Source organism: Cricetulus griseus, unplaced genomic scaffold, assembly GCF_003668045.3.
Source record: "Cricetulus griseus strain 17A/GY unplaced genomic scaffold, alternate assembly CriGri-PICRH-1.0 unplaced_scaffold_114, whole genome shotgun sequence".
Lineage (NCBI taxonomy): Eukaryota > Metazoa > Chordata > Mammalia > Rodentia > Cricetidae > Cricetulus > Cricetulus griseus.
The window spans coordinates 1-72,089 of record NW_023276825.1 but is presented as its reverse complement, the minus strand read 5'-3'; the positions used below and the strand labels follow the sequence as shown (position 1 = coordinate 72,089).

General features: G+C 41.9%; 1 protein-coding gene and 1 long non-coding RNA gene across 2 annotated transcripts; both read left to right on the top strand.

Annotated features, from left to right (window-relative positions):
* The first annotated feature begins 11,590 nt into the window (after positions 1-11,590).
* On the top strand, positions 11,591-15,467 carry LOC113831698. Its single transcript, XR_004772624.1, has 3 exons — positions 11,591-11,621; positions 13,510-13,608; positions 14,988-15,467. It is a non-coding gene; the product is annotated as an uncharacterized LOC113831698 (long non-coding RNA).
* A 21,426-nt stretch (positions 15,468-36,893) lies between these two features.
* On the top strand, positions 36,894-63,838 carry LOC103163801 (NACHT, LRR and PYD domains-containing protein 1a-like). Its single transcript, XM_035453691.1, has 12 exons — positions 36,894-38,503; positions 42,864-43,034; positions 44,277-44,447; positions 45,666-45,755; positions 47,327-47,418; positions 51,738-51,837; positions 53,190-53,413; positions 56,728-56,990; positions 57,466-57,591; positions 58,450-58,591; positions 63,080-63,124; positions 63,546-63,838. The coding sequence occupies exons 1-12, from the start codon at positions 36,894-36,896 to the stop codon at positions 63,836-63,838; spliced, it is 3,327 nt and encodes a 1,108-aa protein (XP_035309582.1).
* The last annotated feature ends 8,251 nt before the right edge of the window (positions 63,839-72,089 follow it).

Here is a 72,089-nt window from a genome sequence, read left to right as displayed (position 1 = left end):
TTTTGCCAAATGTTAATGGACTAAATATTGTTAATGGTAGTTCTTGCTTGATAGTTGCTTTGTTATATTTAATTTTACAATATTAAAGTTAAAACACTTCTTTTTATTTAGACAGAAAAGAGAAGATGATGGGGGATGTCCCTTTGTATATGTTTCTCTTATTGGTTGATGAATAAAACACTGACTGGCCAATAGCCAGACAGGAAGATAGGCAGGTAAGGAGACAAGGAGAATTCTGGGAAAGGGAGGCAGAGAGAAAGTTGCCATGTAGCCACCAAAGGAGTCAACTGGTCTGGCCATAATCCGGTAAACCAAGACCACATGGAAATACTTATATTTATAGAAATGGATTAAGACTGAGATAGTCAATAAGAAGCCCTAGTCATTGGCTGACAGTTTAATAATTAATATAGCGCCTGTGTGTTTACTTGCCGCTAAGAAGGGCAGTGTGACCCTTGCAGACCAGAACCTCCACAACACGAAGCAATGTAAAATATGTAAAGCTAGTAGTTGCTTTTTAGAAGTAGATTCAATAATCTACCTATTTATCTTATCATATCTATATCCTTCCTTTTTCTTTTAAGAGTAGATTCAACAATCTGCCCTTTTTATCCATATCATAGTTGTATCCCTTTCTTTTCAAAACAAGAACCCTGAATCTAATCTCCTTTGTTAAGCTTTAATCCCGACAATTACCAATAACAACTTGTAATCAATCCCCTTAAACAATGAAAAATATCCATAATCCAATGAATGACCAAAAACTACCCACCTCACCTCTTGGGAATGTGGGCATCATGATCTTAAATTTACTTCCTGCTGTCTGGAGGAAATGGCATCTTTAGAGGATCCTGAAAAAAAAATTTGATTAACTGCCAAGTTGTATCATTTTTGTCCTGTCTCTGCATATTGGGAAAGTTCAGGGCTTGTCTCCAGTCTTGGCTAGAGTAGTGTGTGAGGCTGGATTATCTCAGCTGGCTTTAGAATTTCATTTAAAACATCATGTTAAAAATAGAGGCTTAAAATTTTTACATTACCTGACAACAGCCTCAAAGAAAATATATAAAAAATAAACTGCCCTACTTCCTCTTTATATAATCAAGTACCTTTATCTGTAAAAAGTATTCCTTAAGATACACACAAATACAAAAAGAAAATTGACAAATGGATGCATTTCATTTAACAGAATTTGAAAAATTAAAGCATAGTCATCATACCATTGATACATACTCTGGATTTCAATGGGTATCTGCTCTGAGTTCTACAAAGCCATTCTAAAATTACACTTTTAATAGAGGCAATGTCTATAATGGACATACCGCTACAAATTAAAGCTGAAAATGCCTCTATTCGTGTTTATAGTAAAATAAAATAATGTATTTGCACAGTATAACATAAAACACATTACAGGCCTACTGTGCAATCCTACAGGACCAGCAGTTGTTGAAAAATGTAACTGCACTCTAAAAGAGATGCTTTTTAAACAGAAGGCTGATGTGAGAATTCCCCAGGATAACTTAAACAATGATTTACTAACTTCACATTTTTAAATGCTATTGAAGCAGGGACAACAGCTACTGAAAAGCATTGGATTGGGAGCCTGGGGGGTCTGCTGAACTGGGTCAGCCTGTGAAATACAAGGATGTTTTAACATCAGCTTGTATTATGTTATGTTATATTGGGACTGAGATTATGCTTATGTTTCTGTAGGATGTGACAAGCTGTGGGAGAAAGATTTAAAAACCCTTTGAAATGGATAGCTGATTCTTCTATCTGGGAGAACTTAAGAAATTGTCTGATAGGGCTGGAGAGATGGCTCAGAGGTTAAGAGCACTGGCTGCTCTTCCAGAGGTCCTGAGTTCAATTCCCAGCAACCACATGGTGGTTTTACAAACATTTATAATGAGATCTGGTGCCCTCTTCTAGTGTGCAGGAATACATGCAGGCAAAAGGCTATACAATAAATAAATAAATAAATCTTTAAAAAAGAAATTGTCTAATGAAGGAGAAAGAATAGTTTGAGGGGCTGGAGAACCTTTGAATGCTACAATTTATCCCTTGCAATGCTGTCTGTGGTAATTGTACAGGGAGCAGGAACCAAGCATGCACAGTGGGCCTATGTTCCTAATCCTCCAATTCACATGGAAGTAAGCCTATACTTTTTCTTTCAATAGGCACCTCCCATCAATCCTGATGTCCTGAATTCTACTGCAGAGTCATACATGGTAGAAAGATAGCACCAAATCCTAAATGTCCTATGACGTACATATGTACTCCATGGCATTCATCTACACACACACACACACACACACACACACACACGCACACGCACACGCACACGCACACGCACACGCACACGCACACGCGCACACACACACACACACACACACACACACACACCCCAAACATATATACACACATATACCACACACACACACACAATACACACACCCTACAAACACATCCTACATATATATACACATATGCACGCACCACACACAAACAGAAATAAATACTAATATTAAGATAAAAATAACCACCTCTCAGAGACTAAGAGAACTTCTGTGCTGATATTGTGGGTTAGACACTAATTTAGGTCAAGGAGATAACAATTAGCAAGTCTGCTTCATCCTGTCTTCCAACAGTTTCCATTCTCTTGTGTAAATAGAAGTGATAGAAACAAATGAAGATTGTGATGTTGGATGGTAACAATTTCAAACAGAAAAGTCAAGGAGGGTGAAACTGGAAGGGCAGTGCTGTTTCAGAACGGAGGCAGCAAGCTTCTACCTATAGAAAGTCATTTCAAAAAGTGGAGAAGCCAGAGCAAAGGCGCAGAGGTGAGCAAGTTCCTGGGGTGTCTACGGAATAGAATGCTAGAGCGGATAACCCACAGCAGAGTGAGCGAGGAAGTGAAGTGGCATCTATGCCAGAAAAGGGCAGGGTAAATGGAGTAGGTCAGGTAGAGCTGTGTGACAGACTGACAGGCAGCAGTATTTCCCTCAGAGTGAGGTGGAAATATAAGAAGGTTTCCGCTAAGAGGTCACTTAAACTCTTTTACATATTAGATATGTGATTCTGGCTTCAAGACTGAAAATAGACCATGAAGCATGAGCAGGGAGACTTAGGAAACTGAAGCAGAGACCCAGGATGCTGGCTGGACCAGCTGTCCCTTGGCCACGGTGAGAAGACTCAGATTACAGATCTGTTTAAAAGCCAGTGTGAGGGCTGGAGAGATGGCTCAGAGGATAAAACACTTGCTCTGCAAGCATGAGGACATGTGCTCTGACCAATAGCATCCTCACAAATGCCTGCTGGGTGTGGCTAAGGCTTGTAATCCCAGAGCTCAGGAGGAGGAAACAAGGAGTACCCCCAGCTGGGTGACTAGCTAGACTAGACAAATCCATAAACTCTCAGGCCACACACATGCACACACATGTGACTCCACATACACACAAACATGAGCACACAACACACACAGACAAAAAACAATAATGTTAGTGGGAATCACAGACCAGATTTGAGGTTTAGGGGAGTCCAGGGGTGAGAAAAGATGCAGGGTGTGGGGCCTGAGAACCACTTCCTGAAATGAAGAGCCTGTGGGCTGGGCAGCCTACAGGAAGGAGAGAGACTGCAGAGATCCACAAATCTGGGAGATCCAGGAGTGTCAGCTAAACTGGAACCTGTGGCAAACCTGGGAGGCCCCACTTTAGTAGATGAGTGAAGTGAGGCTCAGACATGAGTTCTGACTTGGAGGCAGAGCCTCTGCAAGACTGGAAGAAGCTCTCAAGCCTGACATCCCTCAACCCCTTACCCCACCCCTGGCCCAGACATCTGCAGAGACTTCACAACAGGAAACGAGCTGAATAATGCTGAACTTCTACTCAGAGGAAGAGCATCTGCGCAGACTCTGATGCCTGGCTTCCTGGAGGAGCCAGAGTCTCTTTCACTTTCACAGAATAGTATTTCTAGCTGAGGAGCTTTGGCCAAGGACCCACACTTCAGTGAGCCCCGTAATAGAGCAGGGTGAGTAGTGGGACCAAGAGAGTCCACCAAACTTTTTGAGTTGTGGAAAAATGAGTGCCGGCCTGACTACAATGGCAGACATGGGGGAACTCCTCCTGAGAGTCAGGACTCAGGCTCCAGCCCCTGCTTGGAGAGTCTGCAGCCAGCTCTGGTTGGGTGGGAGGTTGCTGATTCACTTGCATGCTTCATGTGCCTGCTCTTGTCATAGCCTATCCTGCAAACTCCTCTCTCCTGTCTGACCTGAAGCTGCAGAAGTAAGGGTCATGAATGGAGAGGTGTTAAATGGGAAGACTGGGGATGAGAAGTAAAGAAGACAAAAGCAGCAGCTGAGAGCAGCAAGTCTTGCATGAGCTGATTACTTAGGCCAAGCATGTTTATTGGGAAGTACAGCATCATATGTGCTATTTGAGGGGTAAAGGAGGCCAGCCAAGGTCAGCAGAGACCTAAGTCAGGCAATGTGCGAAGAGAACACAGGATCCCTCAGACACAGCTGCCTTAGCACTGATAACCACAGCCCAGGGGGAAGAGCCGGGTCCCCAGAAGCAACAGCTTCAATTCCTGCAAGGCACTGGCCTCACCAAGTCCATTCCAGGGCAAAGATACAGAACTAATGCTCCCTTTGTCCTTTCATTGTGGCCTCTGGGAAAGCTTAACCTGCCACACTTGACCATGTGGCTCTTTGGTTTTCTATGAGTAATTTGTCCTTCCAGAATAGTTGGCTCTGGATTGGTCCCTGTGTGGTGACCAAGAACAAGAGACTTTTAAAGATTCCTTCACAGGAGCCAGGCATTGGTGGCACACCCCTTTAATCCCAGCACTCGGGAGGCAGATCTCTGTGAGTTTGAGGCCAGCCTGGTCTACAGAGCAAGTACCAGGATAGGCTCCAAAACTACACAGAGAAACCCTGTCTCGAAAAACAAAACAAACAAACAAACAAACAAACAAAGATTCCTTCACAGGGCCTAGCCTGAACTCAGACTGGGCTCTAGTCCCCTCTGTGCTGCCTCTCCCTAACTCACCCTCTGTCACAGTGATGGCTGGAGGATTGATCTCCTCAGAGTGGGACATTAGAAAAGGAAGAGGATGAAGAACATGGAATAGTGAGTGTCCTGCACATTCCATCCCTGCATCCTCCATCTGTTTTCCTATCCTCTCATGCTCCTGTCCCTGTAATTCCAACACCCACTTCCTCCATCCCCAACCCTTCTTTCTTGATTAGCATCCTCTAATCCTCCCAAGGTGTTATGCTCCATGTCCTGCCTCCTTCCATCCCTTGCTTTACCATCCCTACATTTCCCCACCCTCCATTCTTCAATGTCCACCTTCCCACTCCTCCTCTCCATCACTTTCCACGGGCTATGCCTGAGCCAAGTGTTTGATGCTGTGGTTCTCAAAGTTAAAGAGACATAGCTCTCCTGTCTGCTGCTAGTGGTGGGAACTGTGCTCCCCTCTAGGAACAGTGCAGCTACTGCACCAACAAACCCAAGCTGGTTGAGAGGGCCAAAGACTTAATTAAGGACCAGACAGTGATTTAGTGACAGGCATCTTCCTAAAGATGGGCTTTTTTTCCCCCTCCACTCTGTCTCCTCCCCTAGATCTCTCCATTCCTCTTTATCTTTAAGTGCCATTTTTACCCTGTCCTTTAAAAGTTTCATACAAGTTCCTCCTGGATCAAATCATGGCCATCACATTACACATGAGGACAATGGCTACCCTGGTTAGGGGCTCACTCGGTCTTCAGTCTGAATTTACTCTCTATAGGCCAGGTCTATTAGCTGTTTGCAAAGGTTTCTCCAGGAGAAAATGGTGGCAATCTCAGAATCCACTGTGGTAGATCCAGTTAAAACTCGTTTCCTGGTTCATAAAGTCAACCCAACCTTTGCCCCCACTAAACCCTAGGGATAGAGCCTAGCTTCACCTCCATCCTCTCCCTCCTGCTGAAAGCAGGCTATGAGAGAATAAACTCCCTTTCTTTTTATTGGTGCTCAGGGTCAGATAAATGACTTTAATGACCAAAAAGAAAACACTTCAGACAAGCTGAGTGCTTGTCTAAAGCACTCAGCATAATGACGAGCACACCTGCCTGACAGAAAGCCAGCACAGTAGAGAATATCTGCTGACATAATTTTTGAAATGATAAAAAGCACATCCACTGATAACCTTCCTCCCAGAGTTCCCTCTTCTGCCCTGTAGAGCCCAAGCCCCTGCACCTGGACACACAGTCTCCATCCCCAGGAGAGACCTGAGTTCTTCATGTGTTCTGATCACAGGACAATCTGTCTTTATAGACACTGCTCTGCCCTTTCATTTATTTCCAGCTCTCCTCCATCAATCCTGATCAAACACCCTTTCCCAGAGCAGAAATAGCTATCAGAGACAAGAATTCACGGGCCTCCTGTTTGGAGCAACAACCGAAGGGAGAAGTGAAGTAGGACCAGTGCAAGCTGCACACCAAGCATCATCTGAGGGCTCTGTCACCATGGAAAAAGCTAAGTCCAAGAAGGTGGGTGGCACTGAGGAGACTCAGCATAAAGGTCAACAGGTCTTGGACCCCACCCATGACAATTGGAAGCAGATGGACCTGGAGCTACAGAGGATCAAAGCTGAGGCAGAGAAGGACTTGATGCAAAGTAAGTACAATAAGGACCCCAACCCACAATTACTCTGACCCCTTCATCACCACTGAGCCCTCTTGTCAGGTTTCCATGCACATGGTAATCTCTGTCAGAAATACTCACAAGCCAGGAGAGTCTGGAAACAGAAGGCATGTACAAATCCCTAAGCGAATATTTGTGATCCACCCTCATCTACAGGAGTGCATCCTCAGGCCCCTGGGGAGGAACACTCTGAATCTCCAGAAATGGGGAGACAGTGGCAGTCAGAATGGCTTGAGAAGGGTGAGCACAAGGTTCAAGCCATCTCCCAAAAGAAGGACTTGGTGACACTTGAGTTACAAGTCCCGACTTTAGAGCTGAGCATGTGGCAGATTCCAGTCATGGCTCAACCACCTTGGACAAGTCACTTTAGAGCCCTCAGCCTCCATGTCTCCGGTTGGGAAACAAGAAGAGGGTAAAACCTGTTTCCTTGGGCTGTGGGAGTAAGGTGATGATCCATATTGACTATTAAACAGGACAATATTCAATTAATGTTCCAATACAATAAGCACAAGTCCATGCAATTGCTGCTGGTATCATTGTAGTTTGCAACTCTGTGGGACAGAAGCTCAGAGCCCCACATGAGGGATCTGAGGCTCACAAAGAAGTCTAGAGACTCCCACTGAGAACTAGTGCAGAGACAGGACAGATGTGAGATCCATGGTCCCAGAGCAGGACCATTTCTCAGCAGGAATTCTGAGAGCATCATTCTTCCCACGTGACTGTGAAGAAGGCTGTGAGTGTGAGCAGGGAGAACCCCAGGCTTGCTCCCCTGGCTCCTACCTCTTTCTGACAACCACACAACTCTTTCCTTCCCAGGGCCCATTCTTCTTCATTTCAGAGTCACTATGTCTGATGGACGCTTTATCCATCTTGAAGTTTCAAATCAAACACTAAGAAAAATTATATGGCTTCAAAATAAGATTGCTTACTTTTCATGGAAATATTTCTATAACTCCAGAATGTATGAAATTAATGCAGAAAGAATCTGAGCTCTAGGCAAGCCTGAACTATACAGTAAGATCCTACCTGGTCTTCTGGGATAGAAGCTCAGAACCCATTTGAGGGGGCTGAAGTACAGAGAAGAATGGAGAGTCACAAAGAGGACTAGAGTAGACCAGCATATATGTGCGAACTTCATGGTCCCAGTGCAGGAGAATATACCTGCAACAGGTATAAGAGTGTCAATCTTTCCATGAGAGAGTAGAGAAGCATATCAGGGTAGCCTTCCTACCCTGACTCCCCCTGCTGGTTCTCTGACAATCACACTACCACTGCCTCTCCCCATGAACTTTCTCCATCATTTCCAGGCTCCGCAGTCATGCCCAATGTGGATCAAACAACCCTGGGTTTCTCCTTAGATCTACTGTGCTCAAGCATTAGAAAACTGAGATGCTTTCTGATGTCAGGTAAGGGGTGTGTTAAATGGGAACTGGATTAGTCAGGATTCAGAATCAAATGCATCTGTGCTGGCAGCTGGGAATGTGACTTCTAGTCACCACAGATGGTATTTCTTCACAAGTGAATCTCCACCTGTTTGGGGACCTGGGACAGGCAACTAAAGTGAAAGATAAGAGGAGCCATTGGGGAATGCTAAGAGTCACAGACTAGAAATGATGCCTCTTGATTGTGCAGAGCTGAAGTTGCATTTGATACATGAAGATGCTGGAAATCATGGGGTCAGCAGTGAGCTTCGCCCAAATGGCACCCAGAGTTCAGTTCACAATATTAATGGGTTCTGAAATCCCAGGGGTGCTGTGGCTCCAGAAGTTCCAAAAAGGTCTCTTCCTGTAGATGGCACCAAGGGGAGCATAGGCTCCTGCCTCAGCCTCAGCCTGACTTCCAGTATTTCAACTTACACAGGCTTGTCTCTTCCTTTTATCAAACATCAAAGTATCCACCTCTCTCCTGTGGACAAAGTCTTGAGAGAGAGGTTAACTTGTCCTGGTTCAAAACACATAAAGATGCATGCAGGGCTAGAATCTAGAACAATAGGAGCCTGGGAAAGGACTTCCTCCTCCTCCATCCTACTGCTGATCTGTGTAAGTCCTGCCCACACATAACCCTGTCTCTTCCTTCAAAGTCCATTCTTTTCTCCCTACAATAAACCTTGAGAATGGAGACTAGAAGTCAATGACATTGCCCCTAGTTGTCACTTCAGCATCACTTAATGTGTGTCTTAGAAAAATCTATTCCACAGACAGTGTCTCAGTTTCATAATCTGAGCATTGATACGGCTCACCCTTTGTTCTGTTTCTCCAACAGGTGTAGATCTCACCTCTTAAGATGAACATAAGAAGGCCTTTGCACATGGGCTTAGGAAAGACTCAAAGGATGACATTGCACCCAACTAGACTATTCATATCTCTCTCCCCATAAAGGTTCCTCCTAGGCTGCCAAAAAGATTCCTTCTCTCATTTTTTTTGCTCTGTATTCCAAGATTACAAGGTATTCTATTGAAACAATTGCACTCCATCCTGAACTTCCAAACTCATTTTCATTGTGTATCAAAACAGTGTTTCAAACACTCTTCTATTCCTCCCTAAGATGCCACTCATAACTGTCAGCTACTATTTGAAGTATTTACCTGAGCCCCCAAGAGTTCTCTCAGAATTTCTCTGTCTAATAGACAGTATATACACATTGAAGTTTACTAACTGGTCATGGACATATTCCTATAATCCCAGAATGAACAAAATTAATGCAGGAAGAATCTGAGATTGAGGCAAGTTTGAACTACAAATAAGATGCTACCTATCCCTGTGGGACATAAAGTCAGAGACCCACATGAGAGAGCTGAGGCTCAGAGAAGAATGGAGATTCAGCCAAGGGTAGACCAGCATATGTGTGTGAACTTCATGGTCCCAGTGCAGGTCCATGTCCCTGCAGCAGGTGTAAGAGCCTCATTCTCATCATGAGATACAGAGAAGGGTATGAGGGTAAGCAGGCACAACTCCAGCATTGCTACTCTGACTCCTACTGCTGCTTCTCTGACAATCACACAATGACTGTCCCTTCCCATGACCCTTTCTTCATCTTTTAGGCTTAACATTCACAGATTCCATAGATGTAACTCTCCTCCGAGACCCCTTAGAGATACTGAGATCAGTCTTCGAAGAAGATCTGAGACACATTCAGATGTCAGGTAAGGGACTTGTTAAATGAGAACCTGATGACTCTGGATTCATAACCAAATATAAACTGAGCTGGCAGCTGGGAATATGACTTCTAGTGGCATAGATGCTGGTTCTTCACAGGTGAGCCTCCACCTATGTAGGGACCTAAGATAGGCAGCTAAAATGGAAGTTCAAAGTAGACATGGAGGGATGTTAAGCATCCCAGACTAGAAATGATGCCTGTGGGGTCTGCAGTGCTGAAGTTGCATCTGACACATGAGAACACTGGAAACCGTGGGGGTCAGCAGTGATCTTAGTCAAAATGGCACCCAGAGTTCAGCTCAAAATATGAGTGGGAACTGAAAGCCCAGGGGTGCTGCAGCTCTAGAAGTTCCAAGAATATTTCTTCCTGTAAATGGCACCAAGGAGATGGTAGGCTCCTGCCTCAGGACTTCTAAAATGTAAACTAATGCAGACAACATCCTTGACTCTTCCTCTTCTACAACATTAAAGTAGCTACTTCCTTCTAGCACGAAAGTTTTAGAGAGAGGTTAACTTGTACAAGCTCACAGACCTTAGATACAGATACAGGAATGGAATCTAGAACAATGAGAGCCTGGGAAATGAGTTCCTCATCATCATCCTGCTACAAGTCCGAGAAAGTCCTGCCCAAACCTTTTCTTTCCATACAAAACACATACTTTCTCAAGCTTTTATTAAGCTTTGAGAATGAAGACTACAGAGTCAAAAGCATTGCCCTGGTTGTCACCTAGGCATTATTTAACGTGTGTCTTAGAAAAAGCTGTTCCACAGTCTGTGTCTCAGTTTCAGCATCTGAGCATTGACACTGCTCACTCTTTGTTCAGCTGCCAACTCAGCAACACATGCAGATCTCACACCTTCAAGCTGCACATAAGAAGGGTCTTGCACATGGGGCTTAGGGAGAACTCCACTGATGATATTGTAGCAGATTAGACTGTTCACGGCTCTCTCCCCACAAGGCTTCCTACCATTGTTATCAACAGTACCTTCTCTCATTTCTTTTCCTCACTGTTTTTTTTCTATTCCCAACTTCCAAGTTATTCCATAAAAACAATTCCACTCCATCCAGAACTTCCATGCTGAAATTTCATTGTGTATAAAAACAGTGTTTTAAACACTCTCACCTTCCTTCCATGGATACCACTTAATAACTGTCAGCTAGTGTTTAAAATATGTACCTGAGTCCCCAAGAAGTTTCTCAGAATTGCTATCTGATGGACACTATATCCACCTTGAAGTTTTAGATTAAAAAGTAAAGAAAATCATAAGGCTTCAAAGATAAGATTACTGACTGGTAGTGGATATATTCCTATGAACCCTGAACTTGTGAAATTAATACAGGAAGAAACTGAGCTAGAGGCAAGTTTGAACTACGATTAAAATGCTACCTATCCCTGTGGAATAGAGGGTCAAGAGTCCCACCTGAGGGAGCTGAGGCTCAGAGAGGAATGGAGACTCACACATGGGACTAACATAGACCAGCATAAGTGTGTGAACATCATGGTCCCAGTGCAGGACCGTGTCCCTGATGCAGGTGTAAGAGCATCACTTTCACTATGAGATGTGGAGAAGGGTGTGAGGATAGGCAGGTAGGACCCCAGCATTGCTACTCTGACTCCTACTGCTGGTTCTCTGACAATCACACAACCACTGTCTCTTCCCATGGCCCCTTCTTCATCATTTCTAGGCTCAGAAACTACACACTACATGAATCCCACTCCCCTCCAAGCCTCCTTACAACTACTGAGATCAAGACTTGAAGATCTGAGAGAAATTCTGATGTCAGGTAAGGGGCATATTAAATGAGAACCTGATAAGTTTGTATTCAAATCTTAAACATAAGCTAAGCTGGCATCTGGGGATGGGACTTCTAGTCGACCTAGATGGTGGTTATTCACAGGTGAGCCTCTCCAAGTTTGGAAACCTGGGACAGGCAACTAAAATAAAAGATCAGAGGAGCCATGGAGGAATGTTAAGAGTTACAGGCTAGAAATAATGCCTTTTGCCTCTGCAGTGCTGATGTTGCATTTGACAACGAAGAACCTGGTACCCCTTGGGGTCAGCAGTGAACCTAGCCCAAATGGCACCCAGAATTCAGCTCAAAATATGAGTGGATTCTGAAATCCCAGGGGTCATACAGGTCCTGATGCTCCAAGAAGATCTCCTCGCTTGAGATAGACCCCCAATTAGAAGAAGGCTCCTGCCTCAGCTTCAGCCTGACTTCCCTTATTTCAACTTAGGGAGAACACACCCTTGCCTCTTCTCCTCCTCAGGCATCAAAGTAGCCACCTCTCTCCAATGCACAAGGACTAGAGAAGGGGTTAACTTACCCGAGCTCACAGAACATGCAGAGCTTTATTATGGAACCACAGGAGCCCTGGAAAGGATTTCCTCCACATTCATCCTGTTACTCTCTGAAAATCCTGCCCACACCTAACCTTTGTCTCTTCCTTCAATGTCCATTCTTCCCTTCCAACATTAAGCCTTGAGAATGAAGACTACAGAGTCAAAAGCTATTGCCCCTAGTTGTCACCTCAGCATCATTTAATCTGTATCCTAGAAAAAGTCATTCCACAGACAGTGTCTCTGTTTCATTGTCTGAGCAATCACATTGCTCCTTCTTTGTTTCACCGCCACCTCTCCAACGGGTGCAGATCTCACGTCTTTAAGCTGTACACAAGAAGGCCCGTGCACATGGGGCTTATGGAAGACTCCACTGATGATATTGTAACCAACTAGAGTGCATGTCTCTCTCCCCACAAAGGTTCCTCCTAGGCTTCCATACGTTTCCTTCTCTCATTTCTTTTCCTCATTATTCCCAACTTCCAAGTTGTTCCATTAAAACAGTTCCACTCCATTCCAAACTGCCATGCCTATTTTCATTGTGTATCAAAACTGTGGTTTAAAAACTCCTACCTTCCTCTTCCTAGCATGCCAATTAGTAACTGTCAGCTATTTTTCAAAACATAAACCTTAGTCCATAAGAAGTTTCTCAGAATCTCTCTATCTGATGGATACTACATATACCTTGAAGTTTTAGATCAAACAGTAAGAAAAATCATAAGGCTTCAAAAATAACACTAACTGATCCTGCATATAGTCCTAAAGTACAAGAACCAATGAAGGGGGCTGGAAAAATGGCTCAGTGGTTAAGAGCACTGACTGCTCTTTCAGAGGACCTGAGTTCAATTCCCAGCACCCACATGGCAGCTCACAACTGTCAGTAACTCTAGCTCCAGGGGACCCAACACCCATGACAAAACATCAATGAACATAAAGTAAAAATAAATACTTTTAAAAATAAACCAATGAAATTAATGCAGGAAGAATCTGCACTCAAGGCAAACCTGAACTACACATAAGATGCTACCTATTCCTGTTGGTCAGAAGGTCAGAGACCCACATGAGGGAGCTGAGGCTCAGAGATGAACGGAAACTCACACAAAGGACTAGAGTAGTCCAGCATATGTGTGTGAACCTCATGGCCCTGGTGCAGGTCGGTGACCTTGCAGCAGGTGTAAAAGCATCACTCTCACCATGAGACTGCGGAGAATGGTGTGAGAGTCAGGAGGTAGCACCCCAACATTGTTTACCCTGATGCCTACTGCTTTTTCTCTGACAATCATATAACTATTGTTTCTTCCCATGTCCATCCATTTCTTCATTGTTTCCAGACTTAACAATCAAGTGCTACATGGATCCCACTACACTCCAAGATTCCTTACAACTACTGGATTCAAGTCTTGAAAATCTTAATGAAATTCTGATATTAGGTAAGGGGCTTTTAAAATGGGAACCTGACTAGTCTGGATTCAGAACTAAACATAAACTGAGCTGACAGCTGAGGATGGGACTTCTAGTTCACATAGATGGTTGTTCTTCACAGGTGAGCCTCTCCCTGTATGGGAACGTGGGAAGGTAACTTAAATATAAGGTCAGAGGAGCTTTGAAGAAATGTTAAGAGTCACAGGCTAAAAATGTTACCACTGGGCTCTGCAGTGCTGAAGTTGCATTTGACACATGAAGACACTGGAATCCATGGGAGTCAGCAGTAAACCTACCCCAAATGGCACCTAGAGTTCAGATGAAAATAGGAGTGGGTTCCTCCTGTGACTCTGTGAAAGTCTTGCCCACATCTAACCCTTGTATTTCCCTTCAAAGTTCATTCTTAACCATTGCACAGCAAGGCTTGAGAATGAAGACTACAAAATCAAAAGCCATTGACCTAGTAGTCACCTCAGCATCATTTAATGTGTGTCTTAGAAAAAGCCATTCCACAGACAGAATCAGTTTCATTATCTGAGCATTCACATTGCTCACCTGCTGTTCCGCTGACACCTCTCCAACAGGTGCAGTTCTCACATGTTGAGGCTGCACACAAGAAGGCCCTTGCACAAGGGGCATAGGGAAGGAAGACTCCACTGATGATACTGTAGATTACTCTGTTCATGTCTCTCTTGCTACTAAGTTTCCTCTAATTCTGCCGACAGTTTCCTTCTCTCACTTATTTTCCTCACTATTCCCACCTCTAAGTTGTTCAACTGAAACAATTCCACTCCATCCTCAACTTCCATGCTCAAATTTATTTGCCTATCAAAACTGTGTTTTGAAGTTTCTCACCTTCCTCCCTAGAACGTCATTTAATAACTGCCAGATACTATTTGAAATAAGTACTTGAACACCCTAGAAGTTTCTCAAAATCTCTCTGTCTAATGGACAGTATACACGCCTTGAAGTTTTAGATCAAACACTAAAAAAAAATAAAAATTAAAAAAAACTAATTGGCCTTGGACATATTCCTAAAGTATCAGAACAAATGAAAATAATGCAGGAAGAATGTGAACTCAAGTCAAACCTAAACTATACAGTAAGATGCTACCTATCCCTGTGGGACACAAAGTCAGAGAGCCATATGAGAGAGCTGAGGCTCAGAAAGGAATGGAGACTCACAAAGAGGACTAGAGTATAACAGCATATGTGTGTGAACTTCATGGTCCCAGTGTAGGAACATGACCCTGAAGCAGGTATAAGAGAATCATTCTCTCCAAGAAAGAGTAGGAAAGGGCATGGGGGTAAGCAGGTAGGACCCCAGCCTTGCTACCCTGACTCTACTGCTGCTTCTCTGAAAATCACACAATGTCTCTTCCCATAGGCCTTTCTTCATCATTTCCAAGCTCAACAATGAAACACTTCATGGATCACAGTACCCTCGAAAGCTCCTTCCACCTACTAAGCTCAAGCCTTGAAAATCTGGGAAAAATGTTGATGTCAGGTAAGGGGCTTGCTAAATGGAACCCAGGGAGTCTGGATTCAAAGCCAAATGTAAACTGACCTGTCACCTGGGGATGGGACTTCTAGTCCACTTAGATGATGATTCTTCACAGGTGAGCTTCCACCTTTATGGAAACTAGGGACAGGTAACTAAAATAGAAGGTCAGAAGAACTACAGAGGAATGCTAAGAGTCACAGGCTAGAAATGATCCTGCTTGGATTTGCAGTGCTGGAGTTGAATTTGACACATGAAGAAACTGGACACCCACGGTGGTCAGCAGTGAGTCTAGTCCAAATGGCACCCATAGCTCAGCTCAGAATATGAGTGGATTCTGAAAACCAGGCGTCATGCAGCTCCTGGGGTTTCTAGAAGGTCCCTTCCCTTGAGATGGACCCTACAAAGAGGGAAGGCTCCTGCCTCAGCTTCAGCATGACTTCCCTTGGACCTTCCCTTGAGATGGACCCTACAAAGAGGGAAGGCTCCTGCCCCAGCTTCAGCATGACTTCCCTTGTTCCAAGTTACTCAGGCAAAACCGTTGCCTCTTCCTCTTCTCAAGCATCAAAGTAGCCACCTGTCTCCAATGCACAAGCTCTAGAGAGAGAGGTTATCTTTTCCAAGCTCACAGCACATATGGAAAGATGCAGGGATGGAATCTAGAACAATGGGAGCTTGAGAAATGGCTTCCTACTCTTTCATCCTGTTGCTGCTCTATATAAGTGTTACCCACACTTAATCTTTGTCTTTCTGTTCAAAGTCCATACTTCCCTCTCCACAATAAGCCTTTCTCTGTATGAAAACTAGAGTCAAAATCCATTGCACCTAGTTGGCATCATTTAATGTGTGCCATAGAAAAAGCTATTCACTCCCCAGATCATGTCTCTGTTTCATTATCTAAGCTTTGACGCTACTCACCTTTTGATCCCCAGTCACCTCTTTAACATGTGCAGATCCCACATGTTCAAGCTGCACACAAGAAGGCCCTTATACATGGGGCTTATGGAAGACTCCACTGATGATATCATAGCAAAGACTAGACTGCTCAATCTCTCTTCCCACAAAGTTTCTTCCTAGGCTACCAGTCATATCATTCTCGCATTTCTTGTCCTCAGTATTCCCAGCTTCCAAGTTGTTCCACTAAAACAGTTCCACTGAATCACAAACTTTTGTGCTCATATTTCATTGTGAATCAAAACTGTGTTCTAAAATCTCTCACTTACCTCTTTAGGATGCCACCTATACCTGCTGGCTATTATTTCAAATATGTACCTCAGTCCTGAGAGGTTTGTCAAAATCTCTGTCTGTTGGACAATATACCCACCTTGAATCCCACACACGCACTCTTGAGAGGGAGACAAGGCTTAGAAAAGTGAAGACTCACAGTAGAAATGTATTCAGCCTTCACTGTCACAATTCACACACTTCACACCTCTGTCTCCCTCTCTCTGACATCAGGGAAATGAGGACAGTCACACCATAACCAGAGATGCACAGGTTCTGAGTGCCAAAGGCCTCACCTTGAGCAATACTGAGATGCCACCTTTGAAACCCAAGCTACACTCAAAGGAAAACATTCCTTCCAATGCCAACTTGCAGTGATCTTGTAGAATCAAGGGAATTAAAATATGACCCATCCTTAAAGGACATCAACTGACTTAATTGGTCCCAACACTCCCCATTCAGAACAGAAAGGGAAGAAGTAAAATAGGAAGGACTTGAGGTATTTAATAGAAACATTCAAATGCAGTAACATCTGTGAAATACAGTAACCTTTGGAATGAAAGTAGCAAGTATGAAGCTATGAGGACTAAAGAGTTGCTGTAACTAAACAGCTCATTGAATTAGGAGATTGTTACAGGCAGGGTGATGGGGAAATGGGTTCTGTATTAGCTATTATCAACAGCAGAGAAAGAATAATTGAAGAGAAAGGCACTTTTCATTGACTCTAAGTCCTGATAGGGTGTCTTATCTCAGAACTTGAATAATATAATATCCAACAACATCTTCATAGTAAATGCTCAATCCACATGGCATGCTTTGTGACATATCAAGAGGGGGAAAAAGGTGGGAAACTCTGAGTAAAGGACATGATGGCTAAATCTGTAGGATTTGTGGGCCTCTGTCACACCTGTACAGCTCTGCTGACACAGTCTCAAAGACAGAACATAGGACAGAACAGCAATTGGCCATGCTCTGACCCAACTGTGCTCCATGCTGTGTTTATGGACATGACTATTTGTTTTATTTTGGAGTTTTGCTGTGGCTAAAATGCCATGTTATTTCTTGCACTGTTTTGATAGCTGTCAAAGATGGGCTCTGAGGCATTTTAATATATATGCACCATTACCCGTTGTTGTTATGTTTCTATTGCTGTCTGTCCTCTGCCCCTCCCTGTCTTCCTGCCCTCTTCCTCTCCCCAGATAGCCTCCCTCGTTTCATGAAATACATGTTGTTAGCCTTTCTTTTTACCTCACCCTTTCTTCAGATTTCTTCCTTTCTTTCCTGACATGAAATATTCTTCTGATTTTATCTGACCGCTTACACTCGTAACTATTACCTCTATTATTTTCAGCTTATAAAAACAACAGTCCAGTTGAGATTGACAAAAAATTGGCCAAATAGATAACGTGCTCTCTCTCTCTCTCTCTCTCTCTCTCTCTCTCTCTCTCTCTCTCTCTCTCTCTCTCTCGTGTGTGTGTGTGTGTGTGTGTGTGTGTGTGTGTGTGTGTGTGTGTGTGTTTCAATAAAGTTTGTTAATAACTGGTCATAAGAATATTAAAACAAGCCAGGCGTTGGTAGAGCACGCCTTTAATCTCAGCACTCAGGAGGCAGAGGCAGGCGGATCTCTGTGAGTTCGAGGCCAGTCTGGTCTCCAGAGCGAGTGCCAGGATAGGCTCCAATACTATACAGAGAAACCCTGCCCCCAAAACCAAAACAAAACAAAGAATATTAAAACAAACCTCATTAGTGGAATTGGAGCAGGGAATTTTCTATGAAAAACCAAACTTAAGAAAAAAGTCATTTTTTTAGAATGACTTTTTATAGCCCCATCCTGCTCCCTCTCAAATTCATGACCTCTTTTCTTTAATTATTATTGCCACACATACACACATATATGTATGTATATATGTATATATTCAAGTAAATATTTACATGCAACTTCCAAGTGCATGTAGTGTTGCTTCCATGTATATGATTATAGGGCTTCTGGAAACCACTTAATATTGTACAACCATTAGAAGATTATCTCTGGGAAAGACTAATGCTCCTTCTCTGCAGTCACTAAGTGACCACAGCTCTTCATCTAGGGATGGGGCCTGTGAGATACTCCCATGCACAACAGCATGTCAACTGATGTGGTCATTGGTCATGTCTTCTTTAAGCAGCTGCAGTTGAGATTTCATGGATGTAGCTTCCCTGCCATGTTTTAGAAACAAGCTTACAGCAGACTTCTAGTTTTCTGGCTATTATACTCTTTCTTCCTCCTCTTCCACAATGCTCCCGGAACAATAGGTGTAGGGGGCGTGTTGTAGGTCTATCAGTGGACTTGTTTATCCCTTGGCTTTATTTGCATTCTTTAAGAGATTTGTTTATTTCTTGGATTTTTTTGATTTGTCTTTTCCTCCATTTCCTGTATTTTTGTTTGTTTTTCTTCCATTTCTTTAAGGGATTTTCTCGCTTCCTCCTTGAGGGTCTCTGACATCATCATAAAGTTGTTTTAAGGTCCTTCTCTTCTGCTTCATCTGAGGTGGGATGTTCAGGTCTTGCTGGTGTAGAGTCCCTAGATCCTGCTGGTGTCATATTGGTCTTTCTGTTGTTGAGTGTGTTCTTCTACTGTTGTCTTTCCATCCCTTCTTCTAGTCTCTCCCTCTCCTCTTGTCTCCTGGTGGCATAGGTAGGCCAAGACTTCAGTGTTGGCAACTCTGGATGGTCTTGACTCTCCTGGTATTCTTCTCACCCAGGTGGAGGGCATGGGGGTGCCAAGACTCAAGTGGAGGGCATAGGAGAGAGAGGGGGCCAAGAGTGACGTGTGGTCAGTCTCCTGTTGGTCCCTACTGCCTGGGTGAGTCCTACTACATGCTGAGCAGGGCCAAGACTTTCCAAGGGAGTGATGGTGGGAATTGGGCCCTAGCAGAACCCACACTCACCTTAGCAGAGGGAGGAGGACAGAGGGGTGCCAAGACAGAGGTGTGGCCAGACTCTGGGTGGTCTGTCCTGCTGGGGCGGGTGTACTCAAGCAGAGGGCAGAGGTCTTGGAGGGGGCAGGACTGAGGTGTAGCTAAACTCTGGGTAGTCTGTCCGTCCGGGGCAGGTCCAGGAATTTCCAAGATGGGGATGGCTGGAGTTGTGCCCAAGCACAGCCCACACTCACCTCACACTTGTTTATCTCACGAGTCAACTATTCTCTGCATTTTTAACTAGTTATGACTTTGTATGATGGTCTCCATCTGCCTCAAAAGAAGATTCTTGATTATGGGTAAGAGCTCTGTGGATAAGAGGGTATGAAGCTGAAGCATTAAGATCTAAGTTGTATCTCCAGTAATCCTGTAAAATTCCATGTGTGGCCTTGAGCTTGTCACAAGAGAAACACCAAAGCTTGTTGACTGCCAGTCTATGTCCAGGTGGACTGAGAAACCTTGTCGGAAGGGAGTAATACACAGAGTAGTAGAGTTGGTATCTGTGAAGTATTTAGAATGCAGTGAGGGATTAGAGTGGCTTAGTTAAGTGACGATAGTAGCATCTCCTCTAAAGATCCCCGACCTCACTAGCCAAGGGTACTTGGCTAGGTCTACAGAACAAGGCATTATTTCCTTCTTTTGAGTGACCTTTAAGTCCAATTAGGCAGCTATTGGTTACAACCTAGTATAAGTGTCTCCATTGCACTTTAGGGATATCTTGCCATGCTGATAATTGTGGTTCATAGGTTTCACAGATGGGTAGGTGTCTTTAGGGTTACTATTGCTGTGATGAACCACCATGACCAAAGAAACCTGAGGGATGCTATTCAGCTTACACTTCCACATTACAGTCCATCATCAAAGGAAGTCAGGACAGAAACTTAAGCAGGGCAAGAACGGATGCAGAAGCCACAGAAGAGTGCTGCTCACTGACTTGCACCTCATGGCTTGCTCAACCTTTCTTTCTTTCTTCCTTTCTTCCTTCTTTCCTTTCTTTCTTTTTTCTTGGTTTTTCAAGACAGGGTCTCTCTGTGTAGCTATGGAGACTACGACAAAGCCCAGGGCCAGATGGCTTCACTGCAGAATTCTACCAGAAATTCAAACAAGAGCAAATACAAGTACTCCTCAAATTGTTCCACACAATACAAGCAGGAAGGACATTACCAAACTCTTTTTACAAGGCTACAATTACTTTGATACCCAAGCCACACAAAGATACAACTAAAAGAGAGAACTACAGACCAATATCCCTCATGAACATTGATGCAAACATACTCAACAAAATATTGGTGAATCAAATCCAAGAACACATCAGAAATATCATCCACCATGATCAAGTAGGCTTCATCCCAGGGATGCAGGGGGTTCAACATACGAAAATCCATCAATGTAATCCACCATGTAAATAAACTGAAAAAGAAAAACCACATGATCCCTTACTAGATGCTGAAAAAGCCTTTGACAAAATCCAGCACCCCTTCATGATAAAGATCTTGGAGAGAACAGGAATAACAGGAACATATCTAAATATGATAAAAGCAGTATATAGCAAACCAATAGGCAACATCAAACTAAATGGAGAGAAACCCACAACCCAATCTCTTAGAGGCATTTCCTCACTTGAGACTCCTACTCTCTAATGACTCTAGATTGTGTTGAATTAACATGAACTAGCCAATAAAGGACAACTACTAGTTGCTTTCCACCCTTGGCAATTCACATAGCACCTTCCAGAACAAAGAAAGCTGGTCCTCAGGGAGAAGACTTCTGGATCAGATATACCTTGAATGCTCCAGGTCCTGTGTCAAAGGGTGAGGTTATTTCAGCAATAAGGACTTGCCTTCCACTTGTAAGAGACAACCAAGGGCAGCAACAACAGCCTCTTTTGTTTTGGGAGACCCTTGGCTTCCCGAAACTGACTGCTCAAAAGGTTTCTCATGCCTGTTACTAGAGGTGATATTAGATAGCCTATGGCTTTCCTGAAGCAATATCTTCCCAAATGGAATATCTTCACTAACATGTGTGCACATATGTGTGTGTACACATACAGTTAGAAGTACTATATGTAATTTTAAGTACATATAAATCAATGTTATTCCCTAAATAATATCCTTAGTGTTGTTTATCCTTCCCTCCTCTACTTTTATATTTTCCTCCCTCCCCTCTCCCCAATTAACCCCCCCCACTTCATTTTTCCCATTTCCCCCTTCACAGAACCTGTATCATACTCTTCCTGTCTCTAGAGCTCCTTCCCACACCATGGCTTTTTTCTCTTCCCTTGTTTCTGCTGTGAGTCCCAGTTACATAATATCATCTGAAGATTTGAAGCTAGGAACCACAAGTGACAGAGAGCATGAGTGTCTTCCTAGGCCTGGTTACCACACTTAGCATAATATTTTCTAGATGCATCCATTTACCTGCCAAGTAATGATTTCACTTATAATACTGTAATAAATCTTGAAACTTGCAATGGTAATCCCACCAGCATTGTTTTGCTCAGGATTTCCTTGGCTATCTGGGGTCATTTGTGGTTCCATATGAATTTTGGGATTTTTTTTCTATTTCTGTGAAGAGTGTTATGGCAAAGTAGGCATGGAGGCACATGTCTGTAAACCCAGTACTCAGGAGGTAGAGGCAGACAAATCTGGCAGATCTTTGGGTGTTCATTGCCAACCTGGTGTGGATAGTTAGTTTCTGGACAGCCAGAGCTATACAAATACTCTACCTCAAAAAAGGGAATGAAATGGTGAGTTTGAAGGCTGGAAAAATTGCTCTGTGGTTAAAGGCACTTACTGTTCTTGCAGAGGACCCAGGTTCAGTTCCCAGCACCCATGCAGTGGCTCACAACCCTCTGTAACTCAAATTTCAGACTCACTGTTCTCTTCTGACCTCCATGGGCTCCAGACACAAACATGATCCATGCACATACATGCAGGCAAAATACTCCTATACATGAAATAAAATAATCTTTCTTAAAAAGGAAAAAATGTTTAAAATTTTTCTAACATATATAGTGATCATTTTGATTGGAATTGCATTGAATCTGTGAATTACCTTTGGTAAAATGGTCATTTTCACAATATTCTACCAAATTACAAATATGGGGATACTTTACATTTTCTACTGTTTTCCTCAATCTGTTTATTCATGGATTTGAAGTTTTAATTGTAGAAGTCTTTCACCCCTTAGTTAGGATTATTCTTATTTTATCTTCTTTGAGGTTATTGTAAATGGGAAAGTGTTCATGATCTCTTTCTTAGCATATTTGTTGGCAGTGGATAGAATGGTTACTAATTTTTGTAAGTTAACTTTTTTATCCTCCACTTGATGGATTGTTGATCACTTAAGCAAGTCTTCTGGTGAAATTCTTGCAATCTCTTATGCATAATATCATATCATGTGTAAATAGAGATAATTTGACTTCTTTTCCTATTTGTTTCCCTTTAATTTCCTCCTCTGACCTTATTGCGGAAGCTAGTGGTTTGAGCTCTGTATTGACAAAGTATTGAAAAGCTGGTTCTGCAGTAGAGAGCACAGGCTATTCTTCCAGAAGATCTGGGTTCATTCCCAGCACCCACATGGCAGCTTACAGCTCTCTGGAAGTTCGGTTCCAAGGGATCTGACACCCTCTTGTGACCTTTGAGGGCAATACACAGATGTGGTGCACAGGCATAAATACAAGCAAAACACCCATACATGTAGAATAAAAAATAAAAGAAAGAGAATTTTTATTTTTATTTAATTTAGAAACAATCTCATTATACATATCAATCCTAGTTCTCTCTCCCTTCCATCTTCCCATGACCCCCACTGACATCCAAATCCCACACCCGACCAATCCATAGGGAGGGTGAGGCCTTCCATTGGTAATCATCAAAGTCTGTCACATCATTTGGGGCAGGGCCTAGCCGCCCCCCACAGAGGGTAGCCTTCCATAGGGAATGGGTGCCCAACGTCCATTTTTGCACTAGGAATAAGTACTGGTTCCAATGTCAGAGGCCCCATAGACTGCCCAGGCCCCCCAACAGACACCCACATTCAGGAGACTTGGTTCAGTCCAATGCTGTTTTCCTGGCTGTCTGAATGGAGTCTGAGTGCTCTTACTTTGTCAGGTAAACTGTTTCCATGGTTTCCCCAACATTGTCTTGACCCCTGGCTCATCCCTCCTCCCTCTCTGCAAATGGATTCCAGGAGTTCAGGTCAGTACTTAGTTGTGGATGTCTGCTTCTGCTTCCATCAGCTACTTGATGAAGGCTCTAGGATGGCATTTAAGGTAGTCATCAATCTCATTATAGGGGAAGGGCATTTGAGGTAGTCTCTTCACTATTGCTTAGAATCTTAGTTAGGGTCATCTTTGTGGATCTCTGGACATTTCCCTAGTGCCAGATTTCTCTTTAAACCTATAATGGCTCCCTGTGAGAGAAATGGTATTTCTTTTCTTGCTCTACTCTCTTATTCCCCTGACTCAAACTTTCAGAATCCTCATGTCCTCCTCTCCCCTCCTCTTCTACCCTTCTCTTTCTCCTACCTCCCTTGCTTCTCCTCCCATGCTCCCAATTTGCTCAGGAGATCGTGTCCCTTTCCCCTTCTCCGGAGGAGAGGGGCATGTATGTCTCTCTTAGGATCCTCCTTGTTACCTAGATTCTCTGGAGGTGTGGATTGCAGGCTGGTAATCCTTTGCTCAATGTCTAATATTTATATATGAGTAAGTCCATACCCTGTCTGCCTTTCTGTGTCTGGGTTACCTCGCTCAGGATAGTTTCTTCTAGTCCCATCCATTTGCATGAGAATTTCAAGATTCCATTGTTTTTCTGATGAGTAGTACTCCATTGTGTAAATGTACCACATTTTCTTTATCCATTTTTCAGTTGAAGGGCATGTAGGTTGCTTCCATGTTCTGGCTATTACAAATAATGCTGCTATGAACTTAGTTGAACAGATGTCCTTGTTGTATGAATGTGCATCCTTTGGGTATATATGTAAGAGTAGAATAGCTGGATTATGCGGTAGACTGATTCACATATTCCTGAGAACCGCCCTATTGATTTCCAAAGTGGCTGTACAGGTTTGCATTTCCACTGGCAAATTGAGGCGTGATCCCCTTTATCCACATCCTCTCCAGCATAAACTGTCTTTGGTGTTTTTTATTTTAGAAATTCTGACAGGAGTAAGATGGTATCTCAGAGTCATATTGATTTACATTTCCCTGATGGCTAAAGATGTTGAGCACTTTCATAAGTGTCTTTCAGCAATTTTAGATTTCTCTATTGAGAATTCTCTCTTTAGCTCTGTGTCTCACTTTTTAATTGGATTATTTGGTGTTTGGGTGACTAACTTCTTGTATATTTTGGAAATCAGTTTTCTCTCAGATGTGGGGTTGGTGAAGATCTTTTCCCATTCCCTAAGGAGGCATTTTTCTTCTTGACCCTGCTTTTTGCTTTACAGAAGCTTCTCAGTTTCGGGAGGTCCCATTTATTAATTGTCAATCCTATTATCTGTGCTACTGGAGTTGTGATCAGGTGGTGATCTTCTGTACCAATTCATTCAAGGGTACCTCCCACTTTCTATTCTAGGAGGTTAAGTGTGGCTTGGTTTATGTTGAGATCTTCCATCCGTGTGGACTTAAATTTTGTGCATGGCGATGGATATGCATCTATCTGCAGCCTTCTACATGTCAGCATCCAGTTATGCCAGCACCATTTGTTGAAGTTGCTTTCTTTTGTCCATTGTATTATTTTCACTTCTTTGTCAAAAATCATGTGTTCATAGGTGTGCAGTTTAATATCAGGGTTTTCAACTCAATTCCATTGGTCTACCTGTCTGTTTTTGTACTAATGCCAAGCTGATTGCATTACTATGGCTCTATCGCAGAGCTTGAAGTCAGGGATTTGATGTTTCTGGAAGTTTCTTTATTGTACAGGGTTGTTTTGGCTATCCTGGATTTTTTGTTTTTCCATATAAATTTGAGTATTGTTCTTTCAAAGTCTTGAAAAATTGTGCTGGAATTTGATGGGGATTACATTGAATCTGCACATTGCTTTTGGTAAGATTGTCATTTTTACTATGTTGATCCTACCAATCCAAGAGCATAGGTGACCTTTCCATTTTCTGGTATCTTTAATTTCTTTCTTTAAAGATTCAAAGTATCTACTATACAGGTCTTTTATGTGTTTGGTTAGCATTACCCCAAGATATTTTATGTTGTTTGTGGCTATTGTAAAGGGTGATGTTTCTCTGATATCTTTCTCAGCCCATTTATCATCTACATATAGGAGGGCTACTGATTTTTTTAGTAAATCTTATATCCTGCCACTTTGGTGAAGGTGTTTATCAGCTGTAGGAGTTCCCTGGTAGAATTTTTTTGGTCACTTATGTAAAGTATTATATAATGTGCAAATAGGAAAGTTTGAATTCTTCCTTTCCAATTTGTATCCCCTTGATCTCCTTATGTTGTGTTATTGTTATAGCTAGAACTTCAAGAACAATATTAAATAGATATGGAAAAAGTGAACATCCTTGTGTTTTCCTGATTTTAGAGGAATCACATTGGGTTTTTCCCCATTTAGTTTGATGTTGGCTATTGACTTGTGTACATTGCCTTTATTACATTTAGGTAAGTTACTGTTATCCTTGATCTCTCCAAAACCTTTATCATGAAGGGGTGTTACATTTTGTGAAAGGATTTTTCAGCATCTAGTGAGATAATCGTGTAGTTTTTCTTTTTCAGTTTGTTTATATGGATGATTACATTAATGGATTTTCATACGTTGAACCATACCTGCATCCCTGGAATGAAGCCTACTTAATCATGATGGATGAGTTTTCTGATGTGTTCTTGGATTCAATTTGCCAGTATTTTATTGGGTATTTTTGTATCAATGTTCATGATGGAGACTGGGCTTTAGTTCTCTTTCTTAGTTGTGTCTTTGTGTGGTTTGGTTACTAAGGTAATTGTAACCTGGTAAGAAGACTTTGACAATCACTCTTCTGCTTCTGTTGTGTGGAAGAGTTGGGGAGTATTGGTATTAGATCCTCTTTGATTTTCTGGTAGAATTCTGAACTGAAACCATCTGACCCTTGGCTTTATTTGGTTGGAAAATTTTTTTCTCAACTTTTTTATTTGAATTAGAAACAGGATTGTTTTACATGACAATCCCATTTCCCTTCTCCCACCCATCCTCCCCTACCTGCCTCCCCAACTAAAACCTTATCTGTCACATATCTTTTCTGCTCTCCCTGGATAGTGAGGCCTTCCATAGGGTGTCATCAGAGTCTTTTGTTTCCTTTGGAGTAAGGCCTAGGCCCACCCCCATGTGCCTTGCTTGGCTCAGGGAGAATTCCTCTATATGGACTGGGCTCCCAAAGTCCACACCCATGCTAGGGATAAATACTGGGCTTCTACAGGAGACCCATAGATTTCTGAGGTTTCCTCACAGAAACCCATGTTCCTTGGGTCTGGATCAGTCCCATGTTGGTATTCCAACTATCAGACTGGGGAGCAAGAGTTCCCGGATGTTCAGGTCAGCTGTTTCTGTGTGTTTCACCAGCATGGTCTGGACCTCTGCATTCTTCACTGGTCCTTCTCTGCATCTGGGCTCCAGTTCAGATCGGTGATTAGTTATGGGTGTCTGCTTCTACTTCCACCAACTGCTGAATAAAGGCATATAAGTCAGTTATCAATCTCATAATCAGGGGAGGGCATTTAAGGTAGCCTCTTCTCCGTTGCTGAGATAGTTAGCTGGTATCATCTTTGTAGATCTCTAGACATTTCCCTAGAGCCTGATTTCTCTGTAAACCAAAAATGTCTCCCTCTATTGTGATATCTCCATTCTTGTTATCGTGTATTCTTCCCCTGACTCATATTTTCTGCTCCCTCATGTCCTCGGCATTCCTCTTCCTCTCCCCTTCTCATTCTCCTAGTTCCCTCCCCCCTCCTCCCGTTCTCCCAATTTGCTCAGCAGAACTTGAACCTCTCCCCTTCTCCAGGTGACCATGTATGTCTCTCTTAGGGACCTCCACGTTTATTAGGTTCTTTGGCAGTGTGGATTGTAGGCTGGTAATCCTTACTCTATCTATGTCTAAAATCCGCATATGAGTGAGTACATACCATGTTTGTCTTTTTGTGATTGGGTTACCTCGCTCAAAATGGTTTCTTCTAGATCCATCCATTTTCCTGCAAATTTCAAGATTCCATTGTTTTTTTTTTTCCGCTGAATAGTACTCCATTGTGTAAATGTACCACATTTTCTCTATCCATTCTTCGGTTGAGGGGCATCTAGGCTGCTTCCAGTTTCTGGCTATTACAAATAGTGCTGCTATAAACATCGTTGAACATATGTCCTTGTTGTGCTTCTTTTGGGTATATGCCTAAGAGTGGAATTGCTGGATCTTGTGGTAGACTGATTCCCATTTTTTTGAGGAGTCCCATACTGATTTCCAAAGTGGCTGTACAAGTTGGCACTCCCACCAGCAGTGAAGAAGGATTCCATTCCTCCACATCCTCTCCAACAGGAACTGTCATTGGTGTTTTTGATTTTGGCCATTCTGACAGGAGTAAGAAGGTATCTCAGAGTTGTTTTGATTTGTATTTCCCTGATGGCTAAGGATGTTGAACACTTTCTTATGTGTCTTTCAGCCATTTTAGATTCCTCTATTGAGAATTGTCTATTTAGTTCTGTACCCCACTTTTTAATTGGGTTGGTTGTTGTTTTGGAGATTAGCTTCTTGACTTCTTTGTATATTTTGAAGATCAGCCCTCTGTCAGATGTGCGGTTGGTGAATATCTTTTCCCAGTCTGTGGGCTGCCGTTTTGTCTTGCTGACTATCTCCTTTGCCTTACAGAAGCTTCTCAGTTTCAGGAGGTCCCATTTATCAATTGTTGAACTCAGTGTCTGTGCTACTGGTGTAATGTTCAGGAATCTGTCTCCTGTACTGATTAATTCAAGGGTATTTCCCACTTTATCTTCTAATAGGTTCAGTGTGGCTGAGTTTGTGTTGAGGTCTTTGATCCATTTTGACTTAAGTTTTGTGCAAGGTTATAGGCTTGGGTCTAACTGCAGTCTTCTACATGATTGCAACCAGTTATGCCAGCACCAGTTGTTGAAGATGTTCTCTTTGTTCCATCTTATAAATTTGGATTGTTTGTCAAAAATCAGGTGTTCATAGGTGTGTGGGGTAATATCAGGGTTTTCAATTCTATTCCATTGGTCTACCAGTCTATTTTTGTGCCAATACCAAGCTGTTTTCAGACTATAGCTCTGTAATAGAGCTTGAAGTCAGGGATGGTGATGCCTCCAGAAGTTCCTTTATTGTATAGGGATGTTTTGGCTCTCCTGGGTCTTTTGTTTCTCCATATAAAGTTGAGAATTGTTCTTTCAAGGTATGTGAAGAAATGTGTTGGGATTTTTATGGGGATTGCATTGAATCTGTAAATTGCTTTTGGCAAGATTGCCATTTTTAGTATGTTGATCATACCTATCCAAGAGATTGGGAGATCTTTCCATTTTCTGGTATCTTCTTTAATTTCTTTCTTTAGAGACTCAAAATTCTCATGGTACAGGTCTTTCTCATTTTTGGTTAGTGTTACCCCAAGGTATTTTATGTTCTTTGTGGCAATTGTAAAGGGTGATGTTTCTCTGATTTCTTTCTCCACCAATGTGTCATGGGTGTATAGTAGGGCTACGAATTTTGTGAGTTAATCTTGTATCCTGCCACTTTGCTGAAAGTGTTTATCAGCTGTAGGAGTTCCCTGGTAGAGTTTTTCGGGTCACTAATGTAGACTATCATATCGTCTGCAAATAGTGAGTTTGACTTCTTCCTTTCCAATTGGTATTCCCTTGATCTGCTTTTGTTGTCTTATTGCTCTAGCTAGGACTTCAAGGACAATATTGAAGAGATATGGAGAGAGTGGACAGCCTTGTCTTGTCCCCGATTTTAGAGGAATTGGATCGAGTTTCTCTCCATTTAATTTGATGTTGGCTGTTGGCTTGCTGTATATTGCTTTTATTATGTTGAGGTATGTTCCTGTTATCCCTGACTTCTCCAAGACCTTTATCATGAAGGGATGTTGGATTTTGTCAAAGGCTTTTTCGGCATCTAGTGAGATGATCATGTGGGGTTTTTTCTCAGTCTGTTTATCTGGTGGATTACATTGATGGATTTTCATATGTTGAACCATCCTTGCATCCCTGGGACGAAGCCTACTTGATCATGGTGGATGATTTCTCTGATATGATCTTGGATTCGATTTGCTAAAATTTTATTGAGAATTTTTGCATCAATGTTCATGAGGGATATTGGTCTGCAGTTCTCTTTCTTAGTTGTGTCTTTGTGTGGCTTGGGTATCAAGGTTATTGTCGCCTCGTAAAAAGAGTTTGGCAATGTCCCTTCTGCTTCTATTATGCGAACAATTTGAGGAGTATTGATATTAGCACTTCTTTGAATTTCTGGTAGAATTCTGCAGTGAATCCATCTGGTCCTGGGCTCTTTTTTTTGATTGGGAGACTTTTGATGACTGCTTCTATTTCCTTAGAGGTTATAGGTATTTTTAAGTTGCTTATCTGTTCTTGATTCAATTTTGGTAAGTGATAACTGTCCAGAAAATTATCCATTTCCTTTAAATTTTCCAATTCTGTGGAGTACAGGTTTTCAAAGTATGACCGGAAGATTCTCTGGATTTCTTCAGTGTCCGTCGTTATTTCCCCCTTTTCATTTCTGATTTGTTAAATTGCATGATCTCTCTCTGCCTTTTGGTTAATTTGGATAACCGTTTGTCTATTTTGTTGATTTTCTCAAAGAACCAACTCTTTGTTATATTAATTCTTTGAATTGTTTTCTTTGTTTCAACTTTATTGATTTCTGCCCTCAGTTTGATTATTTCCTGGCATCTGTTCCTCCGGGGTGAATTTGCTTCCATTATTTCTAGAGCTTTCAGCTGTAATGTTCAGATATCTGGTGTGGCTATTCTCTAGTTTCTACATGTGAGTACTTAGAGCTATGAACTTTCCTTTTAGTAATGCTTTCAAAGTGTCCCATAAGTTTAGATATGCTGTGTCAACATTTTCATTGAATTCTAGGAAGTCTTTAATTTCTTTCTTTATTTTTTCTTGACCCAGGAATGTTGCAAATGTGTGTTGTTCAATTTCCATGAGTTGGTAGTTTTTTGCACTTTGATTTGTTTTTGATTTCTATCTTTAAAGCATGGTGGTCTGATAAGACACAGGGGATTATTCCAATTTTTTATACCTGTTGAGGTTTGCTATGTTGCGAGAATGTGGTCAATTTTTGAGAAGGTTCCATGTGATGCTGAAAAGAAGGTATATTCTTTTGTGTTTGGATAGAAAGTTCTATAAATGTCTGTTAATCCCAATTGGGTCATAACTTCTGTTAGTTCCTTTTCTCTTTGTTAAGTTTCTGTCTGGTGGTCCTGTCCAGTGGTGAGAGTGGGGTGTTGAAGTCTCCCACTAAAACTGTGTGAGGCCTTATTTGTGATTTGAGTTTTAATGTTTCTTTTACGAATGTTGGTGCCTTTGTATTTGGGGCATAGATGTTTAGAATTGAGACTTCTTGCTGATGGATTTTTTCTGTGATGAATATGAAATGACCTTCATCTCTTTTGATTGATTTTAGTTTTAAGTTTATCTTGTTAGATACAAGGATAGCTACCCCAGCTCGTTTCTTGGGTCCATTTGATTGGAGTATCTTATCCCAACTCTTTACTCTGAGGTAATGTCTGTCTTTGAAATCGAGGTGTGTTTCTTGTATGCAGCAGAAGGATGGATTCTGTATTTTTACAAGCGAGTTAAGACCATTAATATTGAGGGAAATTAAGTTCCATTCAGTGTTTATTCTTGTTTGCTTTTGGTTTGTTGTTGGTACTGGTATTGTATGTGGATTTACCCTGCCTTTTATTTTGTGTTCTTGTAGAGTGGGATTATCTATTGCCTATGTTTATGTGAGTGTAGTTAATATCCTTAGGTTGGAGTTTTCCTTCCAGTACTTTCTGTAGGGCTGGATTAGTGGTTACATATTGTTTAAATCTTGTTTTGTCGTGGAATATCTTGCTTTCTCCATTTATAGTGATTGAAAGCTTTGCTGGATATAGTAGTATGGGCTGGCATCCATGTTCTCTCAGAGTTGGTAGAATATCTATCCAGGTCCTTCTAGCTTTCAGAGTTTCCATGGAGAAGTCTGGTGTAATTCTGATAGGTTTGCCTTTATATGTTACTGGGCCTTTTTCTCTTGCTGCTCTTAATATTTTTTCTTTATTCTGTACATTTGGTGTTTTAACTATTATGTGATGAGGGGACTTTCCTTTGTGGTCCACTCTACTTGGCGTTCTGTAGGCTTCTTGTACTTTCATTGGCATGTCTTTCTTTAGGTTGGGAAAGTTTTCTTTTATGATTTTGTTGAATATTTTTTCTGCACCTTTGAGTTGGTTTTCTTCACCTTCTTCTATACCTATTATCCTTAGGTTTGGTCTTTTCACGGTGTCCCAAATTTCCTGAATATTTTGTGTTATGGATTTGTTAGACTTCAGATTTTCTTTGCTTGATGAGTTTATTTCCTCTAGTTTGTCTTAAGCGTCTGAGATTCTGTCTTGCATCTCTTGTATTCTATTGGTTATGCTTGCATCTATGGTTCCTGATTGTTTACTAAGCTTTTCCACTTCCAGCATTCCCTCAGTTTGTGTTTTCTTTATTGTCTCTAATTCAGTGTTCAGGTCCTGAACTGTCCTTCAGCTGTTTAATTGTGTTTTCTTGGCTTTTTTGGCTTTCCTTGATTTCTTGCATCTTTTGGTTTGTCTTTTCTTCCATTTCACTGAAGGATTTTCTGATTTCCTCTCTTAGATTCTCTATCATTTCCATGAAGTGGTTTTTAAAGTTGCTGTCTTCTGCTTCTTCTGTGTTGGGATGTTCATGTCTTGCTGGTGTAGAGTTCCTAGGCTCTGGTGGTGTCATATTGGTTTTCCTGTTGTTGGATGTGTTCTTATATTGTTGTCTTCCCATCTCTTGTTCCAGTGGGTACAGTTGGTGTCACTTCCTTTCCTGGAGTTTATGGGTCTGGTGTTCTCTTCAGGTGTGTGCAATTGACTTTGATATTCTGATGGGTTTCAAGTTGGGTGCAGGCAGGTCTGAGACACTGGCTCTCCAGGTGGGTGAGGGCAGCACTGGGGCAGAGATGTCAGCAAACTCTGGGTTACTTGGTCCTCAGGGGTTGAGTCGTCCTGTCGAAGATCCCTGGGCAGGGTTTGCCAGGGTGGGCAGATGGAAGTTGGGCCCAAGTTAGGGGCGGAATCAGCTCACCTCTGCACTCTCTGCACTCTGTGGGGGCCGGAATAGTCCAGAGAACTCGGGAGAGTCAGGATTCCAGGGCCCTCAGGGACCAATTCAGTCTGCCTGCAGATCCCGGAGTGGGATTTGCCAGGGTGGGCAGGCAGAAGTTGGGCCGGTTGGAAAATTTTTGATGGCTGTTTCAAATTCTTTAGAGGTTACAGGTCTATTTTAATTGCTTATCTATTCTTGATTTCATTTTGGTAAGTGATACCTATCCAGAAATTTCCTTTAGATTTTCTAATTTTGTGGAGTACAGGTTTTCAAAGTATGACCTGATGATTCTCTGGATTTCCTCAGTATCTGTTATTATATCCCCTTTTCATTTCTGATTTTGTTAATTTGCCTGTTCTGTCTCTGCCTTTTGGTTAATTTGGGTAAAGGTTTGTCTATCATGTTAATTTTCTCCAAGAACCAACTCTGTTAAATTGATTCTTTGTATTGTTTTCTTTGTTTCTACATTATTGATTTCATTCCTCAATTTGCTTATTTCCTGGCATGGACTCTTCCAGGGTGAGTTTGCTTCTTTTTGTTCCAGGGCTTTCAGGTATGCTGCTAATTCTCTAGTGTGATTATTCTTCAGTTTCTTCATGTGGGAACTTAGTGCTATGAACTTTCCTCTTAGCACTGCTTTCAGAGTGTCCCATAAGTTTGGGTATGTTGTGTCTACATTCTCATTAAATTCTAGGAAGTCTTTAATTTCTTTTTTTATTTCTTCCTTGACCCAGGAATGGTGCAACTGGGCATTATTCAATTTCCATGAATATGTAGGGTTTCTACAACTTGTATTATTTTGAATTCTAACTTTAAAGCATGATTTTGTTTTTATTGTCTCTATTTCAGCTTTCAAGCCTTGCACTGTTTGAATTGTTTCCTTCACTGTTTTTGGTTGTTGTTGTTTTTTTTCTTGGCCTTCCTTATTTTATTTAATAAATTTATTTATTTATTGCAATATTTTGCTTTTATTTTCCTCCATTTCTTGCATTTTTGTTTGTTTTCTTTTCCATTTCTTTAAGAGATTTTCTTTTTACCTCTTTGATGCTCTCTTATCTTCATAAAGTTGTTTTTACAGTTGTTCTCTTCTGCTTCATCGGTGTTGGGATGTTCAGGTCTTGCTAGTGTGGAGTCCTTAGACTCTGGTCGTGTCATATTGGTCTTTCTGTTGTTTAATGCATTCTTATACTGTCGTCTTCCCATCCCTTCTTCCAGTGGGTGCCAGTGGAGTCATTACCTGCCCCATTGGGTATGATTTCAAAGTTCTCTTGTGGTGGGTCAAACTGGTCCAGTATTCTTATTCATTATTCAGTAAAGAGTAGTTTAATCTCTATGAGTTTATGTATTTATTATAGATTTGTTTTCTCTTGATTTTAAGTTTTACTTCATTATGGTCAGATAGGATACACTGAGATATTCCAACTTTTCTCAATTGGTTAAGATTTACTTTGTGTCCCGGCATGTGGTTTATTTTAAAGAAACTTCCTTGGGCTGCTGAGTAGGCAGTGTATTCTATGTTCTCTTAGTGGGATATTCTGTAGATATCTGTCAAATACATTTGATATACAGTGTCATTTAATTGTGATGTTTCTCTGTTAATTTTTTTGTCCAATAGGCTATGTGTTAAAAGAAAGTGGAATATGAAGTCACCTGCTATTCTTAGGTTGATGTTAGCCCACATTTTCATGTGCTACTCTTTTTACAAAATTTGGCTCACCACAGTTTGGTGCATATATTTTATGATGCTAATATTTTCTTGCCTAATTATTCCCTTGATTAGAGTGTCCTTATTAGAGTGTCCCTCTCTTGATTCCTTTTCGTTTGAAGTCTGTTTTGTCAGGTACTAGAACAGCAGCATCTGCTCATTTCCTGGGCCCATACGTTGCTAGGAATATTTTCTATCCTTTCTCTTTTAGGTGCTGCCGATCTTTAAATCCAAGATGAATAATTCCAGACACCAGAAAGACTGATAAAGTTTCTAAATCTATCAATCTCTGCTTTTAGTAGGGAATAGATGCCATTAATACTATTGATGCTACTATAGAAAGTTAATCACTTTGTTCTTGTTTGGTGTTGGTGCTGTTAGTCACCTCATGGCACCTGCTAGTTCTGAGAAAGTTACCCAGCAAGAAGTTTCATGTCTCTTCCAACTTAGAGTCTATAAGTCCTGTAACAAAAGTATGTTGTGTCTTCAGCAAGAGGGTCTTTACTCTAGTGCTGGTAGACTACCAAGTGCAACAGCAACAGGCTTTGTTGTTTTCAAAGATCCTCCCTGATGAGTAACTCTTAGGAGGTACTCCATGTTTGGCACTGGGATTTCTCTTTAATAACTCATGTCACAGGATGAAAGCACAGTGCATCCATTATTTAATTTATTTAATTTAAATTTTGGTTAGCTTACAAAGTGGTGTGTTTCCATTGGATCTATCACACATTGGTAGTTTTGGTTTACCCAAGGCCACCCACTCCTCTCCCCTGTCACACAATCTCTGTCCTCACTTCAACCTTGCACCACTTAAACCTAACTTAAACAATTTTACAATGCAAGGTTTCCACTCTGTCTGCACCCTTTAAGGCCTTTTAGACTCTACCTCACTTGGATTCATTATACTTTCCTAGCCTCTACAGACACTCCAAATAAGTCTCACATGGTCCCATCTTTAGATGAAAAGCTATAGACAATTAATGGTTGCTGAGACAGGCAGACTCAGTCTTCTCCAGATATGAGTACCTCATAAATTATAAAATCCCAGGTGGTCCACATTAGGTACATAACAACACTAAATAGACTTAGCACAATGTGTGTGTATGCATGTGAGTATGTGTTTGTATGTATGTATGTATGCATGCATGCATGTATGTTTGTTTGTATTATGTATGGATGTAACAATCATTAAAGAAGAAAATGAGACATTGAGATGGAAGGTGGGGACACAGGAGGAGTGGGCAGGGAGACTAAGAATGGTGGAAATTATGTAAATATGGTATGGACAGAAAAAATTTCAAATTTTAACCTAAAAGAAACTTTAAAAAACAAACATACTAATCTAAAAGTATGGATTATATACATAATATATGACATATGAATCACATATGACAAAAAAGTATAGCAGTTGTCTCTCTGGGCATGATTACCTCACTAAATAGGATATGTTTCTGTCCATTTTCTGTGGATTTTTATTGGCCTTTTCTTCTTTCTATGTGTACATGCATGTTATGCACATGTGTGTGTGTGTGCATCTTTGCATGTTGGGGCATACATATATGGGGGCTATACTGTGTGTGCTTGTGTGCACCCTAAATTGATATCTGGAATCTTCCTCAGTTGCTCTCAGATTCCTTGAGGCGGAGACTCTCATCCATTCCCAGAGCTTGTCCATAAAGCAAGTCTAGCCGGCCATCCAGCTCTGTGATCCCATGACTCAACTTTCTGAGCATGGAATAGCAGGGGCCACAATGCAAATGCAGCAGGTACAGGCGTTCTAGGGATCCAAATCTAGTCCACATGCATTTTTGTCAAACTCATTAACCTGCTGCCCCAGATGCTTTAAAGTGTGACAAATCTGAAGAGGATTTGGATGTGTGCATTGTAACAGATACATCCTGGGTGGAAGATCATTGACAAGGAAGAGCTGAGCCCTCTCTTGGCACCTGGGGAAGACATGGCCTGAGCCAGGCAGACCTTGCCAAAGATATGGGCAGGCAACCTACTGCACTCAGGAGATGTTAGATGTTGTCCTACAGAAGACAATGAGAGCAGATCTATAGATCCTGATTTCAGAGACAATTTGGCCCCTGAAGCCAGTCTCTCAAGGTCTAATGCTATGTACAGATGCCACAATCTGTGCTCTCAACAAATTTTCTCCAGAACCTTGTCCAAGGCAGTACAGGCAGCTATGTTGTACTTATGTTGTACTATGTTGTATAAATATCTGAAGTGTGAATGAACATCATGCATTATTATTATTATTATTATTATTATTATTATTATTATTAGACAAATGAAGACTTGAACTAGATTCTTCTACTCTAAGCTCCCATTCTTTGCACTGTACAGTTCAGAATATCCTGACACCCACAGCCAGTATGTTGAACAGCTTAGACAGATGCCTAAATTTATCCAGCTCTTGAAGGGTGGAAGGAAGAGACTAAGGAAAAAGAATGAAAGAACAACAAGCACTCATGAGTTCACTTAAGCTCTATCTTTTTTCCTTAATTCATGATTTTTTTCAGAAATATGTCACAATGAAGGAAGAGAGAATCTTTATCACACCGAGTCCTGGAAAATGGAGGATTCCCTGCAGAATTTCACACAACTGTTACTTTTACCGAAACCTTGCCCAAGAAGCTGGAAGACCTTGACAAGAAAAAGCTTGCATGAAACTAAAGGAGAGGAGAGAAGATATCTGATTGAGATTCAAGACTTATTTAATCCAAACCCAGATACCCAGGAAGAACCTCAGTTAGTTATATTAGAGGGAGCTGCTGGAATTGGGAAGTCAACACTGGCCAGGCAGGTGAGGAGAGCATGGGGGGAAGGCCAGCTCTACAGGGATCGCTTCCAGCATGTCTTCTACCTCAGCTGCAGAGAGCTGGACCAGTGCAAGCAGCTGAGTCTGGCTGAACTCATAGCCAAAGACCAGGCAGTGCCCACAGCTCCCATCAGGCAGATCCTATCTCATCCTGAGAAGCTGCTCTTCATCCTGGATGGCATAGATGAGCCAGCGTGGGTCTTGGAAGAGAAGAATCCTGAGCTCTGTCTGCACTGGAGACAGCCACAGCCAGTGCACACACTACTGGGCAGTTTGCTGGGAAAATCTGTCCTGCCTGGGGCTTCCTTGTTGCTCACAGCTCGGACCACAGATCTGAAGAAGCTTGTTCCTTCTTTCAGGCAGCCTTGTTTGGTAGAAGTCCTGGGTTTCTCCAAGTCTGGACGGAAGAAATACATCTATAAATATTTTACAGAGCAAAGAGATGCCACTACAGTTTTTAGGTTGGTTGAAGCAAACCCAGTGCTCTCAACACTGTGTGTGGTACCCTGGGTGTCCTGGTTGGTCTGCACTTGCCTAAAGCAGCAAATGGAGCAGGGGCAAGACCTCTCACTGACCTCACAGACCACCACAACCCTCTGCCTGAAATACCTTTCCCTGACTCTTCCAGGTCTTGCCCTTAGGACACAGCTCAGAAGGCTCTGCTCACTGGCTGCAAAGGGGATCTGGAGAAGAAGGACCCTGTTCAGTGAGAGAGACCTTCAGATCCAAGGGTTAGATAATGATGTCATTACCACTTTCTTGAAGATAGGTGTCCTTCAGAAGCAGCCCAGGTCTCTGTGCTACAGCTTTGCCCACTTGTGTCTCCAGGAGTTCTTTGCAGCAATGTCCTGCATCTTGTGTTTTAATGAGAACACAAGAGATCGTATAGAATTCTACAGTATTGTGCAAACACTGAAGGAAGGCTATGGAAGTCATGACCTGTTTGCGGCACCCACTATGCACTTTCTATTTGGTCTTTTAAGTGAAAAGGGAATGAGAAAAATGCAGAAGATCTTTGCCTATAGGTTGCCTTGGGAGACAAAGTTGTACCTGCAAAGCTATATCCTGGAGGAAACCCAACACCATCAATCATATTCTCTGGGTTTACTCCATTGTCTGTATGAGATGCAGAATGAGGAGGTCCTGAAAAAAGTGATGCATAATTATCAAGGAACAAGTGTGCATACACCAGTGGATATGGTACACCCAGTGTTCCAGACAGGAGTGAAGTACATGGTGGTCCAAACAGATGTGGACCTCATGGTGGTCACTTTCTGCATTAAGTTCTGCCGCCGTGTGAAGAGGCTTCAGATGAATGCAGGTGGACAGCAGAGAAAAATCTCAAAGGCGCACAGGATAGTTCTGTGAGTATCTGTTGATCCCATGAACACACATGTTCTAAGCATCAGCAGCACTCTTAGCTGGATCCAGGGCATCAGGATACAGGTCATCAGTGACATCTGACTGCTGAATCTGACCATCTTTCTCTACTTGCCTCTGTGTGCCTGACTATGCAAGGGACTATAAGCTTTTAAATCTTCCTAGGCCTCAGTGAGAACACCCACCTGCTCTGATTCAAATCTTCTTATCCTTCACAAGATTCAAATAGCCCATATTCACTGATCCTCTCTCTTAATGTGATTTCTCTCTGTGAACTCTCTCTGCTCATTCAGCTCCTGCAGGCACTTTCCCCTATCTTGCATGACAGTGACCTTGACCTGAGGTCTTCCCAACATGAGCTCAGGTGGCATATGTATGAGCATCCCTATATTTTCCCTGGCCAGATCACTTCCTTGTATGTGTCAATGAAGGAAGCATGTCTCTGGCACTGAGCTTGAAGTCTTACTAACTTCTCTCCAATCTCAGCAGCAATGTAGACCTCCCCTTCCAAAAGCCCCTATCACTGTGCAGAGGTACTTGGTATCAATGTGTCTCTCTACTGTCTAGATGACTCATTAAGAACTGATTTATATCAGGCTCTGCCAATCAATCACAAGAGGAAAAACACAGTTGCTCCCCTGAGGTTTTCAAAAATGGGTGAGGAAACAACCACTCTAATTACATAGGCCATGTAATAATAAGCAGGAACAGACTGTTATTCAGAGTTGCAGACTTTGACACCCATCTGAACACAACAAGAGTTCATGTGGAAAATAAATAACTTAAAAGTAGCAAATTGAAGGTTAGAAAACAGGAAGAGGATGAGGAGAGGAGGGGAAAGGTGTCAAAGAGAACAAAAGGGATCAAACTGTGTCACACACATAGAGGAAGTTGTCTCAATGACTCTCATTTTATATCATTAGGATGGACTAATAATAAAAACATACTGGATATAGAAAAGTGAGGTTATACCAATCATCAAAACAAAAATTTATGTCAACCAGAATTTCATTTCTCAGCTTGGACAGCATTAAGAATTGGAGTAGCTGAGCTTGGTCATGCACACCTGTCTTCCCAAACTCACAAGTGTGAGACAAGGAAGGAAGTCCCAGGCCAGCCTGAGCTACATAATGTGATGTGATTTCAAAATATCAGGGACTAAGGAGAGATTTTTATTATTGACTAATTTTCTTTTTCTGTGATAGAGCACCATGGACAACACAACTTATAGAAGAGTTTATTTGGGCTTACCGTTCCAGGGGGATCAGGGTCCATCATGGCAGAGGGAAAGGATGTGACTGGAGCAGCAGCTGAGAGCTCATTCTAGAACCACAGGCAGGAAGCAGAAAGAGTGCACTGGAAATGGCTCCAGGCCTTGAAATCTTAAATCCTGTCCTCAGCGACTTATCTCCTCCCCCAAAAGCAAACCTCCTAAGCCTTCCCCCTAAGTGCCACCAATTGAGGACCAAGCATTCAAATGCCCATGACTAGGTGACATCTGATTCAAAACACCACACCTAATAAGCCCAAGACCCTAGTTTATACCCACAGCATGAAAGAAAAAATGCAATATGACCTTTAATCTTTTCTCTATGTATTTTAAATGGGAACACTTTGCCACACAATCTCTGTTATCTTCTATTCACATTTATTTTCTTAATGATTCAAGGCTGTCTCCTCAGGTTACTAAAGGTCTAGTACAATATCATTCTGAATAGCCTTCTGATATTGCCTCAGGAGAGTACCTTAGTAAATTGAGTTATTTCCCTGTTCTTGGCCAGTATAAGTTTTTTCTAAGTGTCTACGGTTATAAAAAATGAGCATTGAAGGGTGTTGCAAGAAGAGTGGTCAGATATGGAACTTCAGAAGAACTCTGAGTATGAACAGAGACAGAGATAAGTTAGGGAAAGAAAAACAACGAACACCAGCATGCTTGAAATGGGCCATGGCCCTAGGAGCTTAGGGGCTACCCTGTGGGAGAGCATGAACCTTTGACTGCTAGGGAGAAAGTGAAAGCAGGGAGTTCATCAAGGAGGCCATTTGACACTAAGCAAACAGGGGTGGAAGCTCCCCAAAGTCAAAAATCGCAAATGTCAGGTGAGTGAGTTTCTATTGCTGTAAAGATACACCATGACCATAGCAACTCTTTCAAAGCAAACATTTAATTGTGGTGCCTCATTTACAGTACAGAGGCTCAGTCCATTATCAAAATGGTAGGACAAGGCAGTGTGCAGGAAGACATGGTACTGAAGAGGTAGCTGCTACATGTTGCTATGCAGGCAACTAGAAGTTGACTGTCTCACTGGGCATGGCTTGAGCACATATGAGACCTCAAAGCCTGCCTCCACAGTGACACACTTCTACTCAACAAGACCATATCTACTCAACAAGACTACAGCTAATAATATTGTCATTCCCTTTGGGGGCCATTTTCTTTCAAACTACCACAGTGAGCAACCAGTGTGGGGTTCATAATGGTTCCTCATGTTCTTTGAATAGTACAATTTGAAGTTCCAATTTCAGTCAGTGTTAAAATTAACCATTCATCAAAATCTGTCATTCCTTAGGGGGCTGAGAGAGTAGAGTCATGGTAGAAATCCTGATGCTCTTTCAGAGTGTGTGCATCCTTTCCTAGAATCCGCATCAGCTGGATCACAGCCACCTTTATCTGATGCCCTGCTTCAAGTGTTTCTTCAGGTTTCTGCATGCATAGAGTGCAAACAGACAAGCAGGCATACAAACATACACTGTTTTAGTTAGCACTTTTATTGCTATGAAGAGACACCATGACCACAGAAACTCTATAAGGAAAACATTTAGTTGATATGGCTTGTTCTTATACTTTCAGAGAGTCAGTACATTATCATCATGGTGGAAAGCACGGCATTGTGCAGACAGATGTGGTGCTGGTTACATCTTGATGTGCAGGCCACAGGAAGTCCACAGACATCCGGAGCAAAAGTGACCTCCAAGCCAGCCCACATATTGAAACACTTCCTCTAACAATGCTGAAACCACTCCAACAAAGCCACACCTCCTAATAGTGCCACTCCCTAGGTTATGGGCACCAGTTACATTCGAATTACTACATACACACAGAGTAAAAAGTAAATAAAATGTTTTAAAAACACCATCCTTACCTGGGTGTTGGTGGCACATGCCTTTAATCCCAGCACTCGGAAGACAGAGGCAGGTGGATATCTGTGAGTTCAAGGCCAGCCTGGTCTCCAGAGTGAGTTCCAGGATAGCTTCCAAAACAATACAGAGAAAACCTGTCTCAGAAAACAAACAAGCAAACAAAAAACCACAACAACAACACTGTCCTTCAAAGTTTACTATTTGTTTTCCTTGGCATTCTTTAGTTTTGTAAAATTAAAAGAAAATGTCCTATACTTTCTGTTTCAGTCAGAGTTGGTCATCTCTAATCTCAGTTTTGGGAACTTGTGGTTGTATTTTGAATATTTACAGTGTTAGGGAACAAACGTTGCACATACCAGACTCAAAGCTACTCCCAACCCCTTGTAGTTTGCAGCTTAGGCTGATTTAAAATTCACTGTCCTCCTGACTTTATGTGCTTGTTTTCTAGCATTAAAGGAATCCCTTACCACCAGGGCAATATTCTCTCTCTCTCTCTCGCTCTCTCTCTCTCGCTCTCTCTCGCTCTCTCTCTCGCTCTCTCCATCTTTCTCCCCCTTCCTTTCTCTCTCTGTGTGTATCTTACTCTGTCAATTTATCTCTGCCTATCATGATCAGTCTGTATGTATATCTGACTCTTCCTCTATCTATCTATCTATCTATCTATCTATCTATTTTTCTATCTGTCTCTCATAAACAAACACATCAGTAGTATTTATGACCATGCTCAACACCCACCACAGAGTCACTCTCAACTAACTCTCCTGAGCTCTCTTCCCATTTCCCCTTTTCAGTTTTCCTTTATTAGATGCCAGAATTCTGTTCCAAGGGGAATCAGATATATTCATATAAAAATGAAGAGGCTGTCTGAATTATCAGGCTCCTTTATTATATCAGACTATTGCTGGGTACTGTAGATTAAAAAGAAAAGACGTGGGACACCTACACTGAGTCAGAAACAGACACACAAAATGAATACACAACAGGCTACGTTAAGGATGTAGATGAGGAACCCCCCAGAGAAGAGGATCCAGATGTTGGAGCAAAGGCGCATGCAGAAGCTGGTGAGTCCTGAGGATGGCATATGGAAGCCTGATGCTCAGGCAGACAAGAATAAAAATGCTAGTCTGCTGTGTGGGGCTGTGCACCTCAGACCATTCACATGTGAGTCACATCCCTCATACCATCTCCCCCTCTCTCTCTCCTCAGGTCCAGATGGACCCCAATGACTAATGCCACTTGGCAGGTTCTCTTCTCCATGCTTGAATTCGCAGAAAGCCTGAAGGAGCTCGACCTAAGTGGAAACCCACTGAGCAACTCTGCACTGCAGAGTCTTTGTAGGACCCTGAGATGCCCTGGATGCCACATAAAGACATTGTGGTGAGTCTGTCCTGGATTGTCCCTGGAAGCAGACATGGATGGCAAGAGAAGAAAGGCAAAAGTCAGGTCTGGGATAAGGCTTATTGTTCATTCACCAAACCCTTTTGACCATAACCATGGCAGACTTGATAAACAAATGGATTCTGCTCTTGGGGCTCATGAGAGCTGACATTCATCAAGGAGCCCCACAAGCTATTGGTAACTATAGGCCCATGAGGTCTCTAGGAGAGCAGACTTCCTGAGGAAGTGGCTACAGGAGAACTGAAGAACACAAAGGAAGAGGCTTAATGAAGCAAGAGGGGAGAAAGCTCCAGACCCAGGGAATGGCATCTCCCCATTCCCCCCTGTTCCCTGCCCTTGTAACCAGCCTTCTACTCTGTTTCTATGAACGCCATCTTTACTAATATTACACATGATGAATGAGATCATTCACTATTCTATGGCTAGTGAATGTTACATCAGATGGCTCTTGAAATAGACCAGTGATCTGTCCTGAGCCTTATGGAGCTTTGCAATGGCCAGTGGCCACAGAGCAGTGGTCCCCATGCTGTACGCCACTGCTCCTACTGCTCGACTATTGGAAGCATGGGATTATCCACCCAGACTAGAAAAGGCACTCCATAGAGATAAGCACTGCTAACACAGAAAGGGAGACCTGAGCTCAGTTCTCAAGAGCAGTGTAGAGAGACACCTGTAGCCAGCCCTTTGGAGGCATGGTTACAGTGTCTCCCTACTTGTCACTAAAGATAATGTGCACCTAGTTAGGGATAGCTTCCTATTGCTTATGATTGGGATTGGAAGGAGGTGTTCAGGCTTGGACACCTCTTTCAGATGACTTTAGGGTTTAGTTAAAATAGATATAGTTAGGATGTGACATAAGCAGATTTTTGTATCTTCTTGTATTTCACCTTTATGATTGTTAATTTTGGATACTTTACACTGTTAAGTTTTAATCCTCTTTTAGACTAAAAGGGGAATTATAGGGAGATACTGTAACCATGCCTCTGAAGGGGTGGCTACAGGTGTGCCCGACCATGACCATCAGGGTGACGTGGTAGGGTTTTAAAGGGACATACAAGGCACTTGGAAGCTCTCTTGCCTTGCTGCTTTGGCATGCTCTGGCTTGCTATTGGTTGGCATTTATCTATTAAAAGTTATCCTAACCTTACAGACTACGCATCAGTTATTAACCAGGATAGCAGTGAGCCCTTGAGAAGCTGATGGTGAGCATCTCCCATGCAGGCTTCTCAACTGTGGCCTCACAGCCAGACACTGTGAGGACCTGACCTCAGTGCTCTGGGCCAGCTCCAGCCTGACTGAGCTCGACCTGCAGCTGAATGACCTGGGCGACCATGGGGTGAGGCTGCTGTGTGAGGGACTCAGGAATCCTGCCTGCAAACTCAGAATCCTACTGTAAGTGAGGCCATGGAATTCCCTCTGGGGAGGAGACAAGGGAAGGGACGCAGGTGTTTTACTAGATGACAAGACATAACAAAAGGGGACAGATAATGCATGAACAGCCTGACTCCTGACCAGCTGTGCCACTTACACCCGTAGACTTGGGTAAGTGGCTTTCTTCTCTAGAACTCAGTCTCCTCATCTATCAAATGGAATGTCGCAACCACCTCATGGATAGTAATGATACAACATGTACATACGTAAAAACAAAGATGATACCAGGTAGGTAGCTGGGCATTGTACAATCATTTGCATTAGCAAGGCTATTATCCTAACAGACTCCCAGGTTTGCCTTACTCCAGGACAGTGCTTCAAATATTTATTCATTCATGAATACACTATACATGCATTCACATTAGGCCCCTGTGTACCAAACCCTGGTCCAGGCCCTATGGATATAATCAACCACACGTGGCTTTGTCCTCCTGAAGATGTGTGGGAAGAGACAGACATATGTCACCTGTCAGCCGTGACTCAGTATTGACAAGCTCTGCCGAAGGCTGTGGAGTCAAAAGTGTGGTGAGAATGCAATGCTGTGAGAGGGCCTGCTTTATTGAATGGCCCAGGAGGGCTTCTCCTAGGCCTGATGGAGAAATTGACCTTGGTTGGGCCAACCTGGAGACAGCAGCCCAGGCAAAGGCAGAGTTGGGGAAAGCTCTGGAACAGAACGTGGCTGGAGCGTTGGAGGTCCAAGAGATTCACTACAGGAGCTTGATGTGGCCCTCTGTCCAGAATCCCTTTAGGATTATGGCCATGAACTCCAGCCACCGGAAATGCTGATGGCTACTGTGCTGCCCTGTGCCAACAAGAGTACCCTCATCTGTGACAGTTTTCCCTTCCTTGGGAGAGTCTGTTTCCCGTGATTGACCTGTGGAGGGGGTTATAAATGGCCAGCCCTCTTTTCAGATCTGAAAACATCCAAAGTTCCTTATCCTGACTTCAGCTCTCTCTCCACTGTGACAAAGCCCCACCTAGACTGTACTATGGACACATCTGCCTTTGCTCAGCCTTCTGCTCTTCATCCTTTATCCTGGTTTTGGCTCAAGAATAAGCCTAATAAGGCTGCTCACAGACAGCTCCATCTACAGACAACAGAGTCCAAAATCCTGGACCCGGAGGCCTCATGATCCTGTGGAGGATCCCAGAATAAGCAGCCCCCTCTTGTGCTTGCAGGCTGGACCAAGCCCCTCTCAGTGACCAGGTGATGATGGAGCTCAGGACCCTGGAGAAAGACAATCCAATGCTGCTCATCTCCAGCATATGGTAAGTGGTGGACACAGAATTCCTACTGATAAATCTAGGCCCTATATGGCTGGTTCACATATGAGGGGTGGGAAAAGATTCCTGGGGTGATGGGAAAGACACACAGAGCCAGGAAGAAACCAGAAACAACAGCAACCAAAATAAGGAAGGGCTCTGTGTATTGGGGGATTGTATTTTTTATTTAGAAAAATATAGTCACATATCATACATAAGTTCCACCATCTGAAAAAAAAATAGAAAATGTGAATTAGAAGTAGTACGAGGGGCACACCAAGTGTGACAATGGTAGCCACCAAGAAACCCAAACCATGGGAACAATGAAAGCAGAAACCACACTTAAGAAAGACACAAAAAAAGCTCTTAGAGAGCTTAAACCACTATGGGTATCACTGTCCCAACTCTGGTGTTCAGACACATCCATATACACAGGATTATGTGCATGCCACCCACAGAACACACACACACACACACACACACACACACACACACACACACACACACACACACACACAAAGCCTCAGGACAGAGAGTTATTTTCCAACTCTAGAGGCTGTGCTGAAGCCCCATGTTATCTCAGATTAGTCAATTTCAGTTCATGACCATGAATTCCTTTTGCCCTCAACTTCCTATCTGTCATGCCACACATGAAACCAAGGGTTCTATAGACATAGGATGGCCACCCATCCATTGATTGAACATTTATACAGGACCCACTGTGCATCATACACTATTTTTGGGTCTGAGGGAACATCAATGAAGAAGGCATTCATGGCCCATCATTTGGTATCTCTACCCACTTTTTATGGTTAGCTACTATGCAGAAAATGGGCTAGAAGAGACCAAATCAGGATCAGGGATACCTGTGAGAGGATGCAGCAGTGGTTCAAAGTAAAGCCTGCTCCATCCTGGGACATGGATGGAGGCTACAGAGGGGAGAGTACAGAACAGAAAGGAGAGAGATTTAGACGGTCCTGTCTAGATGATTAGTATCCAGGGTGAGCACTTATTAAGTTATTTTGCACAGCTATAACTCAATGCCTGACACTGCACATTAAAAGAATTGAGATTATTTCTTGTAATTCTGATTACAAGGAGGGACAAAGGCATGGGCCCTGCATCTAGAGAAGCACTTCTTCCTGTACCATGTGATTGTGAAGCTGGGAAGGGTGAGAGCAAGAAGCCAAGCTGGCTTTAGTGACAAGTCCCATCAGGTCACAGGAATCTACTCCTCTGGTGATGACATTAATACCTTCATGAAGGCAGAGCACTCATGACTTCATTGTGTCTTATCCTGCAGCCTATCAGCACTGTGATATTGGAGATTAACTTTCTAATGAATAAACATTGGGGAACGCATTCAAATTAAAGCAAAGGAGGGGTTGAGATGAACTTGTTCAGGCAGCAATGATGCCCAGAAGGATGGGGGACTTCATAGAGTTCTGTCCCAGGGAAGCATCATGGGATTGAGTCAAATTCAGATGAGCTGAATTTTATGTGGGGATGTCATGTACACAGCCCTAATTTCCCTAGTTTTTCCTGACACCTGAGGAAAAGAGCATCTTTGTGTGTAGGAATCCAAGTGTGATGGACCCTACTAAGAAAACGGATAGAGAAGAAATGGGTGAGTACCTGACATCATTCAAGCAGCAGAGACTACAGTTGGGTATGTGAAGGGTTTAGAACCAGAGCATCATGATTGGCAGATGAGTGTAATCTGTGGGAGGAGGTCATCATTTCTTTGTTGTTTAATTTAATTTAATTTTAGAATTAAACCGCATGTAATATATTTACATCATTTTAAGCCATAAGTCTACAATAACAACTCCTGTATCCCACCAACAAACTCTATCTTAAATTCATGACCTGTTCCTAAATATTATTGCTAAATACATGTGATATATATATATATATATATATATATATATATATATGTAAATCCTGATGAGTTAATTTAGTATTGGATATATATATATATATATATATATATATGTGTGTGTGTGTGTGTGTGTGTGTGTGTGTGTGTTTCTTGTTGACCACTTGTGACTAGATAACCTCACAGGAGTCTCTTCTCAGGAAGACTGATTTCATTCCTCTTCTACCACCTATTAATTGCCTATAACTCTTCATTTATCAGATCTCCCCCATCGACATTAGCATGTTAACTAGTGCTGTCATTGTGCAGATCTTGCTGAGGCAGAAATATTGTTGAGATTTTATTGGTGCAACATCCCTGTCATATAACAAAGCATTATCTGTAACTGAATTTCTACAAATAGCCATTATTTTAACCCTCTGTCTCTGATATGGAACAGTACAGACTCTCCAATAAGGGCACCACCCCCTGCATGACTTTCCACAACATGAATCCAGTGAGAAAACTGTTTCCTTTTTCCCAGGCTTGTGGGCTGCTGATACCCCTTTCTCAAGTTTATGGTTTTCATCAGACTCTGTACCATGGTTGCTTGTCTCTTACTGGGGAGCTATGCCCTGGGACTCATTTCTCTATCTCTGCTCGTCCATCTTTTGAGTTACGGTCTTGTCTTAACATACTCACTTGAGACATGCTAGGAGAATCAACACTTATGGACTTATTAGAAAGGGGTGGTTAAACATATGAAAATGTGTCAATATAATCCACCATATAAACAAACTGAAAGAAAAAAATCACATGGTCATGTCATAGATGCTGAGAAAGCCTTTGACAAAAATCAACAACCTTCATGATAAAGGTGTTGGAGAGATTAGGGATGCAAGGAACATACCCAAATGTAATAAAGGGAATTTACCACAAAGTGACAGCCAACAACAAATTAAGTGGAAGAAGCTCAAAGTGATTCCACTAAAATCAGCAACAAGACAAGGCTGTCCACTTTCTTCATACCTACTTACTATAGTATTCAAAGTTATAGCTAGAGCAATAAGAAAACAAAAGGAGATCAGGCGACACAAACTGGAAAGACGTCAAACTTTCAGTATTTGTAGATGATATGATAGTATACATAAGTAACGACAAGAATTTACCAGGGAACTTATGCAGCCGATAACTACCTTCAGTAATGTGTCAAATTACAAAATTAACTCAAAAAAAAGCAGTATCCCTCCTATATACAAATGATTAAGAGGCTGAGAAAGAAATCAGAGAAACACCACACTTTATAATAGCCACAAATAATATTAAAATATCGTGGGGTAACTATAATCAAACAAATGAAAGACATGTATGACAAGAACTTAAAGTTTAAAGAAAGAAATTGAAGAATATATCAGAAAATGGAAAAATCTTCCATGATCTTGAATAGGTAGAATCAACACATCAAAAATGGCAATCTTGCATAAAACAATCGACATATTCAATGCAATTCCCATCAAAATCCCAACATAACTCTTCACAGACCTTGTAAGAACAATACTCAATTTTATATGGAAGAACAAAAGACCCAGAATAGATAAAACAATCCTGTACAATAAAGGAACTTCTGGGGACAACACCATCCCTGACTTCAAGCTCTATTATAGAGCCATAGTAATAAAAACAGCTTGGAATTGACATAAAAGCAGACACATGAACCAATAGAATCAATTAAAGACCCTGATGTTAATCCACACACCTATGAATAACTGATTTTTGACAAAGAAGCCGAAAGTGTACAATGAAACAAGAAATCATCTTCAACAAACGGTGCTGACATAACTGTATATCAACATGCAGAAGATAGAAAATAGATTCATATCTATCACAATGCACAAAATTCAAGTCCAAGTGGATCAAAGACCTCAACATAAATCCAAGTACACTGAACCTGATAGAAGAGAAACTGAGAGGTAGCCTTGAACACACTGGCACAGAAGACCACTTCCCAAATATAACACCAGCAGCACAGACACTGACAGCAACAATTAATAAATGTGACCTCCTAAACTGAAAAGCTTCTGTAAGGCAAAGGACACAATAAAACAAAATGACAACTTACAAAATAGAAAAAGATCTTCACCAACCACATATCTGACATAGGGCTGATCTCCAAAATATATAAAGAACTCAAAAACTAGATGTCAAAATTTCAAATAATCCAATTATAAAGTGTGTACAGATATAAACAGAGAATTCTCAACAGAAGAATCTCAAATGGCCAAAAGACATTTAAGGAATTGCTTGACATCCTTAGTCATCAGAGATATGCAAATAAAAACAACTCTGAGATGCCATCTTATACCTGTCAGAATGGCTAAGATAAAAAATACCAATGGCAGCCTATGTTGGATAGGATGTAGAGTAAGGGGAACATGCCTCCATTGACGGTGGGAATGCAAACTTATACAACCATTTTCAAAATCAGGATGATAGTTTATCTGAAAATTGGGAATCAATCTACCTCAAGACCCAGCATTACCACTCTTGGGCTTATACCCAAAAGATGCTCAATTGTACCACAAGGACACTTGCACAACTATGTTCATAGCAGCATTATTAATAACCAGAAACTGGAAACAATCTAAATGCCCCTCAATTATATAATGAATAAGGAAAATACGTTATATTTTCACCATGGAGTATTAGCTGTAAAAACAATCAACTCATGTAATTTGCAGGAATATTAATGGAAATAGAAAAAAATAATTCTGAGTGTGGTAACCCAAAAGCAGAAAGACAAACACATTGTGTATTCATTCATAAATGGATACAAGATGTAAAGCAAGGAATAACCAGACCATAATCCACAGCTCCAGAGAAGCTGGGTAACAAGGAGGTCCCTAAGGGGGAAACATGGATCACCCTGAAAAGGGGAAATATATGAAATCTACTGAGTAAATTCTGGGCTGGGGCAGTAAAGGTGAGGGGATGGGGGTTAAAAACATGAGGGAACAAGATGATGGTGTTGGTGGAGAGATAGGTGGGAGAGCAAGGAAAGAGATATACCGATAAAGGGAGCCATTAAGGGGCTAGGAAGAAACCTGATGCTAGGGAAATTCCCAGGAATCCACAAGGATGACCCCAGCTAAGACCCCCATCAATAGTAGAGAGGGTGCCTGAACTGTCCTTCCCTTTTAATCAGATTGATGACTACCCTGTCATCATAGAACCTTCATCCAGTAACTGATGGAAGCAGATGTAGATATCCACAAAGCACCGGGACAAGCTAAGGGAGTCCAGTTGAAGAGAGGGAGGAGGGAATTATATGAGTAAGTGAAGATCAAGATCATGATGGGAAATACACAGAGAAAGCTGACCCAAACTTATGGGAGACCTCAGACACTAGACTGACAGCTGAGAAGTCTGCATAGGACCAAACCCAGGCCCTTTGCATGTGGGCAACAGCTTTGTAAACTGGTCAGCGTGTGGAACCAGGATATATCCCTAGTGCATGAGCTGGTTGTTTGGAGCCCATTCTATATGGTGGCATGCCTTGCTCAGCCTTGATGGAGGGAAAGGGGTGGTGCTTAGTCCTGCCTCAACTGAATGTAACATGCTTTGTTGACTCACCATGAGAGACCTTACCCTTTCTGAGGAGTGGATAAAGGTAAGTTGGGGAGAGATAGGGAGAGGAGGAGGAGACAAGGGAAGGGGAACTATGGTTGATACGTAAAATGAAGAAATAAAATTTAAAAAAGAAAACACATGAGCTGGTGTGGAAGCAGGTATTATGCTGGGCTGGTGGTCAAAAAGAAGGGTAGAAAGACAAAACTCTATAGAGGATAGATAGATAGATAGATAGATAGATAGATAGATAGATAGATAGATAGATAGACAGACAGATAGACAGACAGACAGACAGACAGATGTGAAAATCATGCCTGTAGTCTGAAGAACAGTGATAAAACCTGCAGATGTACCTCCTGCTAAAGCCTAGACTGGAAAACCTGGAAACAAGTTCAGCCATGGTCCACTACTGAAAAAAGCTAGGGAGACGAGTCTCTTTAGAGCAATGTGCTCACAACTTACACCACTAAAGACTTTCCATCCATCTTCACCTAACTCTCCAGGATACAAGCACACAGAACCATTGGGGACTGACGATGACTTCTGGGGCCCTACAGGGCCTGTGGCTACTGAGGTGGTTGACAGAGAGAGAAACCTGTACCGGTGAGTGAGCTCTGCCTGGAAAACATGACTTTCCCCAGCACACACCTAGTCTCTACCGTGTCTCCTCCTTTCCTCACCATTGCAGGTGTCAAGGCCAGGACTGAAATAAGAAGTTTGGGTTGTTATAAAAATAGGGGTCTTTTTCATGAAATTTTCAAACATTTACAAAACTGGAGAGCACAAGAACTTCCCTGTCCAATTATGCACCTCCAGCAACCATTCTTCCAAGTTTGTTTCAACTACTCACATTCCTCCCTTGTCATCACTGTCACAGTATTCTGAGTGCAGGACATCAGGTGTTTTCACCCACAAACATTTCACTATGCCTGCCCCGTAATTAAGACAGGACCTTGTCTGCCATGACCAGATCACCATTACCACATCAACAGACCTGACATTAGTCCTTCAAATCATCTAAACAGTCTGTGCTTAACTTTCCTCATTACCTGAAATGGGGACTTTCTGCTGGTTATTTTAGTCATGGTGTAAACAGCATCTGTTCGCTCATTGCATTTGGTTTCTCTTGTCTCTTAGATTTCGTTTAAATCCCTATAAACTCAGCACTCCTGCTTCACTACCAACCACTGTGTGCCAAGGACCCACTAGGGTCAAGAACATGAGGATGCCCTGGCCTCCAAGAATTATAGTCCTAAGAATAATATATACACAGTGATTATATACACAGCCATGGTGTCTTCCATAACCTGTTACCCTCTTCCAACACTGTCAGAGTCACTCTGTCAGCTGGAAAACTGCCACTTGAACTTCCTTCAACAGAAACTGATACTTGTCCACCCATCTGTCAAGAAGCCTTGAGAAATTCACTGAAGATCTAGGTACAGCACTTTGTCAGGTCCAAGGATTCATCACCTATATTATCAGATGAACTCTTATTTTTGTGAAATATACTTTAAGAATATTAACAGTAAAAACTGAAGATAAACCTCAGTAGTAGGGCCCTTGCCTACTCTGCACAAGGTCCTAGCTTGATCCCCAGAAGTTCACACACACACACACACACACACACACACACACACACACACACACCTATTTCATCATCCTCATCATCACAGGAGCTAACTGTTCCAGGTGTGTGGCACCTGTAGGTGTGCTCTGGATCACTCAGTACTCACAGGTCTATGAGATGGTGTTGTCATTGCCTCCATGTACAGAAGAGAAAACAGATTTGGTGGTTAAGTGACTTAGTTAAGGATCCACATAGACACAGCAGAGGAACCAGAGCTCAGAGCCATTTGGCTAAAGTCTTTGGTGTCTCCATCCCTGGACTGGGGTCTGCACTCAGCAGAGGAGCAGAGCTGGCATTCACTGGTATCTTCCTGTCCTTCTTCTAGAGTTCAGTTTCCTGTGCCTGGTTCCTACCACTGTCCCAACACAGGACTCTGCTTTGTGGTGACAAGGGCAGTGTCCATCGATATTGGATTCTGTACCTGGACCCAACACCTGGAAAAGACTCCGTTGAAGCACACTCACATAGTGGCTGGACCTTTGTTTGACATCAAAGCTGAGCAGGGAGCTGTGGCTGCTGTGTACCTTCCTCACTTTGTAGCTCTTCCAGGTAACCAAGGGAAGCATAAGGAGCAGGGTGGTACTAATGGGAGGACTTGATAGGTCATATAGCAGACTGTAGGATGATGGTGATGAGGGAAGGTCTCATGGCTTCCTTAGTGATACAGAGTGGGCTATAGAGGTAATGCTGAGATGTTTTCTATACCTTCTTGTCTGATGTATATTCTTTGAAGCATGTATTCCCCAGCATTAGGAATTTATTTCTGTTTTACCTAAAAGAGTTCTGTAAGTGGAAAGTGATGTCTCAGTAGCAATATTGATGTCTCAGTAGCAATATTGACTGCATTTATTAAGATCTTTTTATATACCAAAGCTCTCATGAAATCAGCAGGAAACCAAGAATAAACTGAGCAATGAGAAGAGTTTGTTGAAAATGATGACTAAGAAAACTATAAGGATCATTTGGTACCCAAGGTCTACCAATAGTGTCAGGCATTACACTGCTCTAGGATGAGAAATGACATCACCAGATACCATTGGGATACTGGAGTCAAAAAGAGGAGCTTCTTATGAAAGAGGGAGGGCTCATAAAATGTCCCAGCCTCAGTCATCTGTAAAAATATTTCCAGAAGTTATTTTCACAAATACGATATTTCCAGAGAAAGATCTCTTAAAGAAAACCATTACTACAGCTCTCTCCATGCTGGTGGGGGCGGTGTTAAGAATTCAAGAGTAGGATATTTTGGACACTCAGGCTGCCTAAAAAGAGGAAAAGCAACAACAGCAAGGAACCAGAGGTTATACAACTGGCGACTGAGACTGACTTCCTCTCCTACTTCAAGGAGAACAGGAAAAAGCCCACCATAGATACCAGAAGAATCCAGCTCACAGGAAATGAAGATGATGTGTGTTCATGGTATAAAGGTGCTGAGCAGCCATAGAGGTGAGACCTAACAGCTGAAGAAGTCATGAGAGGTGAAACAGAAACATGGGCTGCTCCAGCAGTTGAAGAACAATGAATAGAAAACAAGTTTAATCCTCTGGGTTAAAGATATTCATATTTAATGCAAGCACACAAGAAGAAGAAAATGAAGATGAAGAAGCCAAGCAGGACTCAGTTGTAAAATCTTACAAAACAAGTAAAATTAATAGAGACATCCACAAACACTCGAGGCCCTGAGCTCCTGACACTGACCCAGGAGCACTGCTCCCCAGATGGTGCCTTCCTAGTGTCTCTATTAAAGCCAACCCAGCAGCTCCACACAGATTTCCGGGTCTCCCCAACAACACTTGCCCCAGTCACCACTCAAGCTTCTTCCCTGCAGGTCACTGCCTTTCCTGTTTCTCACTCCCACTATCAGATGAGGCAGTTGCCCCAGTGGAATATTTAAAGGAGATTATAATGTTACAGTGCAAGGAAGCAGCAATACATTTAGGAAGGACAGCCACAGGGCCAGATGGTGGCACAGACATGCAATTCCACAATTCAGGAGGCTAAAGCAGAATAAGTATGACTTATATCCACAAATTTGTAGTAGGACCCTTTGTTAAAACCCTAAAATGAGAATAGAAATGAAAGAATTTGGTAAGTCGTCTTAAATGCCTCAGTAAAGTTCCAATATTAGCAAAGAAAATCAGGCACCACGTAGTCCCATCAGGTCTTAGGAAGGTAATGAATATCATTTACTCCTGCAAGAAGAGAAGGCAGTTTCAAAGGTTTCTAAAACCTTTAATAATTCCAACAGTTTTAAAATCCATAAAGACCACCACTTATCTGAGATTTAAAGTGATGTCTTCACTACAAGCTGCCTTTAAATGAATTTCAATCTTCACAAGCTGATCTCCAACAACTGCAGCTGATTTTTTGAATCAGGGTGAATGTTTACTGTCTTAAATGTCTTCCTACCAAATTAATCTTTCAATTGAACTTCAATCACATTCATGGCATGTACTCAATGAAAGCAGATTCTTAGGCAAACTGTCACAGGAATGGATCCTTTTACAGTTCCCAATAGAAACCTCGGTACTCTCTGAAACCTCATGAACAGTATTTGTGTCTGACCTCTTTCCACCAGAATGTCCCAATAGTCTTCTCAGCTTTTGTAGTCTGAAGTAAAAACTCTTGCACACTCTAGCCACAAAACACACCCAAATGCCTAAGAACCATATGACCAGGTTTAGTATAGAAATGACCCAACTGCTGGTGCCAATTTTCTAGCCAGTTTCATGTCTTGTAGCTCAACCAAAAATACCTGACCAAAGAAACTTAGAGAAAAGATTTATTTTGCCTCACATTTAAAAGAAATAGTTCATCCTACCCGGAAGTCTGAGAACATGGAGCTTGCAGTGCCTGGTACACTTGTGTCAACAGAGGGAGCAGAGAACAGTGAATGCTTGTGCTCTTGTGACGTTCTCCATATTACCAGTTCTGGATTTCACAAAGGTAGGCCCTCCAAATCAACATTTCCTGATCAAGATAATCTCCTTCTATCATGCCCTAAGGCCTGTATCCTTAGGTGATTCTAGATTTTATCAACTCACATTTTATGTTGACCAATTCAGGGATCTATCCAGCTTTGTCTTCAATGAACAAAAGTAGGTACCATTAGGTTGCTTTTATAACATCAAGCTCCAGCCTGAAACAAGTATATTAGTAGACACTGCCAACCCCAAGACACCAAGGCTGGTGATAGCAGCACCTCAGAGAACCTACTCATTCTCCAGTTTCTCAAGAATCCACTCCACTGTGAATGCTCTGCCAGCAGCTACCCAGGGCCACAGCCAAGACTGATCCAGTGAGGGAGTCAGCATGAATGACCTCTAGTAGAAAGTCAGATTCAACTTCCTGGCATGGGAAATCAATACTATGAAAAGGTTTCATTGTTCTGATATGTTCTTACTTAGGATCAATTAATAAAACCATATTTTTAGTTCATAGTTTTTCTCATAAACATCAAAAATTAGTAAAAGCTAAAAGATATCATGACCAAGGAACTTGTAGAAGAAATATTTTATTGGGACTTGCAGAATCAGAGGGTGAGTCCAAGACCATCACTGCATCAAACATGGTAGAAAGCTGGAAGGCTTGGCACTGGAGCAGCAGCTGAAAGTTTACATATTTATCTTTAGGGAGGAGAGAGAAAGGAACATGGAAGTAGAAAAGGCTTTTGAAACCTCTAAGTCCATTCCAGTTATACACCTCTTCCAACAAGGTCACACCTCTTACTCCTTCCCAAATTGTCCCACCAACTATGGTGGCCATTTCATTCCACAGTCAATCTAAATCCTGGGATGCTGTTTTTCCAACCAAGGACAGCTAAATGGAAATGCTAAATCTACATTGTTGAAAATTTTCATTCACAGAGGAACAAATGGACATCTTCTTGTTCCGTGTGGCCCACTTTCAAGAACATGGGATCGTCCTAGAAATTCCAGCCAGGGTGGAGCAGCACTACGCAGTACTGAAAAGCCCAAGCTTCTCCCCAGTGGGAATTCTAGTGAGAATGATCCCTGCTTTTGGACACTTCATCCCCATCACTTCCATCACACTGATCTACTATCATCTCAATTTCAACGAACTCACCCTTCATCTCTACCTGATCCCCAATGACTGCACCATCCGGAAGGTGACACTGAGAACCCCAATGGTGGGTGGGGCCATGGTGGGGTGACAGAAAAATTGAGACACAGAATATAAACCCCTTGGAGAGATTCTCCGCTGGTGATGCAGTTCTATACGGAGAACTCTGGTGTTTATGATTCTGCACTCTTCTTGGCCCCTTACAACAGAGCCTCTCTCCACTGCCTTAAATGCCCCTTTATCTCTGCACAGCCTTCTGTGGCCCCTTTCCACCCATCAGAAGGATGGCAATTCTCCACATTCAACATTTAGCCAAACCCCTTCCTCTATGGCAGGGACCCTGAAATGAATATGACAGGGGCCAATAATTGAACAGTGTGTGGCAGAACACAAGGCAGAAGACTGCCGGGTGATGTCACCTGATCCCACCTCCGACACTGATCCACCACCTCACCTTATTCACCCCAGATAGCTGTTGTAGATCAGAAATCTACCTAATCGCTATCTGCAATGTTCCCTAGGCTATTGATGAAGAAGAAATGAAGTTTCAGTTTGTTCGAATAAATAAGCCACCCCCAGTAGACTCTCTTTACATCGGCTCACGCTACATTGTGTCTGCATCCAAGAAGCTGGAAATCATCCCAAAGGTAAGAATCCAGATATTTACTGCTCTTCAGGGTCAGATAGCAGGCTTGGGAAACCTGTGGGCTATACATCAAACTGAGATTGGGGAGAAAACTATTGGGATTTGGGATGAGTAAGAATACATCCTAGTTAGCTGGAAAACAATCTAAGGGACTACACAGGAATACAGCAGGCCTGGGGAATTGAGGGATTGCATTCAATATGGCATGGAGAAGGGGTCAGCCTAACGTGGACAGCAAGCCCTGGCTTAAGATGTATGAGCCGACTTTTCAGGATGACATCTCAGTTGTTATGGTTTAAATCAAAAATGCCTCCTACAGGTGTAACCATTTCAACACTTGATCCCTAGTTAATGCTAATATTTGGGGAGTTGTGGCAAGCCATGAGGGTTGTATCCATGCCTTGCCCCCACATCTACTAGCTGATTGCTGATCCTCTGGGATATAACAAGCTGTGCCACAAAATGCTGCCACCAAGAATGGAGCCCCAGCTTCTATATGTTCCTCCTAATGAAACTAAACAACAATATAAACCCTTACTTATGTTGCTTCCTGTCACATTTTTGTCAGAGTCATCAGGAAAGAAACATCATGATGAGAGTCCAAATTGAGTCGATTAACATTCTCAGTATCTTCCTTGCTACATTCTTTTTATGTCCTCTTCACAATGTTCCAACCTTCTGAGTAAAGATTGCATTCAAAGGCTGTGGGTTACCTCAGTGCAAAAGATACCTGGTGTTTAATGTGGTTTGCAAGAGCAAGAAAGTATGGGGGAGTGGAAATCACTGTTCACATGAGAGGAGAGAGGTTTCTCACAATGCCTCTCTATCCCTCTCTCATTCCCCCTCTCTCTCTCTTCAGGAACTGGAGTTGTGCTACAGGAGCCCCGGGGAATGCCAGCTCTTCTCAGAGATTCACGTTGGCCACATGGGTTCAGGGATTAAGCTGCAAATCAGAGACAAGAAGAATAAGAATCTCATATGGGAAGCCTTGTTGAAACCAGGTAAATTTTTTCAAGTCCAGATACTCCAAAGGTTGAAGAAAGGCAATGAGTAGGGAGAGGTGTATTGTCAATAGTTCTTGGTGTCTTGAAATGATTAGTTATGTGGCTTTTACTAGATCCCAAACAGGTGGTTAGAGTTAGAGTGAGAACAAGCTGGGAGAAGAGGAGAAGGAAAATTTGAAGGGAAGGAAAGGGAAGGAAAGGAGAACAGAAGAGGGGGAGGGGCAGGGAAGAGGGGGGAGAGAAGAGAGGAGGGGGAGAAAGAAGAGGCAGGAAGCCCATAAAAGATGCTCCTTATAGGACAGGCCACCTGTGACTCTATGCCTCCGATTGTGCGCTCTCATGTGGTTTCCAATAGTGTTCTCGGGACTCAAGCATGATGAGTGAACAAATTTCTTTCCCACAGTAATAAACTTTGCTTTGTGTCTCTAAGAGCTTAACTAGGGCCATCTGTGTTCCTGTATGTTTGAACTACCCAGCAAAAAGGAATGAGTTTACCAGTGGATACAGATGGAGTGCATACATCCCTTTCTCCCATAATCTATTATTTGCCAATATTTAAGCAGCATTGTCCCTGTGAGCTGCTTCCCCGTATCTAGCTGACTGATGCGCAGACCCTACTTGTGTGCGTCAGGGACCCTAAGTGCAGGTGCTATGAGACATGTTATGCTTAGAAGAGACCACTTCACAACCTCTTCTCCATATCTTCACAAACCTTCCCAATGTCTTCTGTCCGTACGTTCTTCGAATTTCTCTTCCACAACAATCTTAGAACCTTAAGGTGTGGTGTAAATAACTACTTATAGGGATGAGTACTCAACCATCTCAGGAACCTGCACAGACACAGGTGTCTGCATTCACCTCCATCCACAGCAGCGAGAGGCTTCCTGGATAAGGCTTAAAAGATCCTTTGTCTATGGTATAAACATAGATATGTAGATGGGCATTGACACTATGTCCATTTATCTAAGTAGCAATAGTAGCCTCTCTCAAGGGCCTAAGGCATCCAAAGGCCTGGGTTTGTTTGTATTTTCAGTTTAAAATGCTAGGGGTGGATTCTATTTGTGGGTGGCCCAGAAGTGTAATCAGGGAGCTACTGGTTGCTCCCATCACTCTTGTGCCACTATTGCAGCAATGGGACCATCTTTCCTGGCAATTGATGCCTTTTCTTCTTCAGCAGCCTGCTTAACATCATCTATAAAGCATCACACTATAAAGCATCACAATGAAGTTTCAAACTCAGTTCCAGCTTGATTTCTCTAAACCACATAGTCAACATTTGTAGTGTCTTTGGCAATAAGTTCTTATTCACTAGCTCTGATGTGGAGCCAAGAAAAATGAAATGCACCTGTATTGTCATGGGAACCTCCAGGGCCTCCCTGCCCAATGGTTCCTATGGAGATACCCCAACCTGGAATTCCGTTTTGTTTTTGAAACTCATTACTTCTAAGACCTCCCATTTCAATCCTGATAGGGTGTCTTGTATTCAACTCTTTTATGATTTTTGTATTGGTGTCAATGTGACTTTTAAATACTGTCTTCATTTTCAGTAACCCATCCCATCTGCCCCCCATAGCCTCCATCTCCCACCCCTCTTACTGTTTGACCATTTCTGCTCCAAGTATTCCCTCTCTACCCTCATTTCACCAATAAGCTACTCCCCTCCTTTCCTTCCTAAATCACTGCCCCATTTCTATTTTTCTAGTTTCCAGGGATATACCGACTTCATAGAACTAAAGGCTCCAGAATAGAAACTGCATGTGAGAGATGCTGTGTCTTTCCTTTGGGGTCTGGCTTATCTTCCTATTGTATACTTTACTTTCATAAAGCCATTTACTTCACCCCTGAAAAACTCCAAGGTATATATGAGCCACACTCCATTACTGAATTAACTGTAAAGGGCCATCTAGGATTCTTGCATTTCCCAGATATTGTGAACAGAACTTCAGGAAACATGGCTTTGAAAATGTCTCCATAGTAGAATATGTATTTCTTTAGATATATTACCAGGAGTAGTAAGGTTGGTTTATATGGTAGTTCTACTTCTAGTTCTTAAGAAGCCTCCAGATTGCTTTAGACAGAGGCTGCACTAGTTTGCACTCCCACAGGCAGTGTGTAAGTGTTAGCTATCTCCACATACACTCCAGCATTCATTATCATTTAAATCCTTAATATTGGACATTCTCACGGCATGAGAATGGGAATCATATGTAATTTCAAGCTGTATTGACATAATAGCTAAGTGTTTCCTACCTTTGTGTATTTCCTCCTTTAAGAATCCTGTTGTTATTCCTATGACAAACCTCAAAACTGTGCTGTTTTCTTCTTGTTTATGTTTTCAGTTCCATACATTTTCCTGTTACTAATCTGTCAAATTTTAACTGGGAAGTAGTTTCTTCCATTCTTGGCTGCATCTTCACTCAATTAAGTTTCCTTTGATACTCAGAACTTCTCTTTTAGTGTCTTGAGATCCAATTTATCAATTATTAGATCTAATTCCTAGGCTACCAGAGTCTTAGTCACACAATTGTGACTTGTGCTGCTGTGTTGAAATGCTCTCCCTAATCTTCCTCTACAAGTTTCAGGGTATTAAGGTCTTTGATCATTTAGAGTTGACTTTTTAAAGTGAGAGGTAGGCATATAGTTTAATTCTTCCACACAGTGCTATCTAGTTTTTCATTTGTTTAACAGGCTGTCTTTCCTGTTCTTTGTCAAAGACCAGGTAGCTGTCTATGGTCGTGTGGACTTTTATCTGGGTTGCTATTATATTTTATTGATCTGCACATCTTTTTCTGCCAATACCATACTACTTTTACTATTATGACTATAGCATTGATTTGAAATCAGGTGTGATGAAGCTTTCTACAAAATTGTTTTTGTTCAGAATTACCATGGACATCCTATGTCTCTAGTGGTTCCACATGTATTTCAGCATTTCCCCAACACTATTTGTGAAGACTGTCCCTAACATGTTAACTGGGACTGCATTGAGGGTATAGTGGGCTTTTAAGAATAAGAATACTAATTCTTACAAACAATGAGCCTCAGGAATGTCCTTTCATCTTCTAAGGCCCTCCTTAATTACTTCCATATATATGATTTTTCTTAAAGAGTGTTTCCATTTCTGTGGTTAGGTTTTCTGTCCCAAAATTTTGGATTTTTATTTCTTTATTGGCTATTGTAACTCATCAATATTTTCAAGCTGACATGGACAAGAGAAAACCAAATAGTGACATTTCTTTAATGAAATAAGAGAACAGTCTTAGTTCAATGCTCACAATTCTAAAACCAAGCTCCTCTAATCAGTACATCTGGGGATGCCCAGCTCTTGTCATCTGTCAAATAGTTATTGTCCCTGCTTCTGAGCTGCTAGAAACAGTCTAAATATGTGATAAAATAATAGGCTTTGCTCAGCCTTGGCTTGGGTGAGCCACCGGTGGAGAACTGAGCTGCCCCAACATCAGGCCAGGGTTTGAATCTCACTCCAGCACTTGCTCTTCAGACAATCTTGAAAAAATGACTTAACTCATTTGAGTCTGAGCTTCCTCACCTGTAAACTGAAGATCAGAATGGGTAACTGATAGGATGATTGGAAAGGTTAAATACTGTTAATACAGATCTCATAGTGTGATCCTTAGCTGATGGGAGCAATGTTGATGTTATTCTTTATTAAGCCAACATCTTTGTCATGATTTTTTAAATTCTGTTCTATGGGACTCATTAAGCTCTCCTCCCTCTCCTGTGGAAAAGTATTCAAATACTGGAAGATGATAATCATGCCCCCTCTTGTGTCCCAACTCTTACATCTTGGTTTTAAAATTCATTATACTCAATCACTTTCTTGATGAGATGCTCCAGTTTATCTGCACATCACGATGTGTCAAGATGGAATATCATCCTTCCTTCATACGAATGGAACCAGGGCTTCCAGTACTACAAACTGGGTCCTTGAGATGAATTCCCTAAACTGCTAGAGCACAGTGAATTTGGGGTTTTCTTAAATATTTGGAGCTTATTCATGAGCTGAAATTTATTAACCTCCTTCACTTGAAGCTAAAATTTGCTCATTGTTCATATGCTTAGTCTTGTTTCATCTTGATTCTGCAACAAATCAAGAACATTTGTGGCATGTGAGAGTACAAGGTCAAATGAGAAAAAAAAAGTTTTCTACCCAGGATCAAATGTCAAATGATATAAGCCAGCATGGGACTTGGTTAATTCTCCATAGAGACTTCAATCTAGGATGAAAATGATGCTGAGATCATATGGGAGAAAGAGCTATTGCTGATTCTTATGTCTTCTCTAGCAATGAGGATACACCTGGTGCCTCAATTCCCTGTGTGAGTAAGGAAATGTTCACCTTCCAGACTATGTTAGAATCTCTGTAGCTCATTTTCAAAATCTCAGGCATGGATGGGAGAGTCACAGAGAGCATTGAGTGTTGGTGACAGGCATCATTACAGTTGCACCATTTCTCTTTTCTTCCAGGGGACCTCAGACCTGCTCCATCCATGATCGCTGAAGCACTCAAAGGTAACTAACATCTATATGAGGCCAGGCAGGCCAATAGTATTCTGCTGGTAGATCATCTGATCCTTGAGGGAAGGGCAGTGGGAAAGGAGGGAACCTAACTTTGCAGATCTCATCAGGACAGGCAGGAGACATGCATGCCCAGGGCAGAGTTCCTCTCATGCCCCTTGCTGCTTCCCATGGAGACAACAACTCCACACACTTCCAAACTGACCACCCAACCATGAACCCTTCTTCCTGGTTTGGTAGAGTGTCAGACAAATAACAGGCCTCAGGAAAGGCACAGAATTTTTTTTCAAATGACTCTCCAGAGCCAGCATTGCAGATGAAGTTTCTGAAAAAAAAAAAAAATAGAAGTGGGCAGTCAGTGTGAGAGCCCATGGAATTGCCTTGCTTTGCTCAGTGCCAGTGTCTTCATCCCTAGATGCTGCTGCCAGGATACATTTTGTGGACAACCATCGGGAGCAGTTGGTAGCCCGAGTGACATCAGTGGACCCTCTTTTGGACAGGCTGTATAATCTGGTGCTGAGTGAAGAGGAGTATGAGGCAGTGCGGGCTGAGGCCACCAACCAAGGCAAGATGCGGAAACTCTTCAGCCTCAGCAGGTCCTGGGACTGGGACAGCAAAGACCAAGTCTACCAAGCTCTGAAGGAGACCCATCCTCACCTGATCATGGACCTCTATGAGAAGTCAGGAGGTGTCCCTGTAAGATCCTGATGTCATAGTGGCTGAGGGGTGAGCACTCAAATATTCCTGGCTCTGCCTGACTTTCCTTTGTCCCTAAATTTCTCTACCTATAACCTACCGGCCATCTGAGTTGCTTTTCTGATAGCACTGTTTAAGGGACACCTCTTAGGGACCCAGATATTCCATCTTAGCCTCACCCAGCCAGATGTTTAGGTGAGATGAGCATCTCAATAAACTTTCAGTGGAGCCAGCAAGTTTATTCAGGCCTTGTCCAACCTTTACTTATGGCCTGAGTGGCCCAGCTTATGCCCACGTGATCCACCATGGTACAAGCAGGACTGGGGAGAATGGAATGGAGATAACAAGAAAATACTTTCCCTGGGAACTGATTATCTTATGAATAGGAAAGGAAAGGAGCTTCTCAAACTTTTCCACCGTCTGTGTGGGTTTTCTTTGTTGATTCTAATTATACTTTCAGGTCTTAAACAGTTTTATTCATTTTCTTAACTTTGTGTTTTTTTGGATTTTTAAAAGTGATTTATTTGTTCATTTCTTCACACCATTTGTGTTTTCCTGTATTTCTTTAAGGGATTTATTAATTTCCTCTTTGAGGATGCCCATTATTTTTATACAGGATTTTTATTGTGCATTAACTCTGTTGGAATATTCGGGGCCTACTCTGGTAGGATAGCTGGGCTCTATAGTGGAGACATATTTACCTAGCTGTTATTGATTGTGTTTTTTTTTTTTTTTTTTTGAGACAGGGTTTCTCTGTGTAGCTTTGGAGCCTAACCTGGCACTTGCTCTGGAGACCAGGCTGGCCTCAAACTCACAGGGATCCAACTGCCTCTGTGCCTCCCGTGTGCTGGTATTAAAGGCGTGAGACATCAATGCTCGGCTTATTGATTGTGTTTTTATGGTGGCGTCTAATCATCCACAACTGGAATGAATATAAGTCTAGTTGTATAGGCAAAAGATAACCGTACACAGGACATGGGTATTGTTGGTTAACTTTATTGAGGGGAAATCACATACATGAGAAACTGATAGCCCAGGTTAGCGCTCCAAGGATCCAGTCTCAGCAGCTCTCCAAGACCCAACCAGAAGCCAAAGAGAGGAGGAGCACCCCTCTCCTCAGGCCTTTATCCCACCAGCCCAGTATGTACCTGCAGCCACGCCAAAATGGGTGTGGTTACTGAGACAGGTACATAGAGATCTTTCTCTACATAGGTACTGTTGTCTGGATTTGTTTTTGTTTTGGTATGTGTTTTGCTCCTTGGTTTCTGTGTCTTCTCTAGATTTTGCCAGACTGTGATGGCTGTTTGTTGCCTGGTAGGAAATATTATGGCCCTGATATGTTTGGCCAATGGCACTTCCCAGTAAAATGTATTTCTGATCAATGGGAGCTGACACTTAGGAATATAGATAGGCTGATAGTCTGAGGGAGTTCACAGAAGGGAGGAGATCAGAGTATTCAACAGGATCTGCTAACTTAGTTTCCTTGAAACGAAGGGAGGGACAGAGAAAAAAGTCACCCCAGAAGGTCTGCTCTAGCACTGGGGGTGAAACTGGTGAACTGGATCTAGGAGAACTGAAGGCCACTACAAAGAACAGAGGAAAAAGGTAAATCTATAGACAGGCAACCTGCTTCCTTGGCAGAATTAGCCTGTGTGATATCGTGGGGTGCCTATTGGAATTGGGGGGGCTGGGATAAAGCAACAAGTGGGGAAAGGAGACTTGGGGCGGGGGTCTGTGGGATCCACAGGAGATGTAGGCAGAGGGGGAAGGAAGCCTGCAGCAGGTCTTCTGTTGCAGAGACAGGGATGAGACTAGGAAATTGGGTTTGAAGGAGAGGAGGGAGTGTTGAAGGTCTTCAGTTAGCTTTCCTGTTTCCCTGGCTGCTCAGCTGGTGTGTTCACAGGGAATGAATGCCTGCTGGTTAAGGCTGGGAGACTGGGATGAGGTGGTGGGAAGAAGGTTGGAGGGGAGGATCTTTGAGATATAAAGGCAATGGGATCAGGGGGGAAATGGAGACCACAGCCAGTGCTCTGCTAACGATTTGGGGATGAGGCTGGAGTACTGGGACCCAGGGAGAAGGGAAGTCGATCTGCAGTCAGTCTAGCACAAAGGAATATGCTTTCTTCTCTACACCTCATGGAATTTTTCCAATAGTAACCATGACACTCAGACACAAAGTAAGTCTCTACAGATACAAGAAAATTGTCGTAACTCCACCCCATCCTATCAGACCACCATGGATTAAATCTGGATAACAACAACAATAGAAAGTTTACTAATTCATGGAAACGGAACAACTCTTTTCTGAATAAAAAAATGGGTCAACACAGAAATAAATTAAAGACTTTCTAGAACTCAATGAAAATGAATATGAATACACAATATACCCAAACATAGGGAACCCAATGAAATCAGTCCTAAGAGGCAAGTTCATAATGCTAAGTGCCTACATAAAAAATAAATATGAGACATCTAATACTAGCAACTTCACAACTCACCCTAAAGCTCTAGAATAGAAAAAAAAACATAATCATACTCAAGAGGAGTAAGTGGCAAAAAATAATCAAACTCATGGCTGAAATGAATAAAATAGAAACAAAGATAAAGATACAAAGAATCAATGAAACAAAGAGTTGGTTCTTTAAGAAACCAACAAGATTGACAAACCCTTATGCCAAATAGCTACAAAGCTGAAAGATTGGATATCCAAATTAATAAACTCAAAAATGAAAAGGACATTACAATAGACAAGACCAAGGAAATCTAGAGAATCATAATGACATACTTCATTCAAGGAAGATTTAATACCATACAACTCAAATTATTCCCCAATTCATTTTATTAGGCCACAGTTACCATGATACCTAAACTACAAAAAAGACCCAACAAAGGAGGAGAATTACAAACCAATTTCCCTTATGAACATAGATGCAAAATTACATTTAAAATACTTGCAAATTAAATCCAAGAACACAACAAAAAATTTATCAGTGATGATCAAGTAGGTTTCATTCAAGTGTTGCAGGGATGGTCCATTATATGAAAATAAATAACAGCAATTCACCATATAAACAAACTAAAACATAAAAAACATATGGTCATCTCATTATAGCAGAAAAGGCCTCTGGCAAAATCCAATACCCCTTCATGAAAAAATTTATGGAGACATTAGGGATACAAAGAACATACCCAATCATAACAAAGGCAGTTTACAGTAAGCCCACAACCAACATCAGCTGCTGAGAGCTGCCATGGGAGTATACAGCAGGTGACAATTAGTTTTCAGCAGATCGACCCATATGAGGCAAAATTCCCTTGTGGGGAGCCCACCTGGCAAGGAAGTGGGGAACCAGTTGCTCCTGTCTGTAATTTCTCTCATGAGTCACTTTATTACTTCCCTAAGAATTTCATTTCTTCCTTACTAACATCTCTGGGTGTCTTCCCACTGCTTGTGTGTTTATCTTGTGAAAATATTACATCAGTTGGTCACAAATATAGCTGTGGATACTAAGAAGGATAATTTCTACTATCTGTATAATTTTTAAGAATAGAAATAATATTAGGATATTTTACATTACTCACACAGACATGAGAGTCTCAGTCACAAAGACAGACTTAGACCCAGACAGCTAACTTTAGACTTCAGAGAAAATTCAAAACAAGATGGTTGGCCCTGGAGACAAATACATGAGGTCATTTTCCCAGGTGTGTAAAGGGAGATTTTCTCATCTAGTCTGGTGTGGTGATATATTATTTATGATTTATTAAGGCTTGCCTGAGGATTCAGAAAGCAAAATCAGCTACAAGCTATAGAGGTCAGGAGGTGTTGGCACACACCTTTAATCCCAGTACTCAAGAGATAAAGGCAGACAGATCTCTGTTAGTTCAAGGCCATCCAAGGATACAGTCTAAAAGAGAAACAATGTCTCGAAAAATCTGTAGGGAGAAACCCTATTGAAGAGGTATAGGTTTTCAAATTATGACCTGATGATTCTCTGGATTTCCCCAGTGTCTGTTGTTATGTCCCTTTTTCATTTCCGATTTTGTTAATTTGCATGTTCTCTCTCTGCCTGTTGGTTAGGTTGGCTAAAGTTTTGTCTGTCTTGTTGATATTCCTAAAGAACCAACTTTTTGTTTCTTGATTCTTTATATTGTTTTCTTTGTTTCTACTTTATTGATTTCAGCTCTCAATTTGATTATTTCCTGGAATTGACTCCTCCTGGGTGAGTTTGCTTCTTTTTGTTCTAGAGCTTTCAGGTGTTCTGTTTATTCTCTAGTGTGGCTATTCTCCAGTTTCTTCATGTGGGCACTTAGTGCTATGAACTTTCCTCTTAGAACTGCTTTCAGTGTGTTCCATAGGTTTGGGTATGTTATACCTTCATTTTCATTGAATTCTAAGTAGTCTTTGGTTTCTTTCTTTCTTTCTTCCTTTACCCAGGAGTGATGCAATTGAGCATTGTTCCATTTCCATGAGTTTGTGGGGTTTCTGCAATTTGTGTTGTTGTTGAATTCTAATTTTAAGCCATGGTGGTCCGATAAGATACAGGGGGTTATTCCAATTTTTTTTGCATCTGTTTTGGTTTGCTTTATTGCTGAGTATGTGGTCCATTTTAGAGAAGGTTCCATGTGGTGCTGATAAGAAGGTATATTCTTTTGTGTTTGGGTGGAATGGTCTATAGATCTCTGTTAAAACCAATTGGGTCATAACTTCTGTATTTCTTTTGTTTCTTTTTTTTAAGTTTCTGTCTGGTAGTCCTGTCCAATGGTGAGAGTGGGGTGTTGAAGTCTCCCACTATAAATTTTATAAACTAACCCATTTCTATTAATCTGCATATCATCCTGTGACCTTGGCTTACTGGTGATGCCATGTCATCTTGACCCTAGGAACTCTATGGTATCTTTTCAATCCCCATCTACTACCTCTCTCTATCCTTGTTCAGATTTCCCTCTAGCTTTACACTGTTAAGCCACTAGCTGAAACAGCTTTATTCATCAACCAATAAGAGAAACACAGACCCACAGCATACAGAAGGACCCCCAACATTGAAGGTGCTGTTTAATGCTCATTCAAAGTCAGATATGAAGCAACTTTACACATAACTCCATGCAGCAATGGACCTTTCTGCAGGTACTTCCCAACCTCAAGGTCCAGCCAATTGTTTACTGTCTAGGAACCCCCATCAAATTTGAGCTATGTGCAAGGCCTTGGCAAGTCATTATGGACAGTCCTAGCCCAAGAGAAACTATGTAATTAGGTCAGGCCCTAAAAATTTAACATATAATTGTCCAGAATTTTGTCTGTGGGAGAAGCATAGGGCAATGATGTAGGGAAGCAGAGAGCAGAGATAGCAGAGTAGGAGTGTTGAGGCTGAGGCAGCAGAGCAGGAGTAGAGGTGTTGAGAGAAGGCTGCAGTGGGAGAGAGAACTGTGAGAGATAAAGAAAAAAAGTATGAGAAAAGTGTGAGAGAATGAATGAATGAGAGTGAGTGAATGAAGAATGAATGAATGATACAGAAATATGTGTGTGAGTGTGAGACAGAGAGCTATGTGAAGGAGCGGCTGCTACATAGACACGCTGTGCCCAGGAATTGTGTAAAGTGACAGATGATGAGAGGATAGTGAATGAGATATATAGCTGTGGCTGTGTGGAGGTGAGGAGAATGAAGTGGTGGAGAAAAGAGATGTAGAAGACAAATGTGTGTAAAAGAAGGATGTGTAGCCATGTGAAAAGAGATGGAACTGAATATGGAAATATGTAACTGAGTAACTGAGCAGGAGAGAGATGTGTGTATGCAAGAGAGATTGTCAAGAAAAGTTGAAGTAAAGAGGAGGTTACCATCAGCAAAGTGTGTGTATGTTCCTTTTTTCTTGGGTTGCCAGATGAAAGCATGTGTTTCCTTATTTACCCCTCAGATAGAAAATTCTAGCACCTGCCACATTCATGGATTTTCTTATTTACCCTGGTGCTGACTGGGGGCTGGCCCTCCCAAAGTCAGTAACAATCAACTTAAATGGAGAGAAATTCAAAGCAATTACATTAAAATTAAGAAAAGGACGAAACTATCCTCTCCATACTTAGTCAATGTGAAGTCTTAGCTTGAGCAATTAGACAACTGAATGATATCAAGGGGATATAAATTGGAAAGAAAAAAATGCAAAATACCTTTATTTGCACTGGCTATGATAGTATACATAAATGACCCAAACAATTACACCAGGTATCTAATACAGCTGATAAACACTGTCATCAATGTAGGTATATACAAACTTAACTCACAAAAATCAGTAACCCTCTTATATGCTAATGACAAATGCACTGAGAAACAAATCAGGGAAACAAGACCTTAGCCTCAAATAATATAAAATATCTTGAGGTAACTTTCCTCAAACAAGGGGAAGATATGTATGATAAAATCTTCAAGTCTTTGCAGAAAGAAATTGAAGAAGATATCAGAAGATGGAAAGATCTCCCATGTCTATAGATTGGTAGGATTAACATAATAAAAATGTTATCCTACCAAAATCAATCCACACCAAAATTCCAACATAATTTGTTACAGACATGAAAGGACAATTCTCAACTTGGAAATGCAAAAAAAATCCAAGATAGTTAAAATAATCCTGAACAATAAAAGAATTACTTTGAGGTCTGGCCATTCTAGATTTCAGGTTGTACTAGAGAGCTACAGTAATAAAACCAGCATGGTATTGTCATAAAAGCAGACAAGTTAATAATTGGAATCAAATTAAAGACTGAAACATAAATCCACCCACATACGAACATCTAATTTCTTTACACACTGAAAAATGACAGCATCATCACCAAATGATGCTTGTCAAACTGGATGTCTACATGGAGAAGAATGCTAAAATATACATGCTTATCACTCTGCACAAAATTCAAGTCTAAAGAGATCAAAGACCTCAACATTAAACCAGATACACTTAATCTGATAGAAAAGAAAATGGAGAATAACCTTGAACACATTGGAATAGGAGACAACTTTCTGAACAGAATACCAATAGAGCAGACACTAAGATCAGCAATTAATAGATGGGACCTCAAGAAATTGAAAATCTTCTGTAAGGCAAAGGATACTGTCAATCAGACAAAGTGACAACCTACAGAATGAAAAGAAATTTTTACCAATGACACATCTTATAGAAGACTTATATACAAAATGTATAAAGAACTCAAGAAAGTAGATATAAAAAATCAATTAGTCAAATTAAAAACTGGGCTACAGTAGAGATTAGTGCCTTAACATGGTGGAAAGCATGGAGTCCTGCCCAAGGTATCATGCAGGCCCTTGACAGATGAGGAAATATGGAATGGAGAAATGGAAGAGAAAGATAGGCAGAGTGGTCCAGGCACTGTGGAGAGAAGTGGCATTGAAGATGGTAAGGCAGTTAAGAACAGGCTGATGTGAATGGCCTAAGGCCATGTAATGTCCAGGCCCTGATGCTGCTGAGGGACATGACGAGGTCCATGGCCATGACTCAGCCAGGATCTGTGTTGATGTCCTTGGCCCATGTTACCACCAAAGGCAGTGAAGAAGCCTGTGGTCTGAGCTGCCACCTCTGGCCATGTTAATGCCTGAGGACATTGGGCCACCAAGACCATACTGATCTGAGTGGCCTGCAATGCCATCCAAGGCCGTAGTGTCCTCTGGGCAGAGCTGAGGCCAAGGGTCTTGTCTGTGTCTCTGTTGCATCCACAGCCAGGGTCTGTGATGGGGAATATACTGTGTATGTTTATCTTATTGATTGTTAAATAAAATATGAGACAGCAAGTAGACGGGACTAGGAGTCAAAGAGGATTCTGGGAAATGTAGTTGAGAAGTGCTGATCTAGGCAGGAAGTGACATAGCAAGGAGACTCATATTTAAGCGAAGGAGAAACAGGAAGGGGCCCCTTTTTCCCGTTCGCCTCCTCCAGCAGCAAGATGTGAGCCACCAGCAAGGAGGGACACCAATAAGGTGTCCGATAAGATAAGTTTTATAAAATATATAGATTTATGATAGTTAAGAATGAGTTAGCAGATGAGAAGTCCTAGTCATTGGCCAAGCAGCTTTGAACCTAATACAAGTTTCTGTGTATTCATTTGGGCCTAACTCGGGCAGGCAGCTGGCATAAGCTCACACGTGGCGGTGGGGCTCAGGCGGCTTTTGGCGGAAAGATTTATCGTAACAGGTCTGTGTTGATGTCCATGTCCCATCTTATCACTGTGGACCATATGGATGCCCAAGGTCTGCTCTGCCAC

Bases quoted from the DNA above. Each gene is read 5' to 3' on its own strand.
- LOC103163801 (XM_035453691.1), top strand. From the start codon at position 36,894: ATGGAGGATTCCCTGCAGAATTTCACACAACTGTTACTTTTACCGAAA. The intron at 38,504-42,863 runs GTGAGTATCTGT...CTCTCTCCTCAG, and splicing joins AAGGCGCACAGGATAGTTCT to GTCCAGATGGACCCCAATGA. The intron at 53,414-56,727 runs GTAACCAAGGGA...TTTCATTCACAG, and splicing joins TCACTTTGTAGCTCTTCCAG to AGGAACAAATGGACATCTTC.